General features: G+C 31.8%; 2 protein-coding genes across 3 annotated transcripts; both read left to right on the top strand.

The window, feature by feature from the left end:
• The first annotated feature begins 19220 nt into the window (after nucleotides 1–19220).
• On the top strand, nucleotides 19221–28555 carry LOC146950794 (Pleckstrin homology (PH) and lipid-binding START domains-containing protein). 2 transcript variants are annotated; one of them, XR_015027700.1, is made up of 21 exons: nucleotides 19221–19622; nucleotides 19761–19835; nucleotides 20252–20305; nucleotides 20397–20462; nucleotides 21052–21101; nucleotides 21256–21362; nucleotides 21482–21528; nucleotides 21616–21716; nucleotides 22693–22788; nucleotides 22903–22967; nucleotides 23054–23125; nucleotides 23471–23617; nucleotides 23774–24078; nucleotides 25936–25999; nucleotides 26090–26265; nucleotides 26557–26658; nucleotides 26774–26824; nucleotides 26905–27048; nucleotides 27320–27415; nucleotides 27550–27781; nucleotides 28052–28555. XR_015027700.1 is itself a non-coding variant. In XM_085746769.1 (21 exons), the coding sequence occupies exons 1-21, from the start codon at nucleotides 19449–19451 to the stop codon at nucleotides 28142–28144; spliced, it is 2187 nt and encodes a 728-aa protein (XP_085602895.1). In that variant the 5' UTR covers nucleotides 19221–19448; the 3' UTR covers nucleotides 28145–28555. The 2 variants fall into 2 exon arrangements, 1 of the variants encoding a protein (XP_085602895.1); XM_085746769.1 differs by having other exon boundaries at nucleotides 27680–27781.
• Nucleotides 28556–39557: 11002 nt separating this feature from the next.
• LOC146950793 (GATA transcription factor 11-like) lies at nucleotides 39558–45482 on the top strand. The gene is made up of 3 exons (XM_085746768.1): nucleotides 39558–39713; nucleotides 40619–40861; nucleotides 44184–45482. Exons 1-3 carry the CDS (start codon nucleotides 39705–39707, stop codon nucleotides 44871–44873), a joined length of 942 nt encoding a protein of 313 aa, XP_085602894.1. The 5' UTR covers nucleotides 39558–39704; the 3' UTR covers nucleotides 44874–45482.
• The last annotated feature ends 26607 nt before the right edge of the window (nucleotides 45483–72089 follow it).

The following is a 72089-nucleotide window of genomic DNA, read 5'->3' as shown; positions in this document are numbered from 1 at the left end:
AGGCAAAGGCATGGTAGGAATAGATGCAGACACATATCTCATAGAGGGGTAAGGCATACCAATCTCTACAGCTTGGTTTATCACCCACTGTGTATAGGCTTCATGAGCAACACCGGACCTTACACCCATGTGCTTCACCTCCTTCTTCCGAAGCTTGGACCAAGCTTCCATGAAATCCTCTCTTATTCCCGTGGGAGCATTGGAGTAGTGGAAGAAGTAAGGAGCTGTAGCAAGATTGATGGGTTTTTCTTTCATCAGGAAACCAAATTGTCGCAAAGCAAGCTCCGGGTTATAGTTGATTCCACCCCGGGTACCAAGAAGAGGTACATTAAGAAACTTTCCCCCACCAAGGATAATTTCCTTAACTCTAGAAGCGGGAGGGAGCCAAACCACTTCATTGGGAGTGAGAGCCATAATCCTCTGTGAAATAGACCAATTCTCCGGATTGTCGTGGAAAGACTCCGGAAGGTGCGAAATAAACCACCTATAGAGAAGAGGCACACAACAAAGAATGTATCCACGACCTTTGCCGGAGCGATCGTGAATAGCATGGTATGTGTCAGCTAGCAAGGTAGGAACCGGATTCTTGGAGTGGAATATCATAATAGCATTCATGTCCACGAAGTCATCAAGATTCGGAAAGAGAATAAGCCCATAGATGAGAAGTGCAAGAATAGCCTCAAGAGTGTCCTGACAAGTGGTGTTGAGGTTGGCTTTCCCAAGAAGATACTCTGAAGTGAACCCTCGGATGCGTGCCTTAGTGACAAGATTCTTGGAGACATCGGTGGTCTTGAGATAGAGATCTTTAGCAATAACCAATGGAGTGGGAGGATTTCCAGGTCCTGAGAAAGGTACCCCCTTAGCAATAGATAGACCCATCAAGTGAGAATAAGCCTCTAAAGTAGGCACCAACTGAAAGTCGGGGAAAGTAAAGCACCGGTACTCCTGATCATAGAATTGCACTAGAGTGTGCACAAGCTTCTCATCCACATTAGTCTGGAGAATAGTAAGTAAAGCCCCGTAACGATGTCGGAAACCAGTCGGATCCTCGATCTTGAGTGCCAAATCTCTCAAACTAGCCAAATCCACTTCCTTGAACTTGTAGGACTTAGTCTTCTTCATTCCTACAATGTTTACAAATTCAACTTGTCTAAGCCCCTCGATAACAATGCATGGAAAAGGTTTATGCATGAATGCATGATTATGTTCAAGTTCGGAGAAAACATGGTGGGTTGAGGTTCAAAGTCAAGGAGTCATGGGTGGACACGGTGTCCGGTGAATCTAAGGCTTTAGGATAATAGTAACCGGGTTCTAAAAAAAGGTTCCCAAGTTGCAACCTCTCCGACGTATATCACGGTGCCACGAGACAACACTCGCTCCATGATTATCCGTAAGAAGGTCTAGCTTGAGTGTAGTATCGCGTGACGGCTAAAACTCGAGACCACACTCGGTTTAGCCTCCGCACTACGTCCTAGAAAATGGCCACGGATGGGTTTGGTTATCTATGGTTCATAGCGTCATAGAACAATTAGAAGTAAAGTGCCTAAACGCGACAACACGCGCCGACAACATCACCCCCAAAATGCCTCAACTATGTGGGATTGATCGCATAATCCAAGACACGAGGCAACCCCCGGAATGAATTGTCGATTATATCCCTCCTAAATCCTAAGTTCACTCAGCCCGGGTGCAGGACTTTTGATATTCTCACCCCACACGTTTGCAAGAAATTAAACATTTATTCACATAGGAAAGCAAGTAAAAGAAACAAGTAAAAAGAGCGCAAGCGTGGAAATAAAGACTAGGCGTAACTCTCGAATCTCCCCAGTGAAGTCGCCAGCTGTTTTATCTTGGTTTTCGGGCGTCAAACATTGATTAAGTTTGAACCTTTTTAACCGGTGATATCTTGTTTTTTCTTGGGAAGGGAAAAAGTAAGAAAAACCCTTGAGAATCGAGGTCCGGGAGTTGTTTTCGCTACGGGAAGGTGTTAGGCACCCATAACGACTATAGTATCCTATAGGAACCGTCTTTAATTTCTACGCGCGCGCTTTATTTTTAAATGCTATTGGAAAAGATGTTTAAGCCTAAAAGTTTACTAAGTCAAGAATTGGGGGGAGAAGAATGTTTTTGGATTTTTATTTTAGTTGAATTGAAGGAATTTTGTTCCTTGCCTACGTACCCGTTTAAGGGATCAAATCCACCGTAGTTCTCTTCCAAAATGTTTTTGTTTTTGTTGGTTGATTTTAAGTTTGAAAATTGGGATTTGAAGAATAAGAGAGAGGCCTCAAGGGCATAAGGTTGTAGAAAAGGTGAGGTGGAATTAGTTATTTGCAAAAAGGTCTAAGTATGATTAAAATTCTTTTAAGATTTTTGTTTAAGAAAAGAAAAGGAAAATTTAATGGGATTTTGATCCCAAGGTTTATTAAGAAAAATATTTGAGTGATGTTATTCATATTTTTTTGGAAAATGATTTTTCTAAGTATAAGTCCTAGGCATTCATCTAAACATACAATCCTAAACATACATCTAAACATGCATATTCTAGCTATATATCTAAAGTGAGGTGTGTGCATGTGTCGGTGCTTGTGTCGGTGTACATTATTAGAGTCCATTGTCCTTTACATCATTGGCCTAGTTTACATTCTATGGTCTTGCAAGAATTTTAAAGGCATAAAGTAAAATACAAAAAAGAATCCTAAGTTTTTACATTCTAAGTCTTTGCATGAAATTTAAAGTGTAGAAAAATGAAAGAATGAAAATGGGAGATGGAAGATGAAATGCTCATGATGTATGAAACACAATAGAGGAAGTTGTTAGTAACATAAGGCATAGAGAGATAGAGATATAGGTAAGCAAGATGGTGCTAACAAAGTGGCAAAACTTAGCAAAACAAGTAGTAAAATATGCCTAAAGATTCGCCACAATAACAAGGCAAACACATGACCTATAATTCTTACATCATGACCATTTTACAAAGTATTTTAGTTCAGTTCTAACACAAGAATTACAAGGAAATGTCATGCCAAGCTTTATAGTACATTTAAGCATATCTTACACTTTATTTTCACAAGAATACCATCATTACTTGCAAGATAAGAAACTCATAATTGGACACACAAAACTGTAAAAAACAAGCACATATCCAAAGATAAACACATCACAAAGCCACATATCAAATATCAATATCACATAACATGGTAAAAACATAGCAAGATTTCACAAAAATTAACAAGAAAGGTAAACAAGTAACAAGAATTAATACATCTATTTTTTTGTCAAAATTTTATCATGCAGAAAATACCAAAAAAACACTAAAGAAAATACCAAGAACTCATGGAAATTTATTTGGAAATTTTTCGCACAAAATTTGGACACACAGGAGGCGTAATTACTAAACAACAGTGTGAAAATAGCAAGAAAATTCGTAAGATGCAGAAAAACAATGGGCTTAAGGCCCAAACCCAAACACAGACTGGGTATGGATCATCCAGAAGGCTTCTGGAGCATTGGATCAACCCAGGGGGTCAAACCCTAGATCTGATGGTGCACACAAGGTCCAGGAGTGAACCAGACCGGTTCGAATGAACCAATTCGGTTCACTCCAATATAAAACAAAGGAGACCGGTTCAAGATCATTCCCAACCCTAGTTTTCTCTCTCTTCTCTTCAGACTCCCTCATCTTCTCTCGTCTTCTCTCATCCTCTCCATATTCTCTCATTGTTTTCACTCGTTCCTCATGATTTTCGAGTTGTAAACTATGAATCAAACCACAAACTAGCATAGATCGGATACAAAACGTTTCAATCTTGTGATTTTTTGAAAGATGTTGTTCAAACCGTTTCGAACTTGTCATTTTTTGCAGAAAGATGCTTGAAACGTTTCGATTTTGATCTTTTTTGAAGAAAAATGTTCGAAACACTTCGATTTTGATGTTTCTTAAAAAAAAAATGTTCGAACTGCTTCGATTTTGATATTTTTGATGGAAAATTGTTTGAAATGATTCGAACTTGTTGTTTTCTGCAGAAAGATGTTCGAATCGTTTCGATCTACACTTGATTCGAACGGATTTGATCTCAAACCTTCACAAATTCGAAACGTTTCGAATTTCTGAAGCTTTCTTGGAACTGAAACCCTAACTTGATTCGTTTTCTATGCTAATGATGAATTTGAACTCTGAATTAAAAAGCAAACGGTGAATCTTCATGATCTTGTGTTTTAGGGTTTCGGTTTTCAATTTGTTCGAGTTTTGTCAAGTTTTTCATCAAGATTCACCGTTCATTTTTTATACGAAGTCTTCGATGATGAAAATGAGAAGGTTTCACACGTTTACCTGAATTTGCTTGGAGATTCGAGCAGATAGATCCTTGCGAGCTTCTGATTCTTCTGGTAAGCTTCAAAACCGAAAATAAATCGGTGTTCAATCTTCTTCTTCTTCGAACTGATTTGATCTTGCTTCAATTTCTCTTCTTCTCTCTCTCAAACCTTCTTGTGATCGTCTTTTAGGCTCGAATTGCAAGAAGACGAAAGAAAATAGTTCGATGATGATGATTTTCGTGGAAAATCTCTGAGAACAACCCTAATTCAAAAGAATTTTGTTGAATTGAATGCTTCGGTTTTTGATTTTCTAGCAATTCATATTGATTTTGTATGCTTGATGATGAATTTCGATAGAGAATTGGTATGAATTTGAGGAATTTGTGGTGGTGATTGATTCTGTTGTGGTGGTTTGAGTTTGTTACGGTGGTTTTTTGATTCTGTTGTGGTGGTTTGAGTTTGTTACGGTGGTGACTTGGGAGAGAGAAATTCTGTTAGAGTTTCTCTGATGATGATGTGTCACTGAGTGATTGATGAAAATCTGACTTTGACTTGAGTTGGCAAGGCTTTATAGGTGCCAAGTGTTCCCTCTGCTCAATAGGATAGTGCCACGTGCCCTTGGACCTGTTTTGGACTGAATTCTGGACTTGGGCCTAATCTGCAATTTTCGAAAGTTGAAGGACTGACCTGCAATTTTAAAAAGGACCACTCTGCAAAACTTTGGACAAAAAGGACTTGACTGTAAATTTTTAAGAAAAGTTTAAAGGACTGAAGAAGAAAAGTGGACCAAAAATGCAATTATTAAAAATTAAAGGGCTAAAAGAAAAATAACCAAAAGGACTAATATGCAAATTTTAGGAATTAGAGGACTAAAGTGCAAAAATGAAAATAAAAATAAAATTGAATTAAAAATTGGTGAAATTGACTAAACGTAAAGTGAAACGATTAAAATTGACAAAACGGACTAAAATGAACCAATTACCTAAATGAGGTACTTTAAAGTAACCTCTCTGCCAAAATTCCGTGTGAAATGACCAAAATGCCCCTAGGGCTAAAACGATTAAAAATGACTCAGATGCATCTTTAAAATGGATTTTTAACAGAGGATTAAAGCAAACACTTATACAAACAAAATTACAAGACTCAGAGACAATTTCAAGAGTTTAAACAGAGTTTTGACACATGAAAAGACTAAAATGCCCCTAAGGGCAAAACTGACTCGAAATGACTTCAACTGCAATTTTTAAAATGGATCTTGACATGAAATTGAAATGAAGACTTATTCAAACTATTTGAAAGGACTCAAACCATTTTTCAAAGTCTGAAAGAAATTTTAACATAGGAAATGACTAAAATACCCTTTTATGTGAATTTTGCAAGTAATATTGAAATAACATGCAGAGAAAGATATAATTAATCAGAGACATATCAGATGACTTAAAGTGCAAGAAAAGGAGAATTGAGCTAGTATTTTTAGGTCCAAAATTAGGGTATAACACAGCATAGTTCAGAAGGTTGTTTTTATGGTTATCAAGAACAAGCCCAAAAATTCATGAGCATTATTAAGAACATGCAAGGCTCACGTAACATAAATAAAAGCTCAGTAAAGTACTTTGACTTAGATCAATCAAGGAATGAAGGTATTTATTTGATTAAAGTAAAAAAGGAATCTTCAATATTCATTCAAGACTATGAACAATTGAAGTGCAAAACAGTAGGAATATTCCATCAAGAATATCATTATAGATGTTACACATACTGCACTTCATTGATGTTTCACTATTATGATTTGATTATATCAAATGGGAGTTTTACAAATCATCCTAAGTGAAACAAAGCAACATTCTAAGTTCAGAAAGTTCATTTTTAGCACATGCTTCCAATCTGAGAGACAAGTACAATTGGTGAAAAGTGAAAGCAAAAGCAAAAAACTAGCTCTAGTCTTATTCAATTAGAATTAGACAAGTATGAGAGTTGGTACACTACAAGAACCAGAAAATCCCGTATAACATGGGCATGAAGTGACAGTTCCACTTTCCTCTCTCATGCACAAGTTCCAAGACAGATCTGGAAATGTTTTTTGTCCAACAACATTCTGAAGTATGTACGAAGAACAAAACTCATGGACAAGCCCAGAAATTCCTGTGACATTCATATGATGAACCCAGAAACACGTCTGACATTCATCCTTATGAACCTAGGAACAATATTTTGAATAACACAACAACATTCTGAAGTATTTGAAGTTCAGAATGTTGACCGATCAAGACTTTCAAGCAAAACTTGCTAAGTCCCAGGACACGTTGCACAAGGTTATTGGACACGTCCTAACAACTATAAAGAGGTCAATAAACTCTATAAAAGGAGAGGAAGACTCTGCATTGAAGCACACAGACAACTAACAAGCATACTTAAACAACTTATTAAAAGTGTTTAAAGCTTCATAGCAACTTTGATTTCACAAATCAACTCTAAAGATTCCTAAAATCTCCAAGAGTGTGAATCAATCTTCTCTCTTATCTTTTCAAAGATAATCTTCCTATTCTCTTCTTCCTCTTGTCCAATTTCTTTCAAACTTCCAAATTAATTGTAAATGAAAAATCTCATCTAGCTTTAAGGGTATTAAAGTGTTAGTTGAGTAGAAAGTTGTAAAGTCTTGTGTGACTTTGCAAACAAAGTTGTAAGCCTGTTGAGGCTTAGAGAATACATGTTGTAATTGTTCCAAGGGAACAAAGTTGTAAGGTGCAGGAGTTGAGAGGTTATCTCAAGCATCATAGTGGAAAATCTCACAAGATTGTGAGGAGTGGACTAGCCAACATTAGGTGAACCACTATAAATTATGTGTGTTCTTCTTCTCTTTCGTATACTCTTTACTTACAGTAAACACAACACACACACACAATCACTTCTAGTTAATTTATTAGTTTAAGAATTGCTTTTTAAGTACATGACTAATTTTTAAAAGAGTCACAATTCAACCCCCCTCTCTTTCTTGAGTCTATTATATCTACTTCATGAACTTCGCACACTTTATCCCATCGAACTTAGGCTCGTTTGAGGTCTGTCAGCTGTAAGGGGATAAAGGAGTTCTAGTTGTCTCTGCAGTCCAAAGGTGACGTTTCACTGGCTAGCTTGACATGTGCCATTATTTTCCTGATCCCCAGTCAAATTGTTTCTTAACCATTTACATTATGAAATGTGTGCAGGAATGGCAGTAATATAAATTATAATTTTGAATATATCATTGAATTGTTTGAATGAATAAAAAAATTGTTGAATAGGAGACACGTAATGGCTGTAAATAGTCTATTTGATACTTATGCTCTAAAGTGCAATGACACAAACACAACAACATCATATTTTTCAATAAAAAAAAGTACATACATCAACATTATTGAAAGCCAAAAATAGTGAACCAAGGAGGCACAAATAGTCTATTGTATATTTACTCTAAATGAAATGACATAAACACAACAATATCACGTCTTACAATTTTAAAAAGTGTAGACATCATCATTATGACTTAACAACCCTAACATGTAAAATTCAACAACATTGTGCTATTTTAAGATATTTTGAACGCTTAATTGTTGTTGGAGTGATTAGTTGCTTGAGTTTGAAGAATTTTGATGGGGTTTAATTTTTTGGAGTGAAGGACCAAATTGTATAGTTTGCGTTTGCTTGAGTTTGAAACTAATGGTATGTGTTTATATTTCTGTATATGACAACATCAGAATGAGATTTTTTTTTTTTTTAACCAAATAGCAGTGCAAAGAAATGTAGCTAATTACCGTTGGAGGCAATTCCCCAATTTTGAGGTGGTTATGAGAAATCATTGGTGTCGTCTAAAGAACAATTTTCAAAGAGTATTTTTTTCAAAAAAAAATTGAAGTGTTTGTGAGAAAAAAAAAATGAATTCAACCCAAAAATAAAAAGAAAGCAAACAAATTGTTTGGGCTTGGGCTAAGGTTTATATCAAAATGATAAGCCACGTTTCTTTCTCTTCCTTAACCTATCATTGATTTGTCATTTTCATCTCCTTCAATGCCACCATTTTTGTCTTCTTCACTACCATTATACTCAACACATGTTTGTTTTCTTTTTTTCCTCGTCTCATATTGCTTTCTTATGCATTTTCCCCTCTTTCTCATATGTTAAATGGTCTTCTTCTTTTCCTCATCTCATCTTTTTTTATTATTTTACATTGGCCGTGAGGATTCAAATGTTGTTGTTTGAGTTTATGTTTGATGTTTGAAATATCTATTTTAGCCAACTACTTTGAATTGATTTTATATTGAATTGTAGATTGGTTGCTAAGTTATTGTCGTTTAAGGCTACTACATTCGTACAATAACACAGTTTGTTCCACCAAATTCTCAGTTTAGTAACATACGATAACACCTTTTTGTAGTTCTAACCATGTCTTTTACCTTAAATTTTATTTTATTGTTAATTATTTTAACTTTTTTAAATCTCTGTGCACTTTTTTCTCTTTAAATATATTTATTAAACACTTATTTGTGGAGATAATTGTTGTTAGAATAAAAGTTTTCGGTACATTACAAATGCATTTAATTTTTGTCCAAAATTTATAACTTATTTAAGAATAAATATTGAATTGCGGCATATTTCTTTTTATATTGGTTGTTTAATGAATATTATTCTCTAATAAGATGGTTCCGATCGTTTTGCTGATTTTTATCGTTCCGACGATTTTACTGATTTTCAACGGTTACATACCATCGAATTATAATGTTTGCTAAAAAAAATTTAAGCCTATTTTCTAGTTGGTTACAATCATGACAACATTACTATAAACGAACTGATTTTTCATGTAAAGCAAAACTCTTTCAATTTGTAAAACAGAAAATATGTTGCAAGTAGAGTATTAAAATAAGTGATTTGGAGGAATGATGAGAGTGAAAGTAGAGTATTAAAATAAGTGATTTGGAGGAATGATGAGAGTGAAATATGGTTGGTTGTTTTTTGTGTGCTTTTTATTTTGTTGTTAATATAGTTGGTTTGATTTTGGAGACATTTATTAGTTGGTTTAGTTTTGTCATGAAGCTTGAACTTGATGTGCTCTATTATAAGACGGAATTGTGTTTGTTTGTGGAGTTGTATTTGTTTGTTATATTGACATGAACCAAAATATTACCTATTTGACGAGTTCTTTGTGTGGAATATAGTGATAATTGATACAGATTGAGTTTTTGATTACTTCTTCATTTCATATTTTTCATCACTTCCCTAATTTCCAAGTTTTTTTAGTGAACTAATATATTTAATTGTTGTTTTCAATCACTAGTTGAGTATTTTAATTAAAGTTTTGAACATGTGGATAATTTGTTGAACGCATAGGAGAGGATATTTAAGACCTTCTAAATATAGTTGATTGAAGGTTGTAGACATTCTACCAAGTGTTGTAGGCAAAGGAAACTTGTGTAAATATTTTATACTTTTTATTAATTAAATGTGTATGTGTGTATGTAAGTGTTTTTGTCTTGTTATAAAGTATTTTTTAATAAATTCTTTTTAAGATTGTATCCTTTTAATTTAATTTTATTTTATATTTTATACAGTTATTTTGCCGCTTTAGAACTAAGGAAACATTTTGGGTTATTAGAAAGCTATTACCTAAGTGATGTGATAGCTCTTATAACCGTAATGGCCCAAGATTTGAAGTGGATGAAATGCAACGGAACCCAATGACATTTGAAAATTCTCGGATTCAATTTGAAGGAAATGAAGAGCTTCTCCGATGGTGGTACTGCTCATGATCATGTAGGTATTTATTGTATTTTTGTCTATCATATTTTATCTACATCCTATACCCATTCTCTCTCTCTCTCTCTCTCTCTCTCTCTCTCTCTCTCTCTCTCTCTCTCTCTCTCTCTCTCTCTCTCTCTCTCTCTCTCTCTCTCTTCCACTCGCTAGTGAGATCCCTCCTCCTCTCTTTGTCAAACTCGCCGGTGAGATGTCACCAATTGGGCGTCATCTCCACCGAGCTCTCTCACGCTTCGTACTCAAATAGAGAAAAGATATTATATGTTTGTGGTGGTGAGACGTTTGATCTTCAATGATGACTATGAACACAAGCGGACTTTGGATAAAGGTCCATATGTTGTTGGTAATGGAAGGGGAAATATTACCTTGTACCCATACATTTGTACTTTCACCCTTACAAATAATCAAAATTTTCATTTTTACCCTTTTGTCTTTTATTTTTTTACACTTTTATTTTTCACCCTCAACATTTTCGAATTGTTAACTCCCACTTAATTTCCGTAGAAAACTATTATAATCATTTACGGTTTTAAAAAATTAATAAGAAAACATTGGAAAATTAACAAACAAACTAGCTTAAAAGAAAACAAAAATCATCAGTCAAGTTTTTCTATGATGTTATAAACAAGAATGCATCATGAGTTTTTCGAGACTTTAGATCTAAACTGGAATTATTTATATGATAAACCCTCCTGAAAACAAGCACAACACATGGCAACTCAACATAATTTTTAATTATGATTGAATCTATCCACATGAATGCAAATGATTCCATGACATAACTCGAGACAAAACAATCAAATGATGATAAACAAAACTTGAACCATCGAAAAAATTGTATATATGATTTCGATTTAGATCTAAAGTTTCAGTAAACTCAGGATGCATTTCGATTTATAATATCACCCGAAAACTCATAGGATCCATTTTAGTTAGTTAGTTTTTTAATTTTTTTAGCTTATCAATGTTTTATTATTAATTTTTTTTAAATCAGAAATTATTAGTATAGTTTTCTGGAAAATTCATACCCAAAATGTTAAGTGAGGAGGGTGAACTCATACTGGACGAGGAGATTGAGAATGAACACGAAACAAAAAAAAAAGTTAAATAAGAAAAAGGGTAAAAATAGAATTTATTTTTTTTAAAATTTGTTTGGGTGAAGGTACATATGTAGGGGTATAGGGTAAAATTTCCCATGGAAGGCCGGGTTTGATCTATGGAACCATAACGTTATGTGTGTTGTTGTATGGGTGAAGATTCACTCTGTTCCTTTGTAGTTGGTAAACTCTGAATTTCTTCACAAGTTCAGTGATATATTGGGCTCTTCGATATGTATCGATAATTCAACCTATTACGAAGGTAGATTTGCTCGCATCGCTTGCAAGGTAAATCTTGAAGTTTTCTTCCACTCTCCATTCAGGCTTTGGGTCGTGTGTTTGCTGTTGAATATGAGTTGTTGATTGTTTGTTTCCGGTGCCACCACTATGGCCACCGTGCTTCAGAATGCACCAAAACTGTGGTCAGGAAATGGGTTGAGGTTAAAGAGGATGTTGCTGGAAGGGCAAAGTCCGGTTCCAATCAAAATGATAAACCATATTTCTTTCTCCTTCTTAACCTACCGTTGCTTTATCATTTTCGCCTCCTTCAATGCCACCATTTTCGTCTCCTTCACTATCATTATACTCAACACATGTTATAATAAGTAGAAGTATTAGTGTTAGTTAGAAGCCATATAAAATCATTTGAGTTAGTTAGTTAGAAGCAATACAAAAAAAAACGTTTCAAGAACAAGAATTGCATCAATGGCTTCTCGTTCATCTTCAGCTCAAGAAAATCAAGCAAAGTTCATATAAAAAGGTGAGACTACGAGTATTTAATTTAGCTTATTTAATTTATAATAATCAAATACATACTATGATCCTTGGGATTCTTAGGTTGCACATTAAAGTTTTTGTCAACCATTATTTTGATTCAAGAAAAAATCAACATGGTTTCAACTCAAAAACAAGAAACAATAAGTATAGCAAAACATAAATATATAGAGAAAAAGAAGGATTCAATAAGTTTAGAGATATCATACATGTTTTGATTTCAGTGCAATTGAACCATGTTATTTTGATGGCGAGTTACAAAGTGGGGTGATGACAATTTTTTTTTACATAAGGAGGAACCATAGTCATTTTTATGTTCAATTTGGAATATTATGACATACTTATTTTTCAATTATGAACGAGTTCAATTGTCGTTTTTTTTGAATTATTTCGTTTGATTTAATGTTAAGGTAATTTTCAATTAGTGATCATTGGGACACCGTATTTATCATTTCTAAAATTTATAGATATAAACTTGAGATTATGGTGCATGTAAATTAGTTATTGATGTGAATTTGAGTAATGTTGTATCAACTTTAACTTAAATTGTTTTAACAAGACAAATGTGAGGAATCTTTAACGCCAGTCAAATAATTATGACCTAACTTTTCCAGTCATGAATTTAGTATATAAAGCAAACAACTTTATAATACAAAGTCACGTTTAAAAATCTAATGTCTTTATAATTTGTGTTTTCTAATTGTTGCCTTGAAATCAATTATTTATTAATGATGATGATGATAGAAATGATAATTTAAAACGTTTTTTTTAAAAGGTTTGAAGTTGGTAAAACAGGAACAAGGAAGACATTAAGGGAAGTAAAGATCAAGAAGGAATAAATATATATCAAAGGTGTTTGATGTAGTTGTCGAATGAGATGGTTTATTTTATTGTTGTATTTGTATCTGCAATCGACTCTAATATTCTTAGTTACCACTATTAAACTACGCAATCAATAATTCATGTATGATTATATAATTTCGTTAACTGTTTTCTAAATAATTATTTTTTCGTAGTTTGTTAAATTATTTTTTGTTACTTTATGGTTAAATCACATTATATTTATTTTCAATAAATTATACTAATATAGTTTTTTTAAAAGTTTACTTATTTATGTATACATCAATTAGATTGTTATTTAACTGGTTGTTTATGTATAATGTAATTTTTAATTAAATACTATATATCACCTACTATATTGGTTATTGAACCATATTATATATTGTATATTCTTTATCATTTCAAGGTTAAACAATTGATAATGCAATTAGAATTTATAACATTTATAAATAGTTATCGATGTGGTGTTGTTTTGAATAGGTTTGTGTTTAGAATAAAATATGAAGATAAATTATCAAACAAATGTTGTGTGGTTTTGTCTTGGTTGTTGAGGAAATTCCAAAAACAGTTTAAACAAATATTTGTATCTTTATTTTTGTTTTTATTGTTACTCCAAGTCGTTATGAAATTGGTTGCGAGGCATCTGCCGTGAAGTTAATTATTGTTGATGATGATGGAGTTGGTAATCTAAAGCAAAATATTTTTAAAAAGTTTAATCAAGTTGGTAAGATGAAAACAAAAAAGATATCAATGTAGGTTAAGATTGAGAGAGATTGAAGATATATCTAGGGTGTTTAATGTAGTTGTTATTCATCTTGATCTTGAATAAGATGATTTTTTAGTATTGTTAATGTAATGGTTGGTTTGGTTAATGTATTGAATAAGATATTAACAACTTACACATTAGTTACTAGTAATCTTTCATGTTTAAAATGGGAGCCTCTAATATGGAGCCCTTTTTATAGGGTACCCATGCTCCTTTCCAAATGATTGGCAATAGTGGGTATAATATGCACTTACTTTTCATTCATGTTACCGACCAAATTGTTAAAAGAAAAAAATGATCCATATAAAGTTTATTATTTACTGGGCAATCTTTCAATTCATTTCCAATCTATTTACGATAAGATTGATGACAGAAATTCCAAATTCTATCGTCCTTGTTTTTCCAGAGAGCAATTCATCCTACTTTCTCTTCTATTTATACTTGCTTAACATTTTTTTCTTATTAATGACTAACTTGCCTTATTTTTTCATAAAAACATAATTAATATAGTACGTGTCATCATCGTAAATAGGTAAAGTTAATTATTCAATTTATGCAAATTTGGAAATTAATCTAGGATTTTTATAAACAATTGTTTAAAGTAAAAAAAATAGTTTGAAATAAAATGACACATGAAGTTTGTAAATCTCAATGAGACGGCGACAATATAGAAGGTTAACATATATGGTTCGAGCATCCAATTGTTTATATGGTCCATGGAAATTAACTAAGTGTGTGTTCTGGTGTTTTTCTTCAAGTTAGATAAAAGATTAAGGATCAATTGGGTTGGAAGGACATGAATCCTAGATGCAAGGTGAAGCACATTTGAAGATCCAAACAATGGTGGAAGGAGAGAGAAAACTGGGGTTTTGAATTTCAACCTTTTTATTTTATGCATTTAAATATTAATACGGGTCATACTTTAACTTATTGTGCGAGTGAATGTAAACAGAAAAGTAAGTGCATATAATACCCACTATTACTATTACGGTCACTTAATAAGGATCATGAGTGGACCTTATAAAAGGGGTCCATACTAGGGGTTCCCTACATATATAAAAAATTATATATGATATTTTGTGCATCCTTTTGGTTTATTGGAATTGTAAATGTCGGCGATATATTTCTAAGCGTTTGTTAGACAATTGAGTGAAATATGCAAATATTCCTGTTCTAATTTATCAGTCAACAACAATTTTCTATTTTCCTTTCAAAAAAAAACAATTTTCTATTTTATATTTTTTAAAATTAAGATCATCTTCTCTATAGTCCTTTTGTTTATAACTTAAATGATATTGTAACACCCCGTTTTCCCAACATAAAAATTTTATAATAAAAATCAGAGTTTCTCAATCATAACGGAATGTCACATTCTTTTCTTAAAATCATAAACTGAATATCCTTCAAAATCCAACAACGTAATTATTTTAAAACTTCGCAGCGGAATAATTTAACATCTTAAATAATATTTGGCACAAGGGCCTTAACATAAAATCTCATAAAATTTTAGTTCAACAATAATTCTTGAAAACTTCTAAAATAATACGTAAGGAACAGAAAGCAACAACAAAATTCTCATCCCGTTACGTATCAGAGCACCTAAGACACACACTTGTGAGGAGTCCACTCACGGCCGCAACTAGTCTTGGTTACCTGCAAGTTACCCATACGAAGAGCAACATTTTCAAGCAGAATGGGTGAGATTTCACAAACAACAATATTAAGCATATAATTCATCAATTACATTTAACAACATAAACATCATCAACATATCATAATAATAATCATGTAAAATCATAGCATCATCATAAACAACTTCATATTCAACTTCGTAAATTAATCTTTAACAACTTGACGACTTTGACTCGACTATGCAACTTCAACTCGACTATGCAACTCTTAACATCTTAAATCATCTTGACAATGCAAATGCATGTGGTACCAATCAGGGCATCAAACCCCCAACATATTTGAGCAAAAGTTCCAGGGCATCAAGCCCCCAACATATTTGAGCAAAAGCTCCAGGGCATCAAGCCCCCAACTTTGAATGAGTATGCATGAACTCAACATCTTACATCTTAAACATCTTGAACATCATGAACATCTTATATGACTCCAATAATTTGGACGACATCTCACAACTTTACAAATTAGACCGACATTTACAACTTTATGACATTAATGGTCAACAACAGCAAAACAACAACATATGCATCAAATAACAGCTCTTATACATCATATAATCATTAAAGAATGAATCGAATCAACATGATCATCATAAGTAATACTTAAGGTGCATATTTAACAACATCACATTACTATTAATATTAATCATCTTAATTCAGGCTTTCTGGACAGCTTCTAACATCATAAATAACTTTCATTCCTACCCCAAGGTCGTCTCATGACTACATGTGCAAAAGGTTCGCAAGGCAACAATTCAAAGCAGCCTACCACTAGTTAGACTCATCACAACATAGGTTAAATACTCTTAAACACCTTAATTAAACTCATAGTACACAAGCTTTGAAGTTTGGAGACAATCCATAAGTTTTGGTTTAACTTAGAAATAGTTATGCCGAATTTTCATAAAGTTTTACTAAGACTCACTTGGAGTATTTTCATCATAACTCAAAATCTAAAAATCATTTTTGAGCCAAACCAAGACCATTAGAAAGCTAACACAACTATCTAAAACTTTCATGTTTACACCGAAGGCAAATTCAAAACGGAAAAGGGTGAAAAATGTGAATGTTTTCTAGATTGGTCTGACAGAAAATCGGCGGCCGATTTTGACAAATCAGGGGCCGATTTTTGCAGAACTAAAACTGGAAATTCATATCAAAAATTGGTGGCCGATTTTGACAATTCAGTGGCCGATTTTGGGCTTCTCAGCAGTTCAAAAATCAGTTTAACAATGCGTTTTTCACTTAAAAATCACTCTTAAATCCCAATTTTCATCAACTCAAATTCCAAAATTGATAGAAACCTCTACCTATGATTATTCTATGAACTGAACACCAACTGGACATGAATTTGATAGACTCCTATTCAACTAACAACCTATAACGACTTCAAACCATAATTCTCAAATTCTCACAAACTCAACCTACAACATGTTAAATCTAATTATCAGAATTACAGACTTAATAATACTGAATGTTAGTCTCACCCTTACCTTAGAATTACCGATTGGCAGCCTCCTCTATTGGTTCTTCTCTCCTCTTGTTCTCTTCTCTCTAAACATTGTTTTCTCCAAATCCTTGTCTTTGCATCTGTTCCTCTTTCAACCTAATATCTCCTCTATTTATAATACCAACTTCTCTTTTTAAATCTAATTAGGCCCAATAACTCTCTCCTTTCTATTTCAACCCCCAAATCTACTTATTCTAATAATTACAATTCTCTACTAAATATAGTCTAATAAATAATAAAACCACCAAATAAAATACCAGCATAATTAAATAAATCATATAATTCGACTCTATTTCAAGAAAAATAATTAAATGACAAAGAGGACGTTACAGATATCAATGACTAAGTTTCTGCCACATATCGAATCTCTTATATCAATGAAAAATTTGTATCGGTCCTTTTGAGGTAAGGATTTTGAAAAGTTTAGATTTTGAGACAGCCACATATTTTTTGTCCGTGGGTTTATATATCATTCATTATTAACAAGTTTTAGATTAAGGTTAAACCATCTAGGTTGTCTCTTTTTATGTAAGATACTCTTAAATAAAGCTATGATAACGTCGTCAATGACCTCTGATCATTTAAGGGCCGCGGTGTAGTCAGTCCAACAAAGAGAACTTTTGTGACAATTTTCTCTCTCATACTCACATTATTTTTAACTTTATCTCTCTATTGCTATGGTTTCCGTGCCAATACTATTTTTTTCTTTGTAAGTTATGGTTGTCAAATAAGTTGTCATCAAATTGGTTGTTCAAATAACACTCTTCTCCAACAAATTAAACGTGCAACAATGTAGTAACTTTTTCCCACTAATTTTTCTTTAGAACCAATAGTACGGAAAGTCTCGAAAGTGAATTTGTCTAAACTCCTGATATCAATTCAAAGAAAATATATAAATTAAGCTATTGATTATTCTGTGATGTAATTTATAACTAGAAATATTATTGAAAGAGAGAAAAGTAGAAGATTTTAGAATTTCATGTGACTTTGTCAAAAGAAAGAAAAAAATGTTTTTTTTTGAATTACTCTATTTTTATTTTTTAAAATGTATGTAATATCATAAATAAATTGAAATAATATATCTCTTTCAAGAAAAAAAATTAATTTATTTTTCTCAAATCAAATAGATCTTTTTATTTATTTTCTAAATAGAAATCGAACTCGGTACTTAAGGGATTTACACATTGCACACCAAATACTTTGTGATAGATTTCAATATAAATAAATCATACTCCATATAATTAGTTAATTACATGCCTAATCTCTAAATATTTTTTGGTAAAAACAACGATGGAAGATCACATTGAGATATAAAGACAACCTTTCTTTAACCGTTCAATTTTTTCAACAAATTAAAAAATATAAGATAGTGGGATTGACGTCTTATAATAAGTATAATGTTATAATCATTCTAAATATATTTTCAAAAAGTGGCAATTGAACTCGAAATTTCAAGTATTCAACATTTACACACACTAAGCATCAATTATCCTAGTCATTTTAAATACTAAGAGGAGTGATATTTTACCATAAAATTACAATGATAAAATACCAACCAACGCTATAAGTAGATTGATTTTGATTATGATATACATCGATGCATACATTGCAATGTCACTGTAACAAATATTCGTTTCACTTTTAATTTTAATTAACCAACAATTTGTGGTGTTTCATGAAAGAAAGTAAGAAACATACCCTATTTTCTGTTATTTTAATAATAATTTAATTTAATTATTTGTCGATACCAAACGACAAGTTATTGTAGCTTCGTTACGAAGATATAGCCAGCTGTTAAAAAAGTTTTAGGAAGAAAGAAAGAAAAACAATTGGCAAGTAAGAAGCTTTTTCACCAAGTAGGCTCAAGCTTCTTCTGCAAAGACAATCACAACTTTAGAAAGATATTTTAATTTAAAAATTAATATTTTTATTTTTGATAAATAAAGGTTAATATTTTTGTGTTGTTTTGTTTTTGCAGGCATTATCAATTCAATGAAGGTTTATAGTCATTGATGTTCCGTTGGGAACAAAATAAATAATAAAATAAATTATCTGATTTCATCGACAATTTTTTTTTAAAAATCTTTTTATCATAATTAATGACTAACTAATTCAAATGATCAATCTCATAGTACAATAACAGACACAATCGAAGACAATCAACTCTTTGTAAATCGATCCAACGACCAACACAATCGAAGACAATCAACTTCGAGCCGAAGGGTTAATACCTAATAGTACACTAGATTAGATGCGTAAGAGAGAAGAAAGGATTTTTTTTTTTTTGAAAAAGCAAAGAAGATTTTATTAATCAAAGTCTCACCACAAAGCATAAGGCATACTTTGGCAGAGAAGAAAGGATTTAGTGAGGAGGGAGAAAATGGTAATTTATTAAGGTGGGTCGAATTTGCTTGCATTTACTGGACAGCGAGCAACATTTGTCTGTTATGTTATGGGAGAGAGAGAGAGAGAGAGAGAGGCATAAACTCAAACACTTTGATTGCATTGATTTCTTCGTTTAATTTGCAACTACTGCAATTCCAAAGATTCCTTCCTTCCTTCTGCATTCACATTGCATTCATCACTTCAATCCAATCAAATTTCATTCTATTTCTTAGCTCAATGATTCAATAATTAAACAAAAAAATTGTGAAAATTTGACATTAAGAAAGAGAATGAGTAATGAAAATGAAACTGCTACATTATCAAGCAATGGAAGTAAAATGGAAGGTTGGTTATACCTAATTCGTTGTAACCGTTTTGGACTTCAATTTTCTACAAAACGATACTTTGTTCTTCATGATCATCTTCTTCGTAGCTTCAAATCCGTTCCCGATTCTACCGATCAGGTTCATACATCATTTTTTTCTAATTCATTTCACGGTTTTTAATTATTTTTTGGTAGAAAGCAGTACTAAATTGAGTTTGTTTTTGTTTTTAGAATCGATTATGTGAAATTGTAAGTTTTTTTTTCTTTTTTCTTTCAGGATCCTGTGAGAAGTGCTATTGTGGATTCATGCATTCGTGTAATGGATAATGGAAGAGAGAGTATTAACAGAAAAGTAATTTGCTTAATCTTTCTTCAATTTTTTTGATTTAATTTGTTTTAATTAGTATTGGTTTTTTGTGTTTAATTTCAAAGTGTATGTTTGGTTTCATTTTTAGAGAAGCCAAAATTGATTCTTGAAGTGTAGAATTGATTTATGCTTGACATGTTTGGTTGCTCTCGAATATAATTGATTTTGCCGCCATAATTGATTCTAACTTAAATCAGAAGTTGATGTTTTTTATTTTGGAATTTATTTTTTCCTGTCAAGTTTATTGTTCAACTCACTTTTACAATGTATCCAAACATAAATTAGTTTTTACCTTCAATCACTTTTAGTAGGAATCACTTCACTCAAAATCATTTTTTGTCACTTCACTAATGTTGCTTGCTGTGGTATTCTTAATGTTTGTTTTTTTGTGTGGATTGTAGGTGTTCTTTATATTCACACTCTATAATACCTCGAATCACAATGATCAATTAAAGGTGAGGTTACTATTAGGTTTAGAATAATACAGGGTTTTCTTAAATTTGAAATTATTTTTCAATTTGGACTAACAAAACATGCATGTTGTAGTTAGGAGCGAGTCGTCCTGAAGAAGCAGCGAGGTGGATTCAGTCCTTTAATGAAGCGTCTTTAAAGGTAGTACTACATACATGCATACATACAAGCGGCAACTTATTTTGTAGCTTATAGCGTAAGCACTTATCATATAAGCAGTTATGAATAAGCTATTCCTATTACACAGGGTAAAATAAAGTCAAACTGTGTTTATGTAATCTCAAAGTTGTTTTCATTAGCTATCCTGATGAACATGTTGATAGGATAAGAGAATAACGACTCTTCTAGTATGTTCTAGAAGGTATCTTTTAAGCATATTCTCTTGGTTATTAAGCAGTGCTATTATGAAGTCGTTGTAGTTATCTTATCATGAGTATGCACAAGTCCATATAGGCATTGTGTGCCTCATTACTAGAATGAATGAAATATAATCAAACTTCCTTTCTAAATTCTTTCTAAATTTATGGAGTGTGATCCCTACTCGAATTGGGTCGTATCACATGTCATTTAAGCTGTTTTCATAAGTTATTTCAAACAATGTCACAAGTTTTTATGTCAGTAGATAGGCTTAAATAAGCCAATCCAAACAGGCTCATGATCTGAAACGATATTTAATTTGTGGTGGAACTGTTTGAACGATGGATGAAGCTATTGCTGTTACCTTGTGTAGGGTGCCCCGGAAGCTATAGGATGTTCCAAGAGGAGATGGCAATCCTTTAGGTATCTATATTGTTCCTATAAATGATTTTAACTGCAACAAAAAGTCTTAAGTTGATTGAACTAATGAGTATTTGAGGCTATTGTGAGCTGTTTTCGTTTTTGTATGCATCTGTTGCATGACCTTTTGTTTTCTTTTTTGGTGCCATGTTTGCAGCTTAAGTGGATCTTCTAGTAGAAGTCAACAATTTTCTATGGACTGGACACTTTCTTCTTCTGATGTTATTGCCCCGTCACCTTGGACTATCTTTGGCTGCCAAAATGGTAAAAGTTTATTTCACTGTCTGCTATTGGAGTTTTCTTTTTTCGAAAATTGTTTCATAATTTCAGATAATCAAAACCTAGCTAAAACTTGGACAAATTTGTCTATTGGTGTAATGCAGGTTTGCGATTATTCAGGGAAGCAAAAGATAGGGGTTCTTGTGGGAAGGTTGGCAAAATTTCTTTTAAGTAAATGGTTATTTATATTTAATTTAAAACTGAAAAGACTAATTCTTGAATATCGTCCAATTTCCAGAAATGGGATGATCACCCTGCAATAATGGCTGTTGGTGTGGTAGATGGAACTTCAGAAGCCATTTTCCAGACTCTTATGTCACTTGGTCCTTCAAGATCAGAGTAAGTCCATTAGGTGGATGTGATCATCCACAACAGCATTGCTATATTAACAAGAACACATTATCTTATTTAATGTTTGTTTCTTTTGCATTAGGTGCAACTTTTAATTGGTATTGGTACAAGGACATTTTGCCTTAGGATAATTTCATTTTGTTGCTTATTGACTTGAGTTTTTAACGTGTTATGTTTAGGGGGGAGGAGTTTGTTTTGCATTTTGTAACTTCTTTTAACAGCAAATGTTAGTAGGGGAGTTGAACATATGTCCTACTTATCACTCCAAGTCCAATCCCTTTGTCCCTCCCCTGAAACCAACCCATCCACCTTATAACCCCTTGTGATGGATAGAATTACATTGTCACGGCATATTATATTTATGCAATTTTACTAAATTATTATTATTTTTGGATAAATGATGAATTATTCCTGTACAAGAGAATGCTAGAAGTATAAGAGTAAAACAAACTAAAAACCAGAGCACTGAAGAAATGAAAATCATCTGAATAATCCTTACTAGTCTCCATATGCTCCATCTTTGAAAGCCATTGGCCAATGATCTCCCTGCATTCTATCTGATAGTCATTAGCGAATCATCACTTGCATAAAAAAAGAACAACATAATCAAATATCGCCCAAGTTCCTTTCTCATTTTAGTCTCCCCAAAGTCTGATAAAAGGGCTCTGAATTATATTAACAAGTCTGTCATCAACCAAAACCTATATTAAGATCCGATGGAACTTTTAACTGGACATTGATAATGATCTTTAACTTTTATGGTCAACAACCATGCCCATGAACCAAGGTAAGCGTGTGTGCTTTGTTTGAAATGATAGTGTGTAGAAATTTGGGCTGTATAGAGAAAGTTTAGTCATAAACAGGTTACATTATAGCAATGGATAGGTAAGCAGTTCAATCACGCTGAAATTTTATAACCCATGGTTTTCAAGTGCTTTATGCTTTGTTATATATTGGTTTGCAGATGGGATTTCTGTTTCTACAAGGGGAATGTAGTTGAGCACCTGGATGGTCACACCGACATTATTCACAAGCAGCTCTATAGTGATTGGTTGCCTTGGTTAGACACAACCCTTTAATGCTTATCATGTACCACTTCTTGTTATGAGGCAGTACCTGCTGCTGGCCTTTTTCCAGCACTAGTTTTATTAGTTTCATACCATGTTTTTTACAGGGGAATAAAACGAAGAGACCTTTTGTTGCGGCGCTATTGGAGGAGAGAAGATGATGGAACCTATGGTAGTAGTGAACTGTAGAAGAAAACATATGTGTAAATAGCCACTTATTCTGAATGAAACTAACTTCTTTGGTTTTCTTTGTCACAGTTATTCTTTACCATTCCGTGTTTCACAAGAAGTGTCCTCGCCAGAAAGGCTATGTCCGTGCCTGCCTTAAAAGTAATGTATGCTTAAATAGTAGACATTTCTTTTCCATTCTATTAGCTGGTCTGTACAACCTAAAAAGTAAATTTGATACTATTGTAATCATGATGTTCTTGCTTTCAATAATCTTCATACTGAACTTTAAGAGTAGTTCGTCAATTCTCGAATCATTTTCTTTCACTTAATCACTATTGTCATCATAGTGTCCAATTTATCCGTACTTTAGGATTTCCAAATTTATTTTGATAGGCGTTCTTTTTATAGATGTTCTAGTTCATGAGAAAGTTGATAGATAGAAAATTTAGATGAAAATTCATGACTAAGAGTAGTTGAAGGATGACAAATTACATTCTTTTGTAGGTGGAGGGTATGTTATATCACCGGCGAACATGGGAAAGCAATCTGTTGTAAAGCATATGCTTGCTATTGATTGGAAAAGCTGGAGATCTTATCTCAAATCCTCATCGACATACTCCATGACCATTCAAATGCTTGGGAGAGTTGCCGGTAGTCTTCTTTTGTTGACAATTTTTATATTATTGGACATTGCTATTATATGCTTACGACCTACAATTATTTTATATCACTGGATATGAACATACTTAATCTGAAGATTGATGTTCTAGTTTATATTTTACTTATTGATTTCTCTTGCACGTGCAGCATTAAGGGAGTTATTTAGAACTAGACTAGGGAATTGCACTTTATCTGATTATTCATCTGGAGAGTTGACGAGAAACAGAAGGAATAGTCCGAAGGAAGAATATGCCAGCTCTGATACCCAAATACAGGCAGATGAGAACAATCATGATAGCTCAATTGGAGAAGTAGAGCCAACACAATCAGAGCATGCAAGCCTTGTTAGTTTAAATGATGCTGATGATGAGTTTTATGATGTTATGGAACCATCAAACTGTGATGAGTCAGAAAATGGATGGATGACTGAATGTAGTCACCAGAAGTCTCAGGTAAAATTTTGAAATAGTTGATTTTATTGCACTTGAAAGAAATGAAGAGTGCAAAGTCAATCAGAATGCAGTGTGTCTTGAAACTTAATACTGAGAGATTGCTTTACATTTAAATGTATATTTAACGATCAGCCTGTGCAATCAACTGGCTTTCAAAAATCATATGTTGTTCTCAGTTCTTTATATCTGTTTGTGATACACTGCTTTACTTTTCCTATTATATTAGTTGATAAACACTCTCTTGTGTAACCTTGGCGCAACTGGTAAAGTTGTTGTCATGTGACCGTAAGGTCACGGGTTCAAGTCCTGGAAACAGTCTCTTGTGTAAAAACAGGGTAAGGCTGCGTACAATACACCAAATGGTGGGACCCCTTCCCGGACCCTGCATATGCGGGAGCTTCAGTGCACCGGGTTGCCCTTTTATTAGTTGATAAACACTGCTTTATTTATGAATCATTCGCAAGACCTAAACTTGTATAAAAAGGTGTTTTTTACTCCATAATCTAAAATGAAGACTCAAGACAGCCAACTTTTTGTTCATGGGGTCTCTGATATGACTCTAGAAATGCTTACTCCTCTAGAAGACATGTCTTTGATGCCTAAGATGATGTAAACTTTGTAAGTTACTATTGAATCTCAACTTTTAAAAGAAAAAAAGTAAAAGGTAATTAAAATCATGATCTTTTTTTTTTGTGACTAAATCAAAATCATGATTGTAATCTCACATTTCTATGACTTTTGGAGCACTGGGAGATCCCTATCTTACTCTGGAATGCTATCTCACCAGATTCCGTATGATCTCCAAGTTTGCATTGGAGAGATCGTGCAATCCCACCCTGCCGAACCAATAGCAAGTTTCAACCACTTAACTCGCTGACACCCAAATACATATGTTTCTCTCAACCCAAAATATGTCTTCAGTCCCTCTAGTTTAGGGCTAGTAGTTCACCGATTTGGTGTTTGGTGCTTGAATCTGTTATCTGTTTTGGTCTTCTCCTTCGTCCTGTGTTTTGCTCAGTTGCTGGTGTATGACCTTATGATTTGTGTATGGCCTTATTTATGTAAGTGTTTGGTGCTTGAATCTGTTCTCTGTTTTGGTCTTCTCCTTCGTCCCGTGTTTTGCTCAGTTGTTGGTGTATGACCTTGTTGATTTAAGTGATTGGATCTTACTACCCATTTTTCATCCCATGATTTACAATTTTCATTCCCCTTCCCAAATTTAAGATAGGATCTCTCGATTTTGACAACATTGTTTTAAAGTTTTGACAATTAGAGATGATCCTTAATTCATGATCGTTTTGATTCTGGATCATGTTCATTAATTTACTAATTAGTTATTCATATTAGAAAAATTTCCAATCAAATGCTTATGTTGTGAGGTTGCTAAGTTGTGCGCTACATTCTCTTTCCTTTATTCTATGCTCTGGTTTTGTATGCATCTGCTTAGATGGTTTATACATAGTTTTATGTATTTTTCTAACAGTTTAGAAATTTAGCATGTCTTCTTCTCAAAACTTATTGAGTGCTTACTGTAAAGCATGTTCACCAGCGCTAATGACATTCCAATAGGTGCATTCAATGGCAGGGATGTATTTAGGCATAATTTGGCTCTATGCATTTTAGCTTTTTATCTTGTCAAAACCTATAGGGTGCTTACTGCAAGCATCTTCATCACTGTTCATGACATCCCAAGATGTGCTAGATTATTTAAACTGCATACAACATAATGCATTTTCTTGACTTGGCCGTGCATTCATACTGCTATTTTTACTATTATTTTGCATTGGAAATATTGTAAAACTTCTATTTTGATTGATTTGGCATTTTCTTGTCCTCCTATGAATTTGTTAATTTCAGGACATTCGCCACCAAAAGTTATCATCCGCTGCTAATTTTGTGAGAAAACTGCACGATCTTGCAGGTCATTTGCATACTCTTTGGTTGCATATGGTGATTATCAATTATTTTACTTTTTTCATTAATTAACAATGCCTAGAGACAATTTGTGCAGTTCATAAAAGGGGTTATATGGATTTGCAAGAGATGGTTAGGGAAGAGAGCATTTCATGCCCATACGGATCCACTCTTCCAAAAGATCCTACGTGTACATTACCATGCAGTTTGACGGAAGCAGATCCTTCTACTTTCCTGATTCGTGGAGAGAATTATCTTGAAGACCACCAAAAGGTATAAGAAGAAACAACACATTATCACTTTTTATTTGCAAAAATAGAAGGAGAAATCTATTTATGTTTTCGTTGTTCCCACTTGTGCATGCATTTGTTTCATCTTCCCCATTCTCTGTTACTTCACTAATTTAATATGGGTTGATCAAGTGCAATTTTGTATTTTCCTTACAAAATGAAATTCTTTGATTAAAGATGCTAACTGAAAGTTAACAATTATCGTTTTTGTTTTTAGTTGGTTAATCCATTAACTTTGTCACTGATCTCAAACATTTGGAATACTGATTACTAGGTTAAAGCAAAAGGGACTTTGATGCAAATGGTTGCTGCAGATTGGTTGAGATCTGACAGAAGGGAAGATGATCTTGGTGGCCGTCCTGGGAGCATTGTGCAGGTTGACTTTGGTGTTTTGGTTCTTAATTTGATTATATTTAGCCATCAAGTAACTACTTGTATATTTTTTTATATTATGAAGAAAAATCAATTTAATGAATTTTATTAACTTGCAGAAATATGCAGCACAGGGTGGGCCTGAGTTCTTCTTCATTGTAAACATCCAGGTTAATCAATAATCCTTGGCTTAGGTTGTTCTTAACATAAAATTTAGCATGATGCTGATTTAGACGTTTCTTTGAACTAGGTTCCAGGTTCTACAACATATAGCTTGGCACTATACTATATGATGAACACCCCTGTGGAAGATGCTCCTTTGCTTGATAGTTTTATCAAAGGTGACAATGCCTTCAGAAATTCAAGATTTAAACTCATACCATACATATCTAAGGTTAGTAAAGTAACCAGTGGCTTTCTGTCTGCTCTCTGAGGTGCATCTTAATGGCTCTTCAGATAAAGTAACCGGTGTTCTGTTGAAAACGTCTTTTCATTAGAACATGTTTTTCCAGTGGTTGGCTTGATTTCACTGTATCACTTGATTTAGAATAAATGATCCCGAATAACTATACGCATATGTGGTCCATGTTAAGAAGGAAACATTTGTGCTCTTCTTTTGTTTAGCCCATGGAATATATGATTGAGTGTTGACATTCCTGTTTCAGGGTTCATGGATAGTAAAACAAAGTGTGGGAAAGAAGGCGTGCTTAGTTGGGCAAGCTCTGGAAATCAACTATTTCCAGGGAAAGAACTATTTAGAAGTAAGTTTGTGACTATCTGTTGAATAGTAACTTATTAGGAAAATCAGGATAATTTGCACACATTTATCAATTCTACAATTTTAAGTTGGTGCATTTGAAACTATATATGTATTGGCGTGCCTTGTGGTCTGCAGAAAAAAAAAATGAAGCGAAGGAGAATGAGTTAATGGGTGTTGAAACAATTTGTCTCAAAGTATATGCATGAAATATTTAGCCCTTTTGTCTTTCGTGTAATGCTTATATTGGAATTGGCATCCGTTTCAGATTGGGGTTGATGTTGGATCATCAACTATTGCAAGAGGTGTTGTAAATCTTGTACTTGGGTACCTCAACCATCTTGTTATTGAGATGGCATTTTTAATACAGGTAAAATAATGTTGTAATTTCTTTCCTTTCAATAAATTTTGAGCTAAAATTGGGGAAATTATATATCACTGAAAATTCACATATGGTTAGATTCAAACCAAGCTGTAGAAATGCTTGGGACAGAAATAAATTAGTATATACTCTTATATTTATGCATGATCTTATGAAAAAGTATTTATGATGACATATGCCATTTGCCCTCTGAACCAAGTTATTGTCATTATTATATGCTGATGCTGATATATAGTTATAATTGCAATATATATTCAGGGAAACACACGTGAAGAGCTCCCTGAGGTTCTTCTTGGAACCTGCCGCCTTAACCATCTGGATGCCTCCAAATCTGTTTGTCTAAAGCCTTGATTTCCAATGGGACTTGTGACAATTACCTTTTGGAAGAGGAAATCCAAGTTGCAAATGTAGATAATTGAAATTGAAGTTCTAGATTCTTGTCTCCATATACCTGCTTTCACAAATCATCGTTTGTTCAATCAATTTGAATCACAAGGTAGTTTATGGTGCTGTGAGCATTGTTAGGATGAATGGTAGGAGTGGGACGAATGTTTGTAAAATAAATAGTTACATTTGTTTATTAAAATTGATTTTTTTTGTCTCCGATTTAAATGTGGTATTCATTCCTTTTGCATTTGTGCGTGTAATCTGGACAAGGAAATCTTGGCAATTATTCATGGGAGAAGAAAGTTTTTCAATTCATTTCATGTAATGGTTGTAACACAATTACATAATTTAATCCAAAATATGTACATTACTTAATTTTTGTCTATAGAGAAAGTGACAAATACGACATGAAGCTCACACACAATTGAGAAATCCGGGTTCAAACCGGGGGAAGATAGATGTGCAGTGTAACAATATCAACATTGCTTGTTGAGTTGGGTCTTATGATCAATATGAATACGACTTTAGATTAGATTATGTTATTAAATTTATTCCATTATAAAGTTCTGTAAATTGATTCTTTTTTCCCAATTTTTTTATAGATGATATTTTGACATAAAATTTTTAATGTCAAACATGGCGTATTGTAATTATGTGTATTTTTAAAATAAGCAAATTGTAAAAAAAAATTAAGAGAGATTAAGATAATTATATCTACACTGTGTCACATGCATTTTTTGTGTTTTAAGGTTAAAATAGAAGGAAAAAAAATATCTTTGAAGACAATACACCCATGTCTGTCGGATAGAAATTACGCAACGCATTGACCAAAAAAACGCAATCTATTCTTGTTTTTTCATTTATTTTTATTGTCTTCAATTGAATATCTTAATAAATTAGTAAGTTCAAGTTGATTATTTTACTCGCAGTTGAAGTTCATTGGACGCATCAACAATTAAGAATTTAAGTAATTAACACTGTCAAAAATAAATTTCACAAGATTTTTTTTTTGAATAATAAATTTCACAAGATTAACTAGTACAATAAGAATATTGAGCTCTATTATTTATGGAAGTCGAAAGTATTACTTCTACTTTTGATGAGTCGTAATTATAGTTTCATAAAAACGGAGTGAAATGCAAGTCTCATCTCAGCATTGTGAAAGATAATTGTACTTGTACCAATTAAAAGTGAGTGTACTTGTATACTACCTACCAATCCAACGACATTAACACATGATACACCACTTAAAAATAGATACATCATACCAAACGGAGTTGGGGCCAAAGCCATGGGAGTTACTCATATATAATGTACAAGTACAACCAACAAGATTAAATCTCATAATAAGATATTGCTTATTGATTGTTATATGTTCATGAATTTGGAACGAACCAAATTAGTTACTTGTAACAAACATGACATTAACCTCTCAAAGGGGAATGCTTTTGTTAATGGGTAGCTGTCTTTAGTAGTACTAATGAATTTTACTAGGGACATTATGGTATAGTGGTTTTTAAAAAGTGATGTGCAAGTTTTAAATGTTGCATTGGAATTCATTTAAAACATCCACAATTATCCACTAAGATGATTTGTACCGTGACTCCCAAGAGTTTTTAGTAAAAACAAATAAAAAGACAATTTGGAGAGGATGTTATCTAAAAAGAATTTTGTACTATATAAAAACAGAGGTAGTAATTTGTAGTTTGTACCATCACAAGCTCAACATAGTGGATATCATAGATTTTAGAGAAAAAATATTTTGACAACCGTATAAAAAGGGAAAAATGACAACCGTATAAAAATATGTTGTCGGACACAAGTGGTGTCCATTTCTAACCCTTTTGATCTATTTCAATTGGTGAACTTAAGTTGGGTACAGATTGAATAAGATTGTGTGTGAGAGGGTTTACCAAGCATAGTTGATTTAAAATAGTTAATATCTATAGTTTTATTATTTAGAAAAAGGTCTACCGAAGCGTGTGTGTATCTAAGATTGATGGTGATGTCCCTGTTTATTTTATTTAAAAAAGGATTTAAAATGTACACTAGACTGAGAAATTTATCATAATTTTCTAATCTTGCTTTTTTGGTTTGTATAATATATTCTGGCTAATGTATTCCCTCTTAACTCTTTAGAGTATGAGTAAGTATCACTTATTTTTAATAATTTTTTTAGTAAAAATACTAACTTGTGTTCTTAAGACACATGTTAAGATATCTAAAATAGAAATTATGTATTGGAAATTGTACCCATTTATTTTTCAAAAAGTTGAAAATTAATTTTTTTATAATAAATATTTGCTATTTATAGAATTTTTAACATGTACTCTAAGGCACAAGTTAGCATAAACTTTTTTTAATTAATAATCATTCCGATCACTATTATAAACAAAAACTTGTTTATCATACTAACATCGATGTTTATATTGGGGAATCACTAATGGTTAGCACAATTAGTTTTGAAATTTGCCACAATTTTAAATTATTGTAACTTCTTTTTAACCGATCAATTTAAAACCTTAACTTACATGTTGGAAAATTTTATTTCAAACCACCACTATGACCACAATTTAGTAGATTCTAAAAAGTTATTCAAAGAGAAACTATTTTGGTTGAATGATAATGACTTTTTGGGCTTTCGAAATAGTACACATACAAGTCATCTAACAACGCATGCAACATTTCATAATACACCTTTTTTTGGTGGTGTTTGTGGTTCGAACTCCAGACCTTGCATATATTATTATGTATTGTCCTTATCAACTGAGCTAAGCTCAAGTGGACACATTTCAAAATACACCTTGCTAGTCAAGCATAAACCACCAAATGACTGAGCATGTTTCAACACACAGTTTGACATACAATACTACCATCTAACCAAACCCAGATTAATTTCCAAACATTATAAAAAATGCACACTCCACAAGTAAATCCATAGATATAGCTCCACAATATGTAACGTTATCCTTTGGAGAAATTGTATTTTGTAATAACCTCCATACATATAGAGGGGCCTTCACCATAACAACTTCATTGCACAAATGATCGCACATATGAGAACTTCAATGCTCAAGTCCAACATCAACATATGATTAACTCCTTTCACTAAAAACTTGACACCAAGAATATTTCTTCAAATTCATATATCCAACGTGTTTTACTGCAAAACAAGGTTATCAACCAACACTTAACAATCTACAACTAACTCTTCCTATATATTATTGAAACAATCTACATCTCCAACTTCACCTAAACGATCACGACATTCTAGATCATTCAACACCATATCAACAACGATATAATTTTATCACAAGCCAATCTATTTAATCTACTAAAGTGATCCCTTAACGCTACACCATTTTCTCAAGAGCACAACACGAAAAAAGTTTTTTCAGCGGTTATAAGTTGCCACTAATGCACCAATATTACTACTATGTTGTTTGTTCCACTTTTGAAGACTTTCTTTTATTGACTTGATTTTTTTTTGGGTTAAATATGTTTTTGGTCCCTATAAATATGTCAACTTTTCGTTTTAGTCCCTCTAAAATTTTCCTTCAACTTTTAGTCCCTATAAAATTTTCAACCTTCACTTTTGGTCCCTCTTTTAAAGTAAACTCATGTAGAATTCATATTATTTAATAAAATTTTCCAGAAAAATTCAAAATATTATAAGAATCACTCCAAAAAAAATTCAGAATTTTTTAACAAAACATGAACTTAATATGAATTTTTATATTTTTTATGGTTAAAAATTCATATTTAATTTGTGTTTTGTTAAAAAATTCTAATTTTTTTAGGAAATTTTTTTAGAATATTTTACACATTTATGCACAATTACATTAAAAAATACAAAAATTAAATTTAAAATAGGGACCAAAAGTAGTGATTGAAAATTTTATAGGGACTAAAAGTCGGAGGAAAATTTTAGAGGGACTAAAATGAAAAGTTGACATATTTATAGGAACTAAAAACATATTTAACCCATTTTTTTTTTATACATGGTTGCCGGTATCATTGTACATTACCATTGCTCCAGTTCTCACAAACAAATCATGAAAACTTGCAAACTTCATCTAACATTTTAATATTTTGAATGATTTGAACCGCAGCTAACAACTTAAATGCCAGCTGAAAACAATTTGGCCAAGATGAACCTCAATCCTCACATAATAGAATTACATCTAATTTACTCGTGGAAGAACAATACAAACACGTCCAAGTGAATCGTCTTCCGCTCAATAGTAAATTACCAATTGAACTTCATCAATAAACCAATGTTATAAAAATTGGACTGTCCGGTTCAACTGGTTGGACCAGGAAGTAGAGCTAGCACCGATCTAAATAGGTAAAGTTTTTTTTTTTTTTTTTTTTTTGAGAGATAAATAGGTAAAGTTATTTTGATGTGAGAACTAAATTATGGCTCAAAATATTTTGGTTCATACTAATATTTTAGCTATATGTTAACTAAAATAGTAAATTATGGCTCAAAATATTTTGGTTCATACAAAATTTTGAACCAAAATTGTACCCCACAAGTTATTTTGGTTCATACTATTTTAGCTGTGGGGTACTCACTCATCTTATTTTGAGCTATTTACCTATTTAGCTAACATATAGTGTATTTATTTCCAATAAATTTTCCGGAAATTTTTGTGTATTGATAAACCGAGAATAAGGGAAAAAATATGTGTATTTATAAACCGAGCTTAGGTTTTTTGTGTATTTTTCGAAATTTCGAAATTTTCATTAATATTTTTTCCGAGAATTTTTGTGTATTTATAAACCGGGAACTTTTGTGTATTTATAAACCGAGAATGAGGGAAAAAATACACTGAAAAAACCTAAGCTCGACATATATACTAATGAAAATTTTGAAATTTCAAAAAATACTAATGAAAATTTCAAAAATGATTAATCTTTTTAATTTTTTTCTAAAATTCAAAAAAAAATTAAATATTTTCCAGAATTTTTTAATTAAAATTTTAATTAGAATTTTTCCAAAATTTTTATTAAAATTTCGAAAATTTCATTTTTCCATAATTTTAATTTTTTTCCAGAAAATTTCAAAATTTTATTTTTTCCAAATTTTTTTAATGATTTTTATTTTTTTCAGAATTTTTCATTTTATTAGATTAAAATTTTTTTAATCATTTTTTATTTTTATTAATTTTTCCAGAATTTTAAAAAAATTCCGTATTTTTAATAATTTTTCCAAAATTTTTAAATTTTTTCCGTATTTTTATTAATTTTTCAATTTTCCAGAATTTTTTAATATTTTCAAAAAAAAAATCAATTTTTTAATTAATTTTTAGATTTTTTTTTCAATTTTTTTTATTATTTTCCATTTTTCCAGAATTTTTTAATATTTTTTTTAAAAAAATCAAAAATGTCACGTGTACCCCAATAAAAAATAAAAATAATTATACAGTCAGCGCGCCACGTCATCAGAAAAGGTGACGCAACGTGCCACGTAGGAGATTCTGCTGACTCATTGGGGTCAGGGGGCAAACCTGAAGAATCTTCATTTTACGAGGACGGAATCTAAAAAAAAAAATTTACAGGGGGCAAAACCAAAAGTCGCCTATATTACAGGGGGTAAAAGCCTATTAACCCTTTAGTTTATGCTTTTTTGGATATGTAGTCACTTAAGAACATCAAATGATTTGATGACTTGATGGCTATGTAATGTTATTTTTTTGGCTATGTAATGACTTATGAACATCAAATATATGACTTATGATGGTATGCAAATGTCTGTCTTTTTATAATCAAAGTGTCTGTCTTTTACTTTTTACTTTGTTCAGCAAATGTATGCACCAAGGATCACAGTGATATCTGTTGTGAAAATTCAAGGACCTATTTGATGGTATTTTCACTAATTTGAGGATCGATATGATGGATATGCATATAATTCAAGGACCAATTTGATTGAAATTTTTTGACAAAAGGGTTTGATTCATTCATTGACAACCTCTTTTCATTACAACATTACAACATTACATGGACTTGGCACAATACAATAGCATTTTAAACAACTCAATTAAACAAAATGCTCCTATCAATATCTTAATCAACCTAAACTCACTTCCTACACAATCAACTTTATCCATCAACCTTGCCCTCCAAACCTCTTATATGCCCTATCCTTTGGCTTATCCATCAACCTTGCATTTCTTCCATGACCAGCACCATTGTTTTTAAAATAACCTAGTTCTTCAACTTCATCAACCCACACAAAAAATTTACAATTTTCACCATCATCCTATACAATCAAAAGACAAAATCAGTACTATTTAAACAAACCATTCACACATCACATAACCATTGTTAAACAAACCTTTGGCTGAAGGCAGACATAGAAAGGCCTTCCTGGGTTATTGACAGTGTTGGCTTTTCTTACAACACAAATTCTAGGACACCAACATTGAAGCTCTCTCACCTGATCATTGTACATAGAGCTTGAAGATGAAGACTGACTGTTGTAATTGTTTTTGCCCATACGCCCACTACCCATCATTTCTGAACACCGAATCTTCAACAATGACCACTGATTTTTGAATTTTAAATTGAATAAAAAAAATTAGGGTTTTAAGTTTTTTGAATTGGGGAAGAACATTGACATCAACTCATGGAAGAATTTTGGGGGATTTTGAACTCTAGGTGACAAATTATAACATTAAGGTTCCAAAATTATATATTTGGGGAAGAAAGAGTCGTTAATGAGGAAGAGGAGAAAGAGCCGTTAATGAGAAAGAGGAGAAAGAGCTGTTGGCAATTTTCTGAAAATCCATCAATTTGGTCCTTGGCAATTTTCTGTAAATCAATCAATTTGGTCCCTGCTTGCGTAACATCTGACGTGGTAAGCCTTGTAATAGGTTAATGTTACACGTCACCTCCGTTAACAGACCAACTTAACAGAGGGACTGATTTGATTGACATTTTGTAAATTCAAGGACTAAATAGCTATTTCGCAAAATTCAGGGACGAATTTGGCCGATTTTTTAAAATTCAAGGACGAATTTGAGGTATTAGTCATTTTTTTTATCAATGATAATTAAAAACATTACTGGTCAAAGTTGTGTATTAAGATGTGTAAAGTGATTAACTATGACATGTATTTAAAAATGGATGGAGTATTACACCAGAAGTCCTTTAAATTATTTAATTATAACAAGTTAGTCCTTTAAGTATTTTTCATAACGCTAAGGTCCTTTAAATTATTTAATTGTAATTTTTAGACCCCGAATAACTTACATTTTTAAGATTTAAAATACCCCACATTGTTAGAGTTAAATAACTTTTTTTTTTTGACGTTAAAGACAATTTCATTATTGAAAGTCTGGCAATAAATCAAATGCCAAGACTGCAGAAATACAAGGCGGAGTTTCTTCGACCCATATAGAATCTAAATTCTTAAGAGTATATTTAACTAAATAATGAGCAGCTTGGTTGGCTTCACGCCTAACATGCAAAAAATTTAAACTACGAAAACTACCATTAAAACTAATGCAATCTCGAATAATAGAGCCAACATAGTTGGGAGATTGTTGGTGAGCATTCAACTCTGAAACCACATTAGAAGCATCTGATTATGCTATAAGATTCAGAAAAGACATGTCTTTTGCAAATTCCAAACCCTTCCGCATAGCTAAGGCTTCTGCAACCTCTGAATCTGGTAATGAAAATACTTGCCAAGAACTAGCACCAACGACAACACCTTCGTTATCTCTCACCACAACACCAATACCCCACTTATCACCCTTTATCGGACCTGCTGCGTCAACATTAAGCTTATAGAAACCACTAAAAGGAGGTGTCCAATGAACATCAGATATTGGCAAAGTTGGACCTCCACTTAGTGTCTCCACCAACACCGTACTAGCACTCTTAAAATTCACAATAGATCTTTGTGCCTTTTGAATAGTGGCAGCCACATCAACATCAGTCCCCTCAAAACATTTCTTATTTCTAGCACACCATATCTCGTAACACAATGCCAAAACATGGACTATAATATCCTCATCGACATCAATAATATTTTCCTCTAACCACTTATGAAAAGGAACATATGTAACATCCCAGACGACTATAAGCATTGCCGACTGACCCTACAAATCAACACGAGTCTTTTCAGCGTGTTTTGTCCTCACTCGCACGCTTACCGGGAAACTTCCCGGTAGGTCACCCATCCAAAGACTACTCCAAGTCAAACACGCTTAACTGTGGAGTTCTTATGGAATGGGCTACCAAAAAGAAGATGCATCTTGTTGATATAGGTAGTACCAAACAATTCTTATAGCCTTCCTTCAACCATGCAGTCCCATACCTACACGGCTTCAGGATCCCTCTCATTCCGATGTGATTCGGTTCCTCTTGAAACTGTCGGGAGCCGCTCATTGCCGTGTCTTGTGCACCGGCGATCACTCCCCTGCTCTCGTCAGCCGTGGGTGTTACATGCCCACCAGCTTCCGCCTGGAATCATGTGAATTAAATACCACACCTAAAGAGGATGCAAACCATATCTGCTTTGACCAATAACACTCCATAAAGAGGTGTGAAATTGTCTCATTATGTTCCCCCACAAAGAACACACAATGGATCACTACTTATTCCTCTTTTAAACATATCATTTTTTACTGTTAGAGTTAAATAACTTAAAGGACCTAATTGATACAAAAAAAAATTAAAGGACCAACTTGTTACAATTAATTAACATAAAAGACCTAAGTGGTACCAAAAAACTTAAAGAATCAATTTATTACAATTAAATAACTTAAATGACCTCTAGTATAATTTAGCTTAATTAATTATTCGGTTCAACATGGTTCAACCCGTTGAACCTTGACTCGAGAGTGTCATCGGTTTTCTTCAATATGATTTTTAAAACATTGCAATAAACTCATTGAAACACAAAAATCACAAACATACCACTTCATATTATAGGTACAAATTTTCACCGCTATTTAGCGTTTGATAACATTAGTCAAAGAATGTGTTTCACACATAAGATGGATTCTTTTTTCACAACTGAATTTTCTATATACAGGAGTTAGATGATGGACCCTAATTCCTCAATACTTAGACCAATCAATTGTTATTCAATACTTAGACCAATCAATTGTTATTTATTTCAATAAGAGTAACTAAAGGAACTTATAATAAGGCAGTAGTATACATAAGTTTCTTTAAAATATAAAAAACAGATCGAGTAAAAAAAGATAAAAATAGATAAACAAATAATTGTGATTGGTCCCGTGTGTACCGTCGGTGATCGCTGAATGGATTTTGTTTGTTTGTGCAAAACAGTGTATCAAATCTTGTGTGTGATACAATCATTCACATAAATATTTATTTTTTTGAGATCCACCTATTTTTGCTTTAAATAATTCATTTTAGATCCACATCTCATGCCCATCACCGTTACCACATTCATTTGACCAACCTTCTTAAATGTTTCTTCTTTTTCCTTTCTTTCAATTTTCAACTTTTTTGTTGGTGCTGCACTTTTTTTTTTTTTTTTGCTTTAATTGAAGGATTTTTTCTTGGCACGCTATATAAACCATAATTCATGATTCATAATATTAGTAAATAAAATTTGTCGGTTTTATTCAAAAAAAAAAAAAAAGTAAAAAAATTCATGACTGATAATAATAGAAAATAAGGATAACAAAGATGGGTTATGGTCACCTCAAAAAAAAAAAATAAATAATGATTGGCCATGGCCATGGAAATTGAAACCATGTCAAATTTTTCTATTTTCATTTTTCACCACTTTCCGAATATCACTTACTATTTTTCTTTCCTTCCAATCACCACGATAAAAAAGAATAAAATATATTATATATAAAAGGTTCTTTCTGCAACAAGAAATACATTCGAAAAATTAAGGAAAGAAACGGTTAGTTACAAAAACCACCAACGAACAAGAACAAAGAAGTAAATATTCATTTGCAATAAGTTTAAAAGCTAAATAATTTTTTGAAGGACAAAGTTAAATAATTTTATTTTATAGATTTTCTTCATTTGGAATATTCTCATTTGCGATAATTGATTTTTTAAAACTTGATATACAACTTAAAGACCGACTAATCTAAGGACCGTTCCCACATTTTATTTGCGGATGACCCTTTAAAAGCGGAGAACAAAGCTATGTATACACTAAGCTACATAAAATGACACCGATAAGGTTCGAATCTTAGACCTATAAACAAATACTAAATATGAATATTTAACTAAATAAAATCCTATAAACAAAATTTGAAATCTTTAAATTGTAAATTAGTTTTAGTCAACTTTAAAAAAAAAAAACAAGTTATTACAATTTACAATACTATTTGAATATAAACTCAATGCATTTTTTTGTAAGCGTGTTAATCTAACCGCTAAACTACTTGTGGAAAAAAAAAACTCAATGCGTTAATCTTCTTACAATTTTCCTTTTAAAAAGAAAAACATTCTTACAATTTTTTCCCCATTTTTTTTTTTGTAAAATACAGAGCAATACTTTTTTCTTCTTAATTAAGTTTTTGCAAGCTGTGTCAGTTTATTTTCCTTCTTAAAAGTTAATACGCGTAATCTTGCTTTTGGAATTTCTAGATTTTCGCAATTTTAGCTTTATTATACCTATTCAAAGAAATCATCATGTAAATCTAAATATACACAAACTTATTAGCAGAAAAATAGAAAAATATACACAGATTTTGTTTTATTTACAAAAATAAAAATATAGTTCCTTAAAAAAATAGAGTTTAATAGGTAAGTATAATTTTTTTTATAGAATAAAATTAGATTAAATTTTTTTGACAAAGAAAATTAGATTAAATTGGTATGTACAAAAATTGTCAATGTAAATTATTTTTATTTTATACGAAATATGAGATAATAAAATACGAGTGAGTACCGACATGATATTGGAAAATTTGATAATATGATCCTCCATCACAATAAGAAATATAATCAAATGTAAACAAAAAATTATGTAGTACTGCAGTGAAAGTTTCATACGTATATCCGCTCAACTTTCACGGATAATACTATATTCTTTCAAGAAAAGACAATATGATACGTTATTATTTTTATAAAAAAGACAATCAATGATGATACTTTTTGCGCATTTTAAGACGAGACTTGAAGTATATCTTATATAATTTTGGTAATTTTTGAGATCCAACTCGTCTAATTATATTTCTTTAAAATCAAATCAATCAAATATTATAAAAGCTAATGAGAAAAATAGGGTATAATTCCTTAAGAAAAAAGATATGAAATTATTTAGTTTCAAATGAAATAATAATAATAATTGATGATTTAAGTCACGAGAGGAGAATGAGAGGGTTTCCACATAGTAGCAACGCCTGCTGAAAAAATAAAACCTAATTTACCAAAGTCAGACACAGACAGACACAAACCTTTTCTCTTCCTTCCTTCCTTCGATCTTTCTTCGTTTTTGTCTCAATTTCTCTTTCTTCTCTCTCTCTTCTCACTGCAATGTGCTTTATTTCATCACTCTTCTTCAACAACTATGCCTGAGGTTTGTTTTTTTTTACCTTTAATTCCCTTTTTACCCCTCTTTCTTTTTCACTATGGATAATTCTATTTTTTTGAATTTGCATGCATTTTTTCTTTGATTTTGCTTTCTGGGTGTTTTTTATTTTTTGTTATAATGGTGGAAATTGGTTAATTTTGGTTGATTTTGTGTGAAAATACAATGTGTGTAATTTCACTGTGTCATGGTGAATATTGTTGTATTACTTAATTATACAACCCTAGGGGTTAGCCTGGTGGTGTATGGCTTGGGACATAGGAGTGTGCTCTTCGCTAGGTTGGTGCTGGGTCGGTCTGGATAGGGGCTTTGCTCTGGCTTCAATTGGGCCGGTCTAGGACTTCGCTTTGGCTTCAATTGGGCCGGTCTAGACAGGGCTTTGCTCTGGCTTCAGTGCCCCGCTAGTGGACAGTGGAATTGGTCCCCGGATTAGACCGTCATTGGACTAGATACCGAGTTTAAAAAAATAAAGTATTACATGATTACACAAATTGGGTCTTATGAGACGAACATTATTTTAGCACAAAGTTGGAATCTTTGGGTGATTTTTCGAACCAATTATTCATTGTTGGTTTTGTTTCAATTTGAATTATGTTGTATCGTGTTGGACTGGTCCAGATAGGGCTTTGCTATGGCTTCAATTGGGGCCCACTAGTGGACGGTGGGATTGGTCTAAGGATTAATCATCATTGGGTCGGATACCAAGTTTTCAAGAGAAAAATAGTACATGATTATATAAATTGGGTCATATAAGATTAACATTTCTTAATAGCACAAAGTTTGAATTTTTGGGTGATTTTGAACTAATGATTTGTAATTTGTTTTGTTTCAATTTGAATTATGGTGTATTGTGTGGTAAAGGGTGATAATGTGTGTTTGATGTTTTGAAACAGGATATTCCGAATATGAAGGGATCTTGGTTTTTTGACAAAAATTTTAATGGTTTGTCCGATGAGACTTTCGATGATCTCAAGTTTTTCGATTTTCCATTGGAAGATGTGGACGCAAACACTGCTGAAGAAGATTGGAGTGCTCTTGGAGAGCCGTGTTTTGATGTTTTTTCAGTGTCCCCAGCAGTATTCTGTGGTAAAATTAAAAATGAGAATCCCCAACTCGGGGAAGGCTTCTCTGCTCCTGTGAGTATTCTGTCGCTACTTATGATAATATGGACTCCATACTTTGATGTTTGTTACCTGCTTAACTTGTTTTCTGATGTATTACTTCTCTGCTAGTCGTTGTATACATGAAAAGTTGCGATTAGCCCATTATACTTCAACGCAGTGCTCTTATATTTGATAACTTGACTGCATACATTGTTTTATTATGTGAAGCTGAAACACCATGAATCCATCGGCTCGCTGACTATGACCGTTTTATTTGAGATGATCTATGCTGAAGGAATGAAAAGTTTTGCTGAACTTTGAACTCAAGCCTTTAGGAGGAAATGTTAACATTGTTACGTAGACAACTAGAATATTTTACGTAGGCAACTGAGTTTTTACAATTTAAACCTTTGCACAGTGACTTGCTAAAGTAAACTAGAATAGTGTCGGCTAGGAAATTTGTCAGATTGACAGAAAAATATCAAAACCAAACTACTTTGTAATAAATGACGTGACATGTAGATTGAATTTGGTCTGACATAGCAGAATGTGAGTGAAAAAGTGGATGTCTTGTTTGCTAGAGATTCAGTTAGGAAGGGTTATTGAGCAAGTTTAGTTGCATCCTCAATGGCGGATTCAAGACCCTGGGTAAGCGCCTAAGTGGGGACAATTTATTAATTAAAAATACTCCCTCCGTTTCAAAATGAGTGTCGCTTTAGCCAAAAAAATTTGTTTCAAAATGAGTGTCGCTTTCAGTTTCCAATGCAATAATAACTTTTTCTTTTCAATTGTACCCTCCAATTAATACTCTGCACACTACTTCCAAAGTATTACTTTTAAAACTAACCAATAGTTAATAAGGATAATTTGGTAAAATAACCATTCTCTTTCTCTTAATCATTGCATTTCTTAATATGTGTGTAAACACCTAAAACGACACTCATTTTGAAACGGAGGGAGTAATTATTAATAATAATAATTCTTCTCATACATATAAGATAAAATCCAAAGGTGCTTAGAAGAGATGGTATGAGTTGCTTCAGCTTAACCAGGATTCTCGGGTTTGATTCTGAGCCTTGGAATGTAACAACGTTAAAACCCCTTAGGGAGATCATCTGGTTCCCACGCGATTGGAGGGATTAACCTCAAAGTTGAGTGTAGAGGATATCCGATTTATACCAAAAGATACGTATATGAAGATTAATACAAATGTTGATAACATAAAATTTAAATATATCTAATACAATAAATTAGATACCTTACGATCATTTATTGTAGAAAAGTTGCCTAACTTTTTCTCGATCTCTTTGATCCATTCACTCTCTCGTTATTATCTTCCCATTTTCCATCATCAGCCTAAAGGCGCCGTGCCCTGTGTGGAAAAACGGTAGGGAATCTGTTTCATTTATATTAAGTGTCCTCTGTGTGATTATATGTTTCGAAACAAATCGGTAATAATAACAAATCAAATCCCTGACAGTCAAATCAAATCCAAAATGGTCTTCATGGCGCAAGAACCAGCGCAAAACAACTAATAAAAATATGGTGAGCGGTGTGAAATAAATTGTTTTTCTGTTTAGTTTAATAAAATATGTAATATATTGTTGAAATCAAGTTGTAAAGCAAAAGTAAAGATACCTGTTTTGATTAAATTAAAAATTGTGATGCGAGATATACGATGGGCTGGTGTCTAGATTGCGCACGATAAGAGATGCAATGTGATTATCAATTGAGAACAGCGGTAATGGGATTTGTGAAGACACAAGGGAATAGATGGTTTTCATCTAGAAGTTGGAGTTTATTTGTTTATTTTGGCCGTAGATCCTTATTGATAGTATTAAAATAAAAACTGGGGCAAAAGGTTAAGAAGTGGGTGGTGGGGTACATTTTCATTGATGCACCCCCTCAGGCAAACATAGACCCGCCTCTGATGCTCTGCTTAATGTATGCTGCTGAGCCTATTCTGTGAGTGGCAACACCAACTCTGGAAGTGTGCCGCCAATACGATTTACTCATTATCGGCAGTAACAGGAAATCGCAATATAACATATAGTTATAGAAATTCTGAGAAAGTTTCCCTTGTTTCATCTGCTATTAACCTAAATTATCCTCGAGATGCTGCTGTTATTCTCTCTATGCTTTGTAGCCTTTATGCTCCTAAAGTTGAAATTTTTCAGAGGTTTCACAACAAAGGGAAGAGGAAAGTAGGAAGTTTTGAGTAATCTCTTTCCTCCCCGTTCGATTTTGCAGAAACTTCTTCTCTGTGTACATTTTTGGATGGCATTAGAAGGCTTTGGAAAAGAAAAAAAACAGAAAAAAACAGAAACAGTAAAATAAAGATATAGGTTAGGAAATGAGTCATCTGGCTAAATTTAAGTTGTGTAATGGTAACAAATTACCAATCATCATTGTTCGGTTCTCAGATTATTCAGTAATCTGTGTGTTTAATTTTGTTAAAGGGGGTCTAATAAAATGAACAACAATACCATGGCCTTTTTTTTTTTGAGGGAAACAATACCATGGCCTTATAACATGAACTTAAATGTAATTAATTTGCAGCTATGTCGATATTTTTATGTATATTTTTGTTTTCACCATGTAAATTTGTAGTCTCGAGTCCTAACAACACTTTCGTACTCATAACTTGTATTTTTTGGTGTGTTGTGCTCAGAAAGTAAGAAAGTTTCTGGCAACTATATATAAACAATGCTTGGAGTTTGCAAATGTTTGGTTATTTTGGATGATGTATAGATAGTATGCATGTGTAGAATTGAAAAAATGTAAATTTGTTTCCTTAAGCAGTGGACGATTAGATGGATGTGTCTTGTGTGATAGTATTTGGTAAATGGTGGGATCCAGTATTAAATAACTGGACCCTTGCACAAAGCAATTTCTGTTTCTGCTCAAATTTAAATTGATGAAGCCTCTTGAGTTTGGTAAAGTGGCTGAAACTAGGCTTGGGCTGATTATAGATTTTTAAGCAGATGTAGTTCAATATAATGAAACAGAAAATGATGACGGTTCAAGTATCTTGGTCACACTTTCTTAAGAGACAATAGTTCAGGACTATATTTAGTGTTGCAAACCGAAATTGTAATGAGATCCAAGTTCTGTGAGTGACTTGGTGTATTTGGTCCTTATTATTTTGATGATTTGACCTGACAGCATCTGATAATTGATTACTATACTTTATGACTGTGTTTTACCAAAGTAGCATATCACCCAATTTCCTCTTTCAATTATTAAATTCAAATAAGCATATACCATAGCCTTATAATTGATAACTATCCATTGATGCTGCATCCGATTTTTATATTTCCTTTTTTGTTGTTTTGATGATAACTTGGCTTTGCAGTTTAATGACATTTCCCCAATAATAAAAGAAGCGGCAAGAACTGCTGGACCAATATATGGAAAAACTATTCCCAAGCAGAATGCCCCTTTCTATGAAAAAAAAGTTGTGCTTCAATACAGCCCGGTTTCTGTTTTTGAAGGCAGCAGTGCTTCCTCAGTTGAGAATTCTGGCTTTGATCTGCCTGTCATCCCAGTAAAGCGTGCCCGAAGTAAACGCCGTCGTCCTTCAAGCTTAAATCCTGTATTCTCGATTTCTTTCATTGCTAGCTTACAGGCTTTGCATAAGAAGACATCTGCTTTTGAGTCAGATATAAACAGAGTAAAGAAACAGAAAAAAAGGGAGCTCTCGGGTGATATTGAAACGAAGAAATCCTCATCACAAGAGTCAGTTGTCACGAGAAAGTGCACACATTGTGAGGTCACAGAGACTCCACAATGGAGAGAGGGACCCAACGGTCCCAAAACGCTCTGCAATGCTTGTGGTGTTCGGTACAGGTCTGGTCGCCTCTATCCTGAATACCGGCCGGCGAACAGCCCCACTTTTGTAGCATCTGTGCACTCAAACAGTCATAAGAAGGTTCTGGAGATGCGAGGCGTAGTCATCAAAGACGGTGTTAGGATCCGTCCTAAGTTGGCTTCATCAAATGTTCCCGGAAATTCTGTAGGACAGTGTTATCCTGGATCTTTTTGAAGATGAGATGGTACTTGTGCCAGACAGGATGCTCCTTTGTTTATTGTTTTAATTTTAGTTTCTTGATATATTACTTAGCATCATTTGTTTAATTACTGTAAATTGATTGGTAAAATAATAAGTTAGTTGCAGCAGATCAGTAATTAGTGCTTGAGAATGGTATGTTAAAAGTAGGTGTTTAACTGGATGACATGGCATGGCAGTGAGGTTATATATATATATGGCTGAAGTAGAGGCAAGAATCCTTTGCATTACTTGCTGCATGTGCTATGAGGACATGAAGTCAAAGGATTAATTAAAGGCAAGGACAATGATATCACATGTATGGTAACATGGCACACAATTATAGTGGAAGAGCACATGCATGGCTATTCCATGGTCTGGAAAAACGACTTTCCAGTTTTCAGACAGCTTCAAAATGGGTTTTGTTATTTACCCTTTATAGACAAGACTATTAGACTTTGTTTTTTTAGTATAATTTAGTTTGAAGAGTTAGATCCTACTTAAGCCGTTATTTTTGCTTCATAAGGATATTTCCTGTTATTTTTTATTTTATTTTAATGCGTACTTTGTATTTTATATTAATACATTTTGAATATTTTTGTTTTATTGAATGTGCATGTTACTGTATTGTTTATCACTTGAATGGATAGAAACTGTACTTGTGTTGTTGAATTTCTGTAAGATCTCAACTTCTAGTGTATAGCTGAAGGGCCAAGTACCCAAAGAAAACCAGAAGGGATCCACATGCGTCATTCATTCCTCTCATCCTTGTTCTCAAGGATGAAAGTACGAAAGTTGACTCTTATATCCTCTAGTTGTTCCTATGTTGCATCAACTTTTGTTGTGTTACCCCATCGGATTAGGACATATGGTTTCAGTGTAATTACCATGAAAAATTGAACTTGCTTGTAGTACTGCTGCAGGTTGTACTATTGGCCCATACATCTGACATAGTTAAAGACAATGGTAGGTACTCTTCATAGGGCATGCCTTTGAAATGTTTCAGTTGAGATACATGAAAAATCAGGTGAATTTTGCTGATCTTGGCAATTGAAGCATGTAAGATACTACTCCAAGCTTTTGATTCTTTCTTAAAGCTGCAGCTTAACTAGCACCATCCATTCCATTTGAGAGGTTTTTACCATACAGTGCTTTGCATGGTGGCATTCCAATGCTTGTATGAAAAGCTGTATTATAGCAACACTCAACTCATTTTAAGGCCTTGTTAGGTTGGTAAAAGTGAAACACCTTAGAAACATCTCTAGGCATTTATTGAGTACCTCTGATTACCCATATGTTAGGGGATGATATGTTGAGCTCATGGCCAGTGTAGTGCCTTGCTGTTGAAACACAATTTCTTCCAAAAATTGCTTTCAAACACCTTATCCTTATAGGATACAATTGACCTATCCACTAAGTTTCACAATCTGATTTATGTATACTTCTGCTGCTGACTTGCTGTTCCGTTAAAATCACTTTGAAGAGAATAAAGTGTGCCTTTTTGTAATACAGTCATGTGATAGAAGTTCATACCCACATCTTCCCAAACATAGATGGAATTGGTAGTGGTTGAAGCAGTCCAATATGTTGGCCGTGAGTTGTATTTGCTTGTTACAGTTCTGTATTGATTTCTAGATTCTACATGATGTCCTTTTTTCGTACTTGGCCAATGGAACTGTAATACTATTCCAATTACGGTCTTGGTATTACCGACTGTCCTCCAATAGGAGACTATGGTTTTCTTTTAAGTAGATGTCTGGTTTAGCTTTTCCATATACCAAATCGCTTCCTAATACACATTTTTCCATGATTTAGAGAAGTTACAAATCGTAGCTTTCACTATGTGTGTGATGTCCATTCCACCGTGAAAACATAGCATAATATCATCTGAATTAGACTTGACTCTCGAGTCCTCGAGTACGACCGTTCTTCCTTTCAAGTACATCCATCTCCCTTTTGTTGTGTGATTTGACTCCATGTTGGGTCGGCTGGTGCTTTGCTCTATAATCCTTTGTATCTTTTTGTTCCCTTATGTAGCTTCCAACAATTATCTTTTTGTTCCCTTATGTAGCTTCCAACAATTCATTGCACAAAGTCAGTTTTTGGTTCGGACCATGCCATCATCAATACTATGGATAATGAGTCACCTAGTATGTTCAATTTCCTTGTTTATATTCAATTACATGGTCATATCCCAGGAATTTATGCAGCCACTCTTGTAGTTCAGGTGTCTGCAAGGTTTGGTCTAGGAGGCTTCTCAAGCTTTTTTGATCTGTTCTGATTACAAATGTACTGCCAAGTAGTTAATGTCTAAATTTGCAATGACTTCAGTAATGGCTAACATTTCTCTAAAGTATGTCGACTCTTTTTGAGTTCTTCGTGCTAGCTTTTTTGAAAAATAAGCTATGGAGTGGCCATCCTGATGCATCACTACCCCTATTCCAATTCCATATGCAAATATGAATGGTTGTTTGAAGTTTGGTAAAGCTAACATTGTGTTATTGTGTTGAGGTCATTTCTTGCTACAATCTGTTGAAATCGTATCTTCATACATAATGTTGGATCTCCCTAAGGACATACTACTGCTTTAGGTGATCATGCAATGTATGTAGATGAGGATGTCATCAAAGAAAACTAGCATTAGTCAAGCAAAAATGCATAACTAACGATTCAGAATGGCCATGATGTTTTCTCAATATTGTTGTGTTTATTCTCAGGTTGCACTAGTATTTGATGGTATCAAGACCTAAGGTCTATGTCTAGTTTAGAGAAACTATCTTTTGCCGGTTTATCATTTTAGCACATAGCAATTCATGAACTGTGTGCATAGAAAACTATCTTTAACAGGTTTATCATTTAAAGTCCTATACTTCATACAAAATCTCCAACTACCATACTTCTGGTGCAGTTTCTTTATGGAGTTATTGTAACACATAATCTTCTGATTCTCCTTAAATCCATTGAATAGTGAAAATTTCATCAATGGTATTAGTCTTCTGCATTCCTAAGATATATATGCCCCTTCTACAGGTACCAATTACACCAGTATTCACAACTCATGGCCATTGAACTATGACATGAAGCTGTTGCATAACCTCTTCTGCTTTCATTGTTTGGCCATTTCCTGCTAGCACTTTAAAACAAGGTGTTATTTCAACACTTATTTTGCCAATCTGACCTTGAAATTTTGGTGTGCCAACATTGTTTACTCCTTTCATAGTATTTAGAGACAAATGGTATTCTCTACCTTGCTGCTCAAGGTTTGATTGTGGTAAATCAAGTGGTTCGTTCTCTTCATCAGTATTTGTTAGGATATAGAATAATGGCTAACTAGAGTAGTTAAAGTAGTTAAGTATGTGTTTGGGGGCCACGTTTGGAACACGAAATCTCAACTCTCCAAGTTGAAGCTTTTGCGTTTCACGGCAAATGTTACATCGGTAACTGTGATAGACTCACGTTTGATGGGCAAAACGTCAAGTTGTTAGTGATGTTGGTTTGTTTGTTAACGTTGTTATAAGGCTATTAGAGAACACAAGGGTAGAAAACATCTTTGAACATTAAATGTTTGTAAGGAAATTCTTATGTGAATACACCAATAGCATAGACCTTTGTTCCGTCTTAGCTGCATTTCAGTTGGGTTGGAGTTTGGAGTAATGGAGTGGTGCTATTTTTTCTTAGCTGCATTTCTGAAGTCTAAAAAGAAGTAGTATTATTTTTTTGTAGCTTTTTTTTGGCTTATTAGAATAAAGTTAGCTCTATTGATGTGTATTATGCGTATTTTGGTGTTTGATGTGTAGTTTGACTCCTTTTTCACCCTATTGATTCCTCATGCGCTCTTTTTTGTTTGGATTATATAATTCGAACGGCATAATCATCCCATAAAAACCTCAAAAATACGTTAAAATATTTCGGATTTTAGAATCCAAATAGGGTGCGTGAAAAATTTATAGAATGAGAAAAATAATGGCCGTGTATTTTTCTTCTTAGGCTTTAGTAGGCATACTTCTTTCAAAAAAAAAAGATATAGGTGTATGGATCATGATATATCTTCTAATCTCTAGGTTTAGGCCACTCACAATTATTTTAAGAAAATAAAAATGTTGATTAATTTTATGAAAAATTATGATGACTCGTCATTTAATTACTTTTTTTTGATGGACGTCATTTAATTACTTAATATTATAAAAATAAAATATAGAAAATAATTTGAATAACTCATATCTAATATGAAGGTATAATGAGTGGTTATTTGACCTTACCTAAACCAGACTATCCTATATAGTTTGAGTTTTAGATTTTTTCAAAACCGACTCACATGCATACACCCCTAATTTAAATACAATTAGTTATATTCATAATTTTCATATAGATTTAATAAATATGTACTGATCATATCTATCGATCTGTAGTAACTTTTGGATAAATTAAAATATTTGACACATATATATGTAGGTGTGTAGTGTATACACACATCTTTATAATAATTTTGGCTTCTTAAAACAAAAGTCAATGGAAAATAATAGTGATTGGTAAAAGAAAAAGAATTAGAGGCAAAACAAAATTAAAACCCTAACCTTCTAAATATACTTTTTTTGGTCAAAGCCTTCTACAACTTATTAAGTATTTTTTCTTCAAAAAAAAAACTTATTAAATATTTTGTTGGATGACAACCAAACACAAGGATAAAACAGGGAAGATGACATAGGACAACCAAGGACACTGTTTGTAATACTAAAAGTTAATAGTAAATGATAACTTTGTCCAAAATCACTCTGTCTTTTATTTACCAGCCTCATAAATAGCATATTCTTTACGAGAAAAAGTAAAACACAACATCATGATTCAATTGTCATCATGCTGATGCATTTTAATTTCATTGAAGGAATAAAATTATAGCATTGCACCCGTCAAAAAAAAAATATATAGCATTGCACTTCATATATTACACCGTTCATTTTTATCAAAAAGCGTTTAGATTAGATGATTTGAATATCTTTCATTGAGATCCGATTTGAGAAAATGCATGAACTTAAAACTTTTGAGAGAGAAGTTTAAATAGTTCTATGTTACTTGATTTGTTGAATTGAATGTGTTGCTGGTGTAGATGCTACTCTGAGTTTGCACATACCCCATTCATGAATTAAAGTGGTCCTACGTTGTCTTAATAAAGGAACTCCCGTGGTATGTAGTCTTTTAGTTTTACATGTACATCCACCCTACCAGGGCCGTATCTGCGAGGTGCAAACAGCTCTATAGAGTTGGGCCTTCCCAATTTTGGGGGCCCAAAATATATTTTTTTAATGTACAATGCACTAAAAATATACTCCCTCCGTCCTGCAATAGATGACCTGTTTAAAAATGTGGAATTTTGACCTAATTTATTTTGACCATATTTTTCTACTAATATACAAAGATAAATAATATCATATAAGATGTCGTTAGATTTATCTCGATGAGTATTTTCATAATATCAAATTTTCATAATTTTTTCTAATATATTATTCAAGATATTTAAGCTCAAAATTATGCATTGACATGCGTAATAAGGTCAACTGTGTCAAGTATTATGGGACGGAGGGAGTAATATATACCCATAGCATTACAATATTGACAATACAGAAAGCGTGCCCCAGTGGTATTTCTCAGCGATGGCAGTTTTTCATATTTTTTTTAATTATATTTTTTCCAGCATGATATGATCTCTTTTGGGCTTAATTTTTTTCTTGTTTTTTTAGAACACTCGTAATTTTTGGCATATACTTGTCGTATAAAATCGCAAAGTTCTAAAAATAAAATAAAAAAGACAAACATTATAATTATAGTTTTTTTTTCTCTTCTAATTTTTTTTAGAGGCCTAATTTTACTAAGAGAGTCGAGCCTCCAATTTTACAGGTACGACCCTGCACCCTACTACTACGCACCCTACTACTACCTATATTTGTTTACACCAAACACCAATCTATCTACCACTCTATATGGTTTAAAAGATTTAACCCTAATAACTAAGGGTTAAGACATGCATGTATATACATAAGTTGTTCGGAATGAAATAATTAAAAAGTACATGTATTAATTAATCTCAATGCAATAAGGGCATCCATCCTTCGTACCATAACATTCTTTGATATGGTCAGCAAATGTAATTACTCTTTCAACTATGCATATATACCATATCCTACTATTTGTCAAAAAAAAAAAAAATACCATATCCTACTACTTTATGGGAGGGATAATCAAGGTGTGATAAGATCTGAATCATTTATTTTTTCAATTTTTGCTTCTATCGGTACAGTCGATTTTTTAGTTCGTGTCAGACTTTATCTGGTGTTGGTAATGGTGGTACATGAACCGATTAACAACTTAGAAATCTAAAGGATTCAATAACATAATTCGATTAGTTATCTAGCAAAAACACCATATATACTTATATTTATCTCTTACACGTAACACAATTGATTTGTTTGACATCTAAATTATGATGTCAACATATTTTTTTTAAGTTTTGTTTTTTAGCAGAAAAAGTTATTTATATCACTCGGTCACATATCATCTATTATTCAATTTGACGCGTCACAAAAAATAAAATCAAGTTTAAGTAGTGGGAAGATTTTCTAAAATTTAAAAGATTTAAGGACTATATTTTCATATTTACATACGAGGGCACCAAATCACAAATCAACAAAATATGGAGATTTAAACCTATTGTTTTATAGAAAAATATTAATGAACTAATGATAAATTTCAATAAGTTAATGGTTAAGTTAAGGTAGGTTACTGGTTTGAACACCTGACCTCTTAGAGCATCCATACAATAGAGAATTTCAATTTTAGATATTTAAGTGAATGTTACATGATGAACATATTACCCATTAACAGTTTTTTTATTGATGGCATTGATTCAATAATAACATATATCATTCTAACCCATTTTTTCAATAGAGTTGTGTTATTTGAACATCTATTTAAATGACAACTTTTATGACAACCATAAATTTACAAAAAAAAAAAGAGGTATTAGCACAAAAACCAAAGTAATAGAGATAGTGTAAAAATATAAAGTATGAAGAAAAAAAAAGTTATCCCAAAAGTTGTCAAAAATTAGTTCTACAAATATCATTTATCTTTTCAATATATTTTTTCTAACCATGTACCTCATTTTTTTTACTAATAAGTCTCACTGCCAATTTTCCAATAGATCACTTGGCTACGTGATTCACTCTTTAACATTCGGGTTTTAGTTCAAAATTTGGCATCATAGTTTTTTTTTTCTCTCAAAAAATCTATTTTAATTTATTTTAAAAAATCCATTGTAATGAGGATAATTGACCTCAATGCAGCCCAAGGAATTCTAGGTAGCATTTTGATGACTTTGTGTTCAGTGACTTTGATGACTTTGTCTCTGTATCTCTTCTAATCAATAATTCTCTCTCATCAAAATATAATTTATTTTAATCATTAATCTATCATTCTCTCTCATCTAAAATACACTAAAGTCATCAAAATCACCGAACATAAAGTCACCGAAATACTACCCAGGAATTCTCATGTCCTCCTTTTGGACCCATTATGAAACTATTTCTCGAGTTAGTGGCAAGGTATATGATTTTTTTACCAGCGTTGGATTACCTTTTAAATGAACGATTATAAATATCAAATTAAACTCAATTTTTTTTTCTAAGAGGGAGTTGTGTCTTAATATCATGTTATTGTCCCATTAATAATTCTCTATTACTTACCCATAGTTTTATATCATTGTATTTTGATAACTTTTAATAAGGATGCATATTTGTATTGGATATGATCTTTTCATGTGTATATCATTTATATTTTCATGTGTTTTAGCTCATCAACCGAACTACTTATATAAGACTCGATTAGATATTTATATGTTATTTTATAAATATGTATATTTTTAATTATTTTTTTTAAGGATGTATATTCAGCAGAAGGATGATATTTTTAATTATATATTGAGCAGAATTGAAGAAAAAAAGAATCCACTCTTATTTCTTATGAAATCATTCTTAGTGGGACACAGATCATCATGAATATAGAGGAGGGGCACTCTCACTCACTCCCGTCAAACTCCAAGAAACTCCATTTTGATTGGAATTAATAGTGTATGTTGGAACACTAGTTAATTCTAGTGAAGAAAATTGGATAGAAAAACACTATGAAAGAACTAGTGTGTGGGTGTGACTTAAAAAATGTCCCACATTGGAGGGTCACCCCAACTAGTAAATGTTTATATATTGGCAAAGTGACCTTCAAGGGTGTGCCCCTGGGCTACCCAATTTTGTGAACGGGTGAACGCTTACAAAATATATATATATATATCGAATAAAAAAAATGATATATATATTTTTTGTCACTTGAAAATGTTAAATTAATTAATTAATTAATTTAATCATTATCCGTAAGCGCTACGGTAACAAATAAATTTGTTACGATCCGACCCGATCCATAACGCGTATCCAGAAACTTCCGGATATATCCAATTAAGAAACAAAACGCGTTTGCTTAAGGACTAAGCAGACTTAATCCCCAAGTCACTCGTTTTTTGTTACAAACTCTCCCTATAAAAGGAGAAGTTCGCCCCACTCATTCTTCACACCGAAAAGAATTTCATTGAGTTGTCGGGAATTCTTTTCATCTCTTCTCCCTCCGACTTGCGATAGCGAGTTTCTTCTGCTTCTACTCCTTTCTGTCCCTTCGGTATTAAGAGTGTTCTTAAGACCATAGTCCCTTGGTCTTAAGTTCATAGTCCCTTCGATAATATATGATTCTTCGGAATATAGAGTACTATTAAGATCATAGTCCCTTTTCGTAATACTAATGTCCCGTCGGAATTAAAGAATGATCTTAACAGTATATAAATTATTTTAATAATTTTCTATTTAAAGAGAAATGGTGGTATCACCATATTTGAGTGGTCGTAATGTCATATTGATGTTTTGGAGAAGTTAGAATGGTGGTAACACCATATTTGAGTGGTCTCAGCACCATAATAGAATGGTAATAATGCCATATTAATTTGAGTGGTCTCAGCACCATAATAGAATGATAATAATACCATATTAATTTGAATGGTTTCAATATTAAAGAGTGGTCTTAGTACCATATTTGAGGGTGTAATTCTCGAACGATTTTTCTATAGTGCAGTAGTTAATCGAACAGTTGTAGCTGGGCTTGTTTTATCCTGGAGGCGGCGTGGTTGATAGTCTACCTTGCACAATTTTGGGTAGTGCCACGAAACGTCTTAAAGAGAGCGACCTGGTCGTGACTCAACCTAATAACAACTTCGGTAGATGATAGAATTTGGAAATTCAAATTTAACAGTTTGGAAATCCAAATACAACAATTTTAAGACGTTTCGATATGCTATGTCTACCGGAGAAGTTACTTATTGAGGTTAAGTTGTCCCTAAACACATTAAGGATAAATCAAGCTATAGATTTACATCTTTCGACTGAAACGATGAAGTGATTGTTGTTTCAATCAACAACACTATGAAATTCACATAACACTTTTGATGGTAAAACATGAAGTTATTGTGAATAGAAAATTGTCTCTCGGCACATCCATTTAATTTGGTATAACATAATCCTCTTTATTTAATAGAAGGATTAATTGAGCTTCTACCTCTGTTTGTAATACAATTGATTATTAACTTGGTGAGTATAAAGAGGTTTGCTTCAATCACCTTTTGGAGTAGCTACGGTTTGCTTTTGTCACCATTTGGAATAACTTATGGTCCCGTGATAACCAAAGTTAATAGATGAAATGTGCCGAGGAACAAAAAGACAATTTTACCATCTAAATACTCCTTGTTAATATGAACATTGAAAAATCAAAGAATGGACCAAATTGAAAAGGTTTTTTGATGAACTGGAAATTATACGAAAAATTTGTTCCAAATGTTTCGTATAAAAATAAGAAAGAATCTGAATTTCAGATTTCTATTGAATAAGACTGAGTTGACTCAGACTTAAAGAGAGACTTGTGTACCATGCATTCTTGTGGAAAAAGATTGCACTTTGATGGTGTGTTAAAAATTAAATTCTCCTTCTATGTTATTAGTTGGATGATTTTAATATTTGACATATCAAAATTGATCATGAACAAGAGTTTAATTTTTGAGTAACTTGGACTTAACTCCAACGTTATATAATTAGACAATTTTATTTATTGCAGTCAAGATATATGAACCAAAAGTTCATATAAATCAGAATTTAGAGAATTGAATCTCTAAACATAATAAATTATGATATGTGTTAATTTGATGACACATAAATTAGAAATGATAAAATGATATTTTTATCATATTTATTGATGATTGTGAATTTTGGAAAATAAAATTGATGTGCTTGAATGTTCAATTTTTATAACGAAAATTGAAATTTATAGAGTACCCAAGTCTAATAACAAAAAATTCTAATTAAGAAATTTTTGAAGAAAAGACAATCTAACTTGTCTTATTTTTGAACTTGGGATTGTCTGGACTATATTTAGATCCTGGACCCCAAGAGAGTTGAACTCACTAGTAGAGCCTATGAATATGTATTCATCGGGTATGCGATAAATAACGAAACATATAGGTTTTATGACCTAAATGTTAAAGTGATCATAGAATTTAAAAGATGTCGAATTCTAAGTAAATATTTACCCCTTTAACTAAAGAATAGTGGGAGCACTAGTGGGGGTTCTAATGGGAGCACAACATTAGTGGGGGAAAAATAAATTCCCTTCTAGAAATTAAGAACTAGTGGGGGCACTATATCTAATCACATTCATGTAATTAGAAATAGTTATGAAAACATCATACGAGATGTTATAGAACCTCAAGGAGGTAAGAAAACTAAAATTGCTAAAGAGTATGAACTTGGTTTATACATTGGAAGAAGATTCATTAAGCCTTAAAGAAGTTATATCCTCATTGGATGCTGAATTATGGCAAAAAGCAATAAACGATGAAATGAATTTTCTAGAGTCTAACAAAACATGACGCTTGGTTGACCTGTCTCATAGTTGCAAAACCATTCGGTTGTATTTAGATTTTGGAAAAAGGAACTAAAACCTGATGGTACGGTTGATGAATACAAGGCTTTCCTTGTAGTCAAAGGTTTTAGACAAAGAGAAAAATATAGACTTCTTCGACATTCATTCACCAGTCACGAAAATCATATCCATAAGAGTACTAGTCCCTTTAGCCGCCGTTCATAACTCGATAGTACTCCAAATGGATGTGAAAGTTGCCTCTTTTTATGGTGAACTAGAAGAAGAAATCTATATGAAACAACCTGAAAGTTTTGCGATTCATGGACAAGAAAACATGGTCTGTAAGTTAGATAATTATTTGTATGGTCTAAAGTAAACTTCTGAGGAATGGCATGAAAAATTTGCATTCTAATGTTATCGAATGAGTATAAAGTGAATGAAAGTGACAAATAATATTTGCACGATCATATGTCTCTATGAAGACGACTTGCTCATATTTGATTTAAAGATTCATGTTATGAATTATGTGAAATCATTGTTTATCAACAACATTGATAAGAAAGACCTAGACAAAAAAAAATTGAAGTAATTCTTGGTTTCAAGATTACTAGATCAGAAAAGATAACTTTTTTGATAAATCTCACAAAGTTGAGAAGATCTTAAGGAAATGTAATTATTTCACCGAAAACTTGCAATCATATATTATGATCCAAGTGTAAGAACACTTGAGATGGAGTTAGAAAAACAGAATATACGAGCATCATTGGCAGCACTTAGGTATGCCATTGAATGTATTAGATCCGACATTGTCGATGTCGTGCAACTCTTGTGCAAGTTTACTAGTAGACGGATGAGAAGCATTGCCATACTATAGAAAGAGTCATGAGGTGCCTTAAGAAGACTATGATTCTAAGATTACTTCACTAGGAGTAACATGTTGTACTTAAATGGTACAAGATATAAAATAGAACATCTTTCAGATGAATATTTAGCGACTAGTGTTTGCACATTGAGCATCACTAGAGGAGTTATTTGTTAAAACAAATGATATTGACTCAGTCCACTATGGAATGAATCTGAGATGAGAACACTAGAGAAAACTAGTGAAGAAGCAAGTTGGCTAAGATCCTTGCTAGCTGAGATCCCTCTATGGGAAAAACCGTTACCTGCTGTGTTAATTCATTGTGATAGTACCGCGGCTATTGCAAAGATTAAGAATCGTTACTACAATGGTAAGAGACGACAGATAAGGCGAAAACATAGCACGATTAGAGAGTGTATCTCTAAATGGAGCGGTTAGAGTTGATTTTGTACGTACGAATGAAAACTTAGCTGATCCTTTGACGAAAGGACCTAATAGAGAGAAAGTCATAGAAACATCCAGTAGGATGTGACTAATGCCTATAGCCCACAAGTGATGGTAACCCAACCTACATGACTGGAGATCCCAAGAAATAGGTTCAATGGGTAAAAACAAGTCATGAAGTGGTAGAACATGCTATGAGAGAAAGAATATAGAAAGCATGATCCTGCAGCGAAAGAAGGATGAGGTAATAGTAACTCTTAATGAGATTTATACTCTATGTTGAGTGGGGTACACAGCTACAGGAGTACCCTTGATAGACTCACCTATACGAATGTGGAACTTAGGCCGGTCCTATGGAATTTCGAGGCAGAATTCCTAGAGCATTCGTTAAAACTGGGATACACGTGCAGGGCCTTAAAACGCACGGGCTTTTAGAATACACCTATGAAAAGGTTTGTGTGTGGATTCTATGTCTGAGATAGAGTTCAATGCTGTAAGCAACTCTTGTTAAATCAGAATACCTTCCACTATGCAAAGGTTCAAGTTGTTGGCGACACCTTTGTAAATTAGCAAATCTTATTGAAAAGTTTACGAAACCATTTTGAAGTCAAGTGGGGGATTGTTGGAACACTAGTTAATTCTAGTGAAGAAAATTGGATAGAAAAACACTATGAAAGAACTAGTGTGTGGGTGTGACTTAAAAAATGTCCCACATTGGAGGGTCACCCCAACTAGTAAATGTTTATATATTGGCAAAGTGACCTCCAAGGGTGTGCCCTTGGGGTACCCAATTTTGTGAACGGGTGAACGCTTACAAAATATATATATATCGAATAAAAAAAAATGATATATATATTTTTTATCACTTGAAAATGTTAAATTAATTAATTAATTAATTTAATCATTATCCGTAAGCGCTACGCGTAACAAATAAATTTGTTACGATCCGACCCGATCCATAACGCGTATCCAGAAACTTCCGGATATATCCAATTAAGAAACAAAACGCGTTTGCTTAAGGATTAAGCAGACTTAATCCCCAAGTCACTCGTTTTTTGTTACAAACTCTCCCTATAAAAGGAGAAGTTCGCCCCACTCATTCTTCACACCGAAAAGAATTTCATTGAGTTGTCAGGAATTCTTTTCTTCTCTTCTCCCTCCGACTTGCGATAGCGAGTTTCTTCTGCTTCTACTCCTTTCTGTCCCTTCGGTATTAAGAGTGTTCTTAAGACCATAGTCCCTTCGATAATATATGATTCTTCGGAATATAGAGTACTATTAAGATCATAGTCCCTTTTCGTAATACTAATGTCCCGTCGGAATTAAAGAATGATCTTAACAGTATATAAATTATTTTAATAATTTTCTATTTAAGGAGAAATGGTGGTATCACCATATTTGAGTGGTCGTAATGCCATATTGATGTTTTGGAGAAGTTAGAATGGTGGTAACACCATATTTGAGTGGTCTCAGCACCATAATAGAATGATAATAATACCATATTAATTTGAATGGTTTCAATATTAAAGAGTGGTCTTAGTACCATATTTGAGGGTGTAATTCTCGAACGATTTTTCTACAGTGCAGTAGTTAATCGAACAGTTGTAGCTGTGCTTGTTTTATCCTGGAGGCGGCGTGGTTGATAGTCTACCTTGCACAATTTTGGGTAGTGCCACGAAACGTCTTAAAGAGAGCGACCTGGTCGTGACTCAACCTAGTAACAACTTCGGTAGATGATAGAATTTGGAAATTCAAATTTAACAGTTTGAAAATCCAAATACAACACTGTACGTATAGAAATGTAGAGTGGCACCCCCATCCATCCCCATTGGCATTTCTTCCTTCACTCACTCCAATCCAATCCACCAACAACCGACCGAGTTATTTATACAAACTCACATCAATAATCAAAGAGAAAAAGACAAGCATAATTAATTATATGACCCAAAAAAAAGACAAACATAATTATTATTATTTTTTCGTTATTAATTGAAAAATATATAGTCCTATGATAAAGCCAAAATTCCATTTACTTAATCCTAATGATGACTTTTCACTATATTTTAAAGAAAAACACTAACTTTTGTCCCAAGACATGTGATAAGGATTTAAAAAAAATTAAAAAATAAATATTGTATTAATTTTTTTTTTAAGTTTTTAAAATTATGAATGCATAATTTGCAAGATTAAATTTTTACATTTAGTTTCTTATCTTATACTATAAATGCATAAAATGTACTATAATTTCCACCAAAAAAAAAAGTACTATAATTAAATAAAGATTTAGCCTATGTTCTTATTTTTATGGAATTGTTTCTAAGAATTGAATCTAAAACCTTAAAAAAGAGCATATTTTAAGATCTCAAGTTATAACGCCACTAGACCAACTCAACTGGGTTGTACAATAAAAATTATTTTCTTTTTTAATTTTAATAACACCAACACTATGAAATTATTAAAGATGAATTTGTTTAAGGGTATACCTAAAATAATAAAAATTCAGCTAATAAAATCATATATATATATATTTTTTTTGGGGTCAAGCTTGTACTCCTTTCGTATATCGTTATTTTATAACTTTGTAATTGCAATATACCAACACAATAAAAAAAAAATTCGATATTTCATTATTTTCTTACGAATTTTTTACGGTCGCTTCTTTCTCCGTCTCTCCCGTTTAACAGTCTCTCTCGTGACGTGACAAGGAGACCACAACCACAACGACAGAGATTCCTGAGACTGAGAGAGAAGATGGAAGGAAGTCAAGAGATGAGAGAGAGAGTATGTGTCGTGTCCCTAATCCAATCCCATGCAAATGCAATGCAATGCATGTTTGTTTGTCCTGTCATCATTCATCACTATGACGGTGGGGTCCTACACCTTTCATATTCATGCCAACTACTAGGAACAGCTATAATTTCAACCAACAAATGCATGCCACATCTTCTACACGTGCGTGGGGAATGTTGTCTCTACCATATGTCTTGTGTCACACTATTGATCTGGCTTAACTAGTACAGGTAAATATTTGGTTTAATTGGATTTTTGAACCCCTAAATAATTTCTTGTTTTTATATTGGTCTTATAACTTGTAAAATTATCGATTCAGTCCCTCAAAATGTCTATGTTCATCAAATTAATCCCTTCTATTAGTTTTTTTTAATGTCTAAAATTTTAGATATAATTTTAATCATTTGATTGCATGTTTATTGAATTTAATAGTGCACTTTCAACATCTATTTTTTTTTCTCCACTTTTCATCATCTTCTCTCTTCTTCTTCCTCATAATTTCATCAACCTTTTCCATAATTGTTTTTCTTCCAAAATTGCAGATCCATTAAACTCACCACTCACAAACAACATCACCACTGCAGATCTTATCTTCATCATTTCAACATCATTAAAACCTTCATCACCACTCACAAACAACATCACTTTCATCATCATTTCATCACCAAAAATCATCAAATGGCTTTAATTTTATTTTTTCTTTCTCCATCAAAACTGCAGATCCATTAAAAACTATCAAAATAATCAATTCCAGAAATAATCATTTGAAAATCTTCACCCTCCATCAAAATTTCTCTCTCTAAAAAATTTCATGTAGTAATTTTGTTTCAAAAAAATTTCATTCAAATTTTTTAAAATATAAAAATTCCTATTTTAAATTTAAACATAAGTTAACAAATGTTAAAAATTATACCAAAAATAGACATAAAAAGTTGTAGTTTGCCTCATAAAAATCACATAATCAACTATGGATATACTAAAGTGGTAAACGACTTAGATCCTTATGTAAGTGGTTAGAAATTCAATATTTGACTCCTACGTATAATATTTTTTGAGATTGAGCGGGAACAAACCATCTTACGAGTCCTATAAGTTATTTGACGAAGATTAATTTTTTTTAGGACGGTGAAAATTTCATATTTATAACATGAAAGTCTAAAAAAAAGAGCTTAGTTTTTTTGGGTGTAAATCGAGTATCCTCCACGCAGGTAATTGCGAAGACTAATCTCTTGAATATTGTGGGATCTAAATAGCCGGCAAACTTTCGCCCAAAGCTGAATTCGATCCCTGAACATTGATTAAGTTAGAAGTGATCTGTGTCATCTCATCTAAGCTTTTAGTCATCAAGATACTAAATACTACTTTTAGTGTTTCACAAAAATAAACCTGAACATATTAGTTCTTTTGTCAAGGTTTTTATTTTTACACAATTGCTCTTTTTGAACGTTGTTGAATCATCATGGTCAGATCCTGGAGGGTGCAAACAGCTCTAAAGAATTGGGCCTCCAAGATTTGAGGGCCCAAAACTTTATTTTTTTAATAATGCATGTGTAGTAAATATATACTATTAACGCGGAAAAACTTCCAAGCATGCAGATACGTCCCAGCGGTAGCAATCTGTGTTGAGCTCTCACGGACTTAATTTCAACTCCCACTCAGGATTCATTATTTTTTCATTTAATTATTTTTTTTGTTCTTTTTCTTTTGGGACTGTATTATTAACAAACACATTAGAACTTTTTATTTTCGGAAAAAATAAAACAAAACAAACGTTATAAACATTTTTTTCTCTTTAAAAAAATTGAGTTTTTTCCTAGGGACCTCTCTTTATTTTGAGAACCGGACCACAAATTTCATAGGAACGGCCCAGTGAATCATGATAAATTTATTTGGACGTTGTTGAATCATGATAAATTTAACGTGACATGTTATTTGTCATGTAGTTAACCACATGAAAAATTCTTTAAAAAAAAAAACACTTGAAATTAAAACTAACTAATGTAAGAGATATTTTGGTGATACAACATAAAAATATTTAGGGACTAGTTGATCTCCAATATTTTTTAAAATCTTAAAAAAATAAATCCATTTTCTTCTTCCTTCATTGAACTATACAAAGTTGATCTCCAAAGTTTTTTAATCTTTAAAAAAATTCCATCAATTTCCTCCTTTATTTTCAACTTTTTCTTCTTTATTGAACTATCAAAATTATTGGCATCGACAAATATCATCATGTACAGAAATATTTCCATTCTATGTCTAATTAATTTTTTTGATGATATGTAGATTTTTTAAAATTGGATTTTCCCGTTGTTACTTCAAGATGTTGTAACATATTCAGCCGTCTGACCTTAAACTAATGGTAAAGTAATTTTATTGCTTACAACCAAATTTAAACTATGAAACGTTAGATCTTTAATTATTGGTTGTGATAGACAACAACGTGTGAAATTGCATAAAATTCCTACAACATAAAATACAAGTCCAATTTTTTCTAGTAATTTCGTATCTCTCGCTCTCTCGTAAAACTTTAGTTTTTTCTTCTCAAGCATGATCTTAGCCATCCATTATAAAAGTGAAAGAATGTGTTTTTAATGTTAAGAAAGGAGAAAGAGTGTAACTAAGGGTTTGGATGCATGCATGCAGAGTATTCCACTGAAGAGGATCGTCTTCCTTAACAATCGGACATGGATAGATATTTACATGTTCATACACACATGTATATATTACGAGCTAGCTAGTTTAAGATTTCCTCAATTATCATAGAAGTGGACAATGACACCCTTTTTTGTTTTGGCATTTAAATTTTTCCATCTTTTTCGTCTTTGTTTTAGGGTTGTCACTAAACAATGGCGATCGAAAGTTATGTTCATATGTCAATTTTGGACCCCATTTCCATTATGTTGTCTTATGCATGGGCCCTATTTGGTCTTGGAAGGAACCGTAATATAATTCGTTGACAACTTTCGTTGGCCAAAAAGGATTCTTTTGCCCTTTTGGATGTATATATGTTTTGATGGAGCACGTTACCTTATTATAATAGCCTTAAACTAATTAACCCCGCCCTTTAATAAATAAATAATTAGTAATATAACATAAGAAAGGTGTTAATATGAGACTAGGAGGAGATAGTTTCTACTTTGGAGAGAGGTTATTAATCAAGAAACTTACCAAAGACAATTTGGCTAGATATAACATAAGAATGTGAATTAAGAATGTGACTAAAATTTAAGAAAAAAGTAGTGGTAAAAGTCTCTAACTTTAGAACAACATATAAATCAACGGACGGCAAAATAGGTGAAGAAGTCATTGGCCTTTGAGTAGAAGATAAGAATTAGACCTATAGGGCCAAGGATTTTTCATTGTACTGTACATGATTTATTTATTATCCAAACATTTTTTTCAACATTGACATCGTTTCCCTCCACGTGTCTATCATTTCATCTTCATGTCTTAATTGTCTTGAGATTGTGTGTCGGTATCAATGTTGATTCTTAGCCAACCAATGCAAACCAAACCACATCTTTTTGGCTTCATTTTTTGACTATTTTTGCCCTTTCTTTTGTTAATGTTTTTCTTGACGTTGTCTTCATTGTCTTTTCTTTCTCAATACTCATATAAAGACATGCACATTAACCTTATTTAAACGACATTAATATTGTTTATAACAATAGACCCTGATTTATTTCAATAGATTAGATTGATGTTAGCAGCTTCACCTGTTGTTGGTAATTTGAGCCACTAGTACATATGATTGATTTGATTCCTAAGCTTTTGGTGCAACAGCTTAGAAAGTTATTCCTTTTAACTCTTACCAAAATTCCATCACCTATAAATATACCTATCTTTATATAATACAAACAGAAAGTCTATCATAGTCACAAATATAAATGTCTAGTGCTTGGGCACACACACATCAAAATATTTTTTTAATAATAAAAAAGAAATTGATAATAAAATGATTTAGTCTTTTGAGAAAAAAGTTATTGATGTGTGTGTGACCAAATACTATGCATTTATATTTGTGTCCATGCAACAATACCTCTAATACAAAAGCTTACATCTTTGAGCAAAAGTACATGTGGCATTTTCATACTCCCCATTTCATTTAATGTTTTTCCATCAACCAATCAAAATGGATCTTGACTCATTCATTTTCTATTAGCCAATCAAAATTGAATCATGACTCACTTATTTTTCACCAACCAATCAAAATTGATCGTGATATGATTTTTTTTCCTATATATAGACAATTTGATTTTTTATTAATTCCATCTACCTCTTCCTCCCATAAAAAATCACTGCTTTCAACCTCATTATTTTTTTGTTTTATTTTTTTATTTTTTATTGTTTTATTGTTTATTTAACATTTCTTAATGTTATGTTCCTTTTTATGTGATTTCTTAAGTTGATGTTTCTTATTCATATTCTTTTTTCAATTTTCTTTTGGTGTTTATATGTTTTTTGTTTTTGTTCGGATCTTTATTTTGGACATGGAAGCTAATCAAGAGAAAAGAAGAAATGCATCACATATAAATTAGAATATATACGAAGGATTTCTATTACCACGTTCAAATATAATCACTTTCATCCCCCTTTTGTTTTATTTTAATCTCTCAATACTCACAACTTTTTCTATCTATCTATTCTTTTTTGTTTAATTTTTCTTATGTTTCTTATGTTGTTATTTTACTTTTAATATCTTGCTCTTTTATATGTTATTTTGGTTTTTTTTTTCTACTTTATGCTTGAGATGGAAACCGGTCAATAGACAAGAAGAAATGCATCCTATTTTCAAAAAATTGATTGAATCGATAACTTTGGAGTGAAAAAGATAAGAAATACATAATAGAAAATCGATTTTATGGCACCTTTGATTTTTGTTTTTTGAGTCAAAACGTTCCTTTCTCTTTAACTAAAAAGGAGCAAGGTGCTACCCTAAAATTTTAAGTGCATCAAAAAAATAGTAAACCTTGCAATCATTTATATTTTATTTCCTTCATCCTAATTAAATATTTAAATGAGTTTATACTATCTTTAAAATTAATATCCTAATTAAAGATTATTAAATTATTATGTTTTTTAAGTGAAAAAATATTATGTTTTATTCAACGTCATATTTTTGTATCCATCATTCATTCTATTATTAAAATTAATAATCATATATGCTTTAAAACTGCATTAATATTTTTATTAATTACCTTTATATGTGGAAAGTTGTAAAAGTCTAATAATGACAAAACTAAATGTATTTTTGATTTCTTACTAATATTTTTAATGGCACTTTACCCCCTCAAAAAAAAACATGTTTCAATGACAAACATCAAATTATTATCATTGTTTGACTTCTCAACCAATCAAATGGATTCATGCACCCTTTGTCATAATTTTTGACCAATTAGATTTAACAAAATCATGAAAGGTTTCAATCATACATGTTTTCTTTAACAATAAGCTAAATATAATTTTTTTTCCAACAAATATAATTCTTATAACAAGCAAAATGTATGTTTTTCCACTCAACTTTCAACCATAACATAGCATGTTGACATGATATTTTTTTTCTTTTATTTTTCTACAAAATATGCAAAACCATGCAAGAATTTAATGTTATATCAATTGTCTAATTCAATGTATTTATTGGTTTGGTTTGAATGTGTTTTTCCATGATGTTATAGGTTTTTGGTACAAAATTGGATGAAGAAGAAAACAATTAATTTTGTTTCGGGAAAGAAAAAATATCTAACAACTAATTACTAACATTTGACATTAAAAAAGCATTTGTTTCATAGGATATCTTTTTTCTTAATTAAATATATAACTTTTACACTATGATAATCAATAAAATCTTATGTCTTTCATTTTAAATAGTATTCAAGACATTTTGCTAATTCCCTGCAAAAAGACATTTTGCAAATTAAAAATAGAAAATAATTGACATTTTAAGGATCTACACTAACAAGTTTTTTGAAGATAAAAATAAAATTTATGGAGAAAAAAAAGTAGGGGACGTAAATCTAACCCGATAAAAAATTAGGGACATAAATCGAATCCAAAAAAAGAGCCAACGCGGTCTTTTATATTCATTTCAGTGATAGTCTTTGTCCCAATTGTTGTTTTTATCATCTTGAATTTCATTTGAAAATATTATGACATTTAATCAAATGAACTTTGTTCATTGATATGACCACATATGCTAAAATTAATTTGTGATAAAATATTTCTAAGTATACAACAATGCCTTAAACTTTTGTAAAAAAAATGTCTTAATTTTTTTACTAAAGCCTTAAATATTATACCATATACATTAAATTTTTTCAGCTTATTATAGAAGCTTCTTATTCATAGCACCATCATCCCTAATTATAATTTACAATTTTTTTTGTCTTGGACCGTGAGAATTGCTACAAAAAAAAGCAAATTTGTTGCTAATTTTTAAGAAGTTACTTTGAAATTAAACCAAGATTGTATTCCCATTTTTTATTAATATGGAATTTATATTTATATTGTTAATATATTTCATGCAGTGACCTTTAACCACATAAATATGATTAATACCGGTATTCAATTGAAATTAAATTTAAATTATAAACATTTGTGAAGTAATTAATTTTTTACCTCTCAAAATAGGAATTTTTTTCTTTGTGAAAAAAAATATTTTTGTTGTAAAGGACTCTTTGTATACCAGAGTTTGATCGAAAGATTGTTCTACTAAAAAATCAAATTCGGGTTTCCTGATTAATTTGGAACTCACTAACCACTTGAGTTCAATCACATTACAAACAATGTTTTTTTAGTAAAAATATATCAAATAATTCTAATTTCATAATTCATATTATTGGTCAAATAAATTTTACAGTCCTATAATTGCAACTCGGTTGGAAGCTCCATTGATATTGATATGCATGTGTCAATGTTCAAACTTATACCCCTCATTGTGTGAATTTAACCGCTGGAGTACTTGAGAGAAAAAATACAAAATATCTCTTGAGTATATTTTTCTAATTGCTCTGATTTATATAAATGGAAAGGGTATTCTCTCCAAAAAAAAATGGAAACGATATATTATAAAAAAACCATTTTTAAATATGAATGTCATGAGTGTTGTATGTTTTAGGAGTTTATGAAAATAGAAAGAAAATGCTAATACCAATATTGAATAAATAAATGTTAAATTTTTTAGAGGATAAATAAATGTTGATTAGTAATTGTTGTAGATTCAAACAAAATCACCACGATGTTAAATTAAAAAAATTAAATAAATAAAACAAGAAATTTTGTTCATGTGGTTAATTAGCTCCATCAACGACGAATTATTATGGAGAACATGAGTTTGATTCTAGGTGGAACAGTTGATGGTCAAACTTTACTAACCTTCCGACTTAACTTAAGATTACTAGGACCCTTTACCTTTAAAGCCATAGGGTTAACACCATAATAAACAGTGGTGGGCCTAATAGAGATGAGCCTAATAGAGAATAATGTTTATGAAACGACTCTCTTCACTTTTATACAGATCTAATTAAATAAATTATTTTAAAATAAATAAGTGTTGTTGGGATATAACAATATAGTTATTTGTGGAACTCATTTGTTGAAGAAATTACATTCTTATTAAGTATTGACGCCACATCTTCACCCTAAATCTTAAGACATTAGATATATTATGTTGCTCAATATCTACTCTTGAATTCAATGTTGAACTTTTACTCATATTTGACACAATAACAACTCTCCCACTCGCGCTTCCGCTACAAAGTCAAACTGAGTTTTGTTACGACCGTTGGAATTTATGGGGGAACTCACGGTGGTGTGGATCGATCCATTTGAGCTAGAGCAATCATCCAAGTGAGAATGATATTACATTTTCACCGAATATTTAAGGTATTAAGTATATGAGTCTTCCAACTTATATGTTGTCCAACCTCCACTCTTTTATTCAATGTTGAAATGTAACTTACACTTGATACATACAACATTTTTTAACTTAAATATAGTTGAATTCTAGCCCGTACTTGGCACGGGTATCCATACTAGTATTGATTATCTATATCTATATTATATAAATTTAAGACCCTTTTTTCAAGTTTCAATATGGCATTGACACATGGCACTCTTGAAAAACACTCTTGAGAAACCAAGCATTCTCAAGCATTTGGATTTCAATAACTTTCCATATTTATATTTGTAACCATATATATCATTTATATTATAATTTATATTATAAAAAATATGTTAATTCAATTATAAATGGAGATTGAGAATAAATAGTCATCTTATAATGGTTGTTTAAGATATTATTAATAATGATATTAAATGGATTGAATATTTTTAATTTTTTGTGACGCCAACAGGTTTGTTAGACATTCTTAGAAAAAAATTAGTTTTTTACTACAAATCGAAGAAGCCCGCGGAAAACTTAGGTACAATTCTTTTGGTGCTTTTGGTATGGTTCTTAACTAAAACTACAAATTTTTTCTCTGAGAAAATTATGAATTTAAGAAAATCAAAGTGAATTTAGTTAAGAACCATACGAAAAGCACCTAAGAAATTGTACCTAAGTTTTTTTTTTTCTAAATTGAATAGGTGCATTAGTTACATTCAAATAGAACCATTTTTTTAAGGAAATAGAACCATTTTTATTGGCACAAAAAAAAAGATTATTTTGTTAATGTCGGATACGTAAATTAATATTGACTACTTTTATTGGGACTAAAAAGTATACCACAATTAGTTTATCAAGAAAACGTCAGTTGTTATTCTATTTTATTTCTTTTTCTTTGTGTCAACTTCGTATCTCTCTATCAAATCAAAATGGCCCCAAAGATCGACTTGGTTTCTGATGTATCCCCTTCCAAAGAAAGTTGGAATATCAGGGTTCGAATCGTTCGTCTTTGGTTTGTGAGAATCCGTACATTAATATGTAATTTAAATGAGTTTTTTTTTTTGTGTCTACAAAAAAATGCAGGTCAACACATCAATACATTCAATAGAAAATAATGCACTTTAAACGCATTTTAATGTTTGTCCAAAAGTTTTATTTTAGTTCAGAATTACCTAATATGCATAAAATAAAAATAATAATGTCTAAACTACCCCACAAAATATGTCTATAAATTAGATACCCATATCAACAACATTGCACATCACATGCGTCTATCCTACTTTTTTTCACCTGTTTATTTTTCATTATTTGTTGTTTGTTGCTTTGTAAAACCAAATGACATCAAGTGTGATTATTTTCTAATGTATTCCATTTTAAAGAAAATTGGAATATCATGGTTCAAATCGTTTTTCTTCAACAAATTTTTTTTTTGCTTATTGTTGTGAGAGACATGTACAAGACAAACTTTTCTATTCTTTGGTAATAGTTTTTTGACGGATAACAAGGTTAATTTATGATTTATCAAAATGTTAATTTTTTGATTTAACGTTAGTCATATTTTTTCCATTATTTTTTTATTGATTTAACGTTAGTCATATTTTTTCCATTATTTTTTTAAAAAAAATCATTTTTTAAGGTCATGTTTTCGAAGAAAAAAGTGTATATGATTTATTTATATTTATATTTTTTGTTACGATTAAGTCATTTTTTTTAACAACACAAGAATTTCATGGCTAATTTTGTGATATAAACTATTCCTATACAATTTTTTGTTTTTTTTTTTGGTACAAGAGAGGGCCGAAGCCCAATATAATTTTTTTGTTATTGTCGTGATTTTTAATTATGCAATTTTTTTATAGATTAGGAGCCATTATGATTGATTTATGTCTATTTTTCATTTTTTAATTGTCATTGAATCGTGAAAATATAAAAATATTTATTTGAATTTTGTCAAAGAAAAAAATCAAAATATATGATTATTGATAAATTACCATTAAATTCTTTCTAATTAGCATATTAATGTTAATTATTACCATTAACTCACAAATCAAAATATTGAAGTTGAAAACCCCATAAATTAATATGGTTACTTTTTTATTTAAATATTACGTTTTTTAATTCGAATTCAAACTTGATGTTCTCTTTCTAATTCGAATTGACATTGTATGTTGAAAAATGCAACAAGAATTGTGTTATTTTCACTTTAAATGTATAATAGTCATTCATGAAAATTTTGTAATAAATCATAAGGTGATATTTTAAAGTTTCATCAATTTTTTTTTACGAATAAAAAGTTAAAAGTGAAAGGAATATATCATTTTAAAATCATTAATGTCATTTTTAAATTATAATATTGTCTCCCAAGAAGTCACTTGATAGAGAGTTTCTCTCTTCAACATGAGAAACTCGGTTGGATACCCAGCACCTAGGGAAATTGTAACATTATTTTCTATCATATAAAAGAGAAAAGGTGAAAAGAAAGAGTAATAAAAAAAGTGAAAAGAATATATTTTTTTTAGGAAAAAGAATATATTATTTTACATATTACGGGTAATGAAATGATTTTTCCATTTAATTGTACATCAATTGTATCGTCTTGATAATATCATTATAAAGGAACTAAGAAGTGTGTCATTAAAAAAATGTTAATTATGTTTTAAATGAATAAAAATCATTAATGACAATTACAATGTGGAGGTAACAACATTGATGTAGTGCAATTGTTGGTAATTTGATATTCTCTTTCTACCATTATATTTGAAACAATAGCAAAATAAAAAGTGGAGAAATTGTTGATAGTGAAAAGTTAACTCAATTTGCTATCATCTAAGCTATTAATAAATTAGATTTTTTTAGCAAAGCAAAACATTCAATGTATTTTCTTTCAACTTTCGACCACAACAAAGTTTGGTGACATTCTTTCAACACGAGCTTAGTGACATGACACTTCACCCTTGGTCCATAATTTATTTTTTTCTTTTCCAAAACATTAAATACATAATATACAATATTAAGTATATTTAGTTTGTCATTTGAAATCGTTAACACTTAATATTTTTTTGTAACCAAAAAAATGTGATTTCAAATGACAAACTAAGAGATTTACTCACCAAACATGGAAATCAAATGAAAAATTACAAACCTTAGCTTTATAATATTATATTGATGTTGAGAAACATATTATATTGATGTTGATATCAAACAGACATCTCTATAAGGTAATTAGTCAATTTCAAACTAGGGTAAGATTACACTGATTAAAAGTTCAAGAATATCTCAAAACTGTGGATAATATTTAGATACTTGCATATTACATATCAATATATTTCTACATTCGGTACAGGTTCAAAGTGGGTTTCTATATCTTTAGAGACTTGCCAATCATAATAGGAACGTGGGCTACCATAGACATTATAGAAAAAACCATTTTCAAAAGGTGAATTTGACAATAGTAAATCTAAGTTTTTTTTTTAATGTCAATGTAATATATTCTTGGGGAAAATATTATATTATGTTGGAGAGATCAAAACAATTGTCCTTTTTTTGATGACAAAAAATAGTAATTAGTTGTTAAATTAATATTTACTCCTTCATTTGAGTTTGACCCAGTACTTCCAACTCCTTATTCCTTAACTCAAATCATTTGAACTACTCAACCCCCGAAACAATTTATTAGTTCGGGTAAAAATACTAATTAAAAATAAAATATAGTTGTAAACTACATATATACTTTATATTTGTAAAAACAAATATCTTAATACAACTATATAGTATATATTTTTTAAAAAAACTACACAATATAACAAGTTATATTTTTTGCCAAAAAAACTTTATAATTTATACTGATTTATATATCAAACAACTTAAATATTCACTAACTCTGATTAAATTAATTTTCAATTTAAAATAAATTTTATTAAACATTAATCAATAAATTAATTTCTTGAGTAAAACAAATAAGTACGCTTATTTCCCGTGCTTAGCATGGGTATCACACTAGGAAAATAATATAAAGTTCCTTGATATTTCATTGAAAAGGTTGCATTGCATATATTCTCTTGCTATCATTTTTCTTCAGGTGTTAATATTAATTTCGTGACTTTACATTTAATATGCAGATCTGCGTATAGGTGACGATGACTTGAAGAACCTGTGTTTGATTGAAATTGAAATGCTGCTTCAGGAAAACGGACGGTCGCTTATTGGCTTCAAATCTATGCTCAGGCCAAACGCA

Source organism: Medicago sativa, chromosome 2, assembly GCF_051527215.1.
Source record: "Medicago sativa cultivar Bolivia chromosome 2, Bolivia_mono, whole genome shotgun sequence".
Taxonomy (NCBI): Eukaryota; Viridiplantae; Streptophyta; class Magnoliopsida; order Fabales; family Fabaceae; genus Medicago; species Medicago sativa.
This window is presented reverse-complemented; position numbering and strand designations above follow the sequence as displayed.

Excerpts from the sequence above, each read along its gene's own strand:
- LOC146950794 (XM_085746769.1), top strand. The coding sequence starts at position 19,449 with ATGAGTAATGAAAATGAAACTGCTACATTATCAAGCAATGGAAGTAAA. Across the intron at positions 19,623-19,760 it reads TTCCCGATTCTACCGATCAG|GATCCTGTGAGAAGTGCTAT; the intron begins GTTCATACATCA and ends TTTTTCTTTCAG. Across the intron at positions 20,306-20,396 it reads ATCACAATGATCAATTAAAG|TTAGGAGCGAGTCGTCCTGA; the intron begins GTGAGGTTACTA and ends TGCATGTTGTAG.
- LOC146950793 (XM_085746768.1), top strand. Across the intron at positions 40,862-44,183 it reads GGGAAGGCTTCTCTGCTCCT|TTTAATGACATTTCCCCAAT; the intron begins GTGAGTATTCTG and ends TTGGCTTTGCAG.